General features: G+C 33.0%; 5 protein-coding genes across 6 annotated transcripts; 1 reads left to right on the top strand and 4 right to left on the bottom strand.

The window, feature by feature from the left end:
* The first annotated feature begins 32,253 nt into the window (after positions 1-32,253).
* Positions 32,254-36,555, top strand: LOC110700464 (E2F transcription factor-like E2FE). 2 transcript variants are annotated; one of them, XM_021878006.1, is made up of 11 exons: positions 32,254-33,284; positions 33,470-33,537; positions 33,628-33,680; positions 34,104-34,181; positions 34,280-34,330; positions 34,421-34,514; positions 34,678-34,745; positions 34,833-34,905; positions 34,985-35,055; positions 35,389-35,782; positions 35,872-36,555. In XM_021878006.1, exons 1-11 carry the CDS (start codon positions 33,187-33,189, stop codon positions 35,958-35,960), a joined length of 1,137 nt encoding a protein of 378 aa, XP_021733698.1. In that variant the 5' UTR covers positions 32,254-33,186; the 3' UTR covers positions 35,961-36,555. The 2 variants fall into 2 exon arrangements, with proteins under 2 accessions (XP_021733698.1, XP_021733699.1); XM_021878007.1 differs by having other exon boundaries at positions 32,258-33,284; positions 34,994-35,055; positions 35,872-36,554.
* A 484-nt stretch (positions 36,556-37,039) lies between these two features.
* On the bottom strand, positions 37,040-47,337 carry LOC110700463 (mannose-1-phosphate guanyltransferase alpha-like). The gene is made up of 15 exons (XM_021878005.1): positions 46,877-47,337; positions 46,219-46,316; positions 46,012-46,112; positions 45,818-45,896; positions 45,613-45,673; positions 45,466-45,512; positions 45,256-45,348; positions 45,078-45,168; positions 40,435-40,483; positions 38,696-38,812; positions 38,440-38,587; positions 38,246-38,338; positions 38,089-38,157; positions 37,440-37,482; positions 37,040-37,336 (listed from the first exon to the last, which is right to left on the bottom strand). The coding sequence occupies exons 1-15, from the start codon at positions 46,932-46,934 to the stop codon at positions 37,236-37,238; spliced, it is 1,248 nt and encodes a 415-aa protein (XP_021733697.1). The 5' UTR covers positions 46,935-47,337; the 3' UTR covers positions 37,040-37,235.
* A 784-nt stretch (positions 47,338-48,121) lies between these two features.
* LOC110700462 (betaine aldehyde dehydrogenase, chloroplastic) lies at positions 48,122-54,382 on the bottom strand. The gene is made up of 15 exons (XM_021878004.1): positions 54,147-54,382; positions 53,550-53,692; positions 52,410-52,490; positions 52,171-52,319; positions 51,575-51,667; positions 51,362-51,485; positions 51,166-51,231; positions 51,010-51,076; positions 50,821-50,897; positions 50,543-50,656; positions 50,377-50,454; positions 50,145-50,296; positions 49,969-50,029; positions 49,772-49,878; positions 48,122-48,463 (listed from the first exon to the last, which is right to left on the bottom strand). The coding sequence occupies exons 1-15, from the start codon at positions 54,247-54,249 to the stop codon at positions 48,373-48,375; spliced, it is 1,506 nt and encodes a 501-aa protein (XP_021733696.1). The 5' UTR covers positions 54,250-54,382; the 3' UTR covers positions 48,122-48,372.
* A 1,631-nt stretch (positions 54,383-56,013) lies between these two features.
* LOC110700461 (betaine aldehyde dehydrogenase, chloroplastic) lies at positions 56,014-61,138 on the bottom strand. The gene is made up of 15 exons (XM_021878003.1): positions 60,926-61,138; positions 60,504-60,646; positions 59,010-59,090; positions 58,777-58,925; positions 58,567-58,659; positions 58,351-58,474; positions 58,196-58,261; positions 58,051-58,117; positions 57,827-57,903; positions 57,570-57,683; positions 57,411-57,488; positions 56,873-57,024; positions 56,737-56,797; positions 56,527-56,633; positions 56,014-56,424 (listed from the first exon to the last, which is right to left on the bottom strand). Exons 1-15 carry the CDS (start codon positions 61,032-61,034, stop codon positions 56,343-56,345), a joined length of 1,503 nt encoding a protein of 500 aa, XP_021733695.1. The 5' UTR covers positions 61,035-61,138; the 3' UTR covers positions 56,014-56,342.
* Positions 61,139-66,350: 5,212 nt separating this feature from the next.
* Positions 66,351-66,924, bottom strand: LOC110700781. Its single transcript, XM_021878379.1, has one exon. The coding sequence runs from the start codon at positions 66,759-66,761 to the stop codon at positions 66,495-66,497; it is 267 nt and encodes an 88-aa protein (XP_021734071.1). The 5' UTR covers positions 66,762-66,924; the 3' UTR covers positions 66,351-66,494.
* Between the last annotated feature and the right edge of the window lie 5,165 nt (positions 66,925-72,089).

The raw sequence follows: 72,089 nt of genomic DNA, 5'->3' as shown, positions 1-72,089 counted from the left end.
AGAAAAGGAGCCATATAATGATCAAGAGTATGAAATTTTCTACTCTTTAATATCGATCATATCTTCTACTTCAATTCTATAATCAATACATGTAACACCCCCGATTTACTAACTAATAATAAATAAGAAATAAAGGAAAAATAAACAACCTTTTAATAAAACTGCGGAAGCATACACTTAAATCGGAGGTATTACCGCTACACTCAACAACCTGTCAAGTGTTAAGGCTTACAAAATCCTAATAATTACAACCCAATAAACTAAGTGAGCTATTTATACAACTTTACAAACTTGTTATAGCAAACTAATCAAAACACTTGAGCTCCTTTAGCTACAATCACTTGATCAACCTGTTTAGACAAACTTGACTGCTCACCATTAAGGACAAATTCTAAAATAGATCATCGCAGGGCCACCATAAGAAAAAGACATGGCCGCAAACACAAGTAGCAAAAAAAAATAACACACGTCAGCAAAAGCTGAGTAATCACCACAAATCAGAATATAGAGTATAATTGAATAATAGACAATACTAGCTCAATTAAACAATGTAGTTCGAAACTACATTACACATTGTACTCTAAAAAATAACCTTTATCAACTCAACCTCGAATAATAATACGAACTTTTACTCAATTAACTCATATAACCCATAAGTGTTCCATGCTCGTTGTTCTATACCTAGCCTTGGACATGGGTAATTCGAATAAAACCAACAAGTATAAAAACTTGAATACTTCCAATAACTAGAAAATACCTTGAACCAGACCACATACGGGCCAATTGTCATTGTAGGGGACTATAGAAAAAAATATATAAATAAAGATTGTACCTCATTCTTAACTCATGATTATTACCCTCTTACCAACAAGCCAAGGAATAAATTATATATATAACGTCTGATGTACACATTCTATACCATATTTTACCCTCATTTTATAGCTGTGTTCGTATGATTTCTAAGCTCTACGGAGCTATTTCTCACTAATATCCTCCTCTCTAGTGTGGCTTGGTCTATTTGATTGATTTTGTAGGCATATGAAGACTTCCGGATGATTTGGACTTGTTTTGGATAGCCACGAAAGCTTATTAAGATGGAGGAGAATTTTACCCGTGTCCGCCCTGGAGGGCAACATTGCCCTGGCAGCCAGGGCGAAGAAGGAAAGAAGAGAAGTCACAATAGAGGAAGTATGAAGAGTTAGCTTTTGTCCGCCCGGACCGGGCAACATTGCCCTGGCAGACCGAGCAAACAAAGAACTGTACAATAGAGGCCATATGAAGAAGCGCAAAAAGGAGTTGCTTCGCGCGCCCGACCGGGCAGCCTTGCCCTGTCAGACCGGGCGGAGTGTCGAAGACCCCGTTTTCCTATTTTTTTCGGGATTTCTTAACTAAAGGGATATAAATACCCTTTGTAAACCCCGGCTAAAACATACTTAGTTATTATATTCTAGCTTTTAAACCTTCATTAGAACCCTAATATTCTCTCTAGATCTAGATTACATTTCACTTTCAAGTTTTAATCTTTATTCATCAACAATTGGTACTTTTCTTCATTCAAGAAATTGATATTCATCTTTATTTCTTCTCTTACTTTTAATTGCTTATTAATCATGTTTTCTTCATTGAATATTGTGTTTGCTTTCGTTAATATGTGTGAGTAGTTTCTTTATTCCAAGATCTAGCGGAACCCGAATATGATTAATGCATGATTTAATTCTTTAAATTCTCTAATAATAATTGTAATTGATATGCTTAATTGATTATGCTTATGCCAATACTAGATTAGGGATAATTGGTATTGTTATTAATCCTTTGTTTTAATCGCAACTGGAGTTGGGTTTTGACGAATTTGAATAAATCAATTAAGGGTTTGAAGTTCATCACGGGAGTAGTTGAATGGATGATTAGGAAGTTAGAGTAATGTGCTTAAGGTCTTTAATTTACACGATTCCACGGAAGTAGGCTTGATTGTGATTAGAGAAGCCATTGATAACTCGAGAGAGACCATTGGTATTATTCATGGATTACTTTTCCTCTTTAATCAATTGAATTATGTGTTAGGGTAAGAACGACTATTGCATTAATTGTATTCGTGGTGAAGCTTGATCTTGGATGCTTTTAGCATTGATTTGTCATATTGCTTTGATTTAATCGTTTTAATTAGTTCTTTAGTTATTGATTCTCACTTATTTTATTTGATTACTTGCTTAGTAATTGCTTGAGTCTATTTAATTGGTTGAACCATAGTCTCTTGGGATCCGACCCTTGTTTGCCCGTCTACATAGTAGTGGTCTAGTTAGGTTTATTTTTGTTAGGTACGCGACACGCCTATCAACGTCGAGCCTCAAACCAAGAAAAAAATAATAATTCTCAACCTTTTGATCTCACACATCGATCAAATAATCATTCACAAACTAATAAATAGTATCTCAATAATGGCACGAGTTCCCAAATTACATAACAATTCGATTAATAAATATCTCAACTCTTAGGGCAATCAAACTAGTACCCAAAACTAATCAAATCTCAACCCAAAAATAATACTCTGCATTAACAACCCTAAAACCTCGATAAAACAATACTCCCTATGGAAACAACATTAAAAACCCCTAGAAATAATACAATCAATCAATATCACAAAATAATACGGCAATTAGAATCATATTATACCACACACGTACTAATCACGTATATATATAAATCATGACCATATATAATTCACAAATTATAAAATTTATACATAACAATACGGAGTACAATTAATACTAACAATTTATAATCAAACAAATCAAAAAAGTTAATTACGGTCGTGTGATTACATAAGATAAATAATACAATCAAATTATAAACAAACGATCTAAGGGTTGATGGTGTGATTAGTGATTACCTTCGAATTGAATAAATCAAGTTGGTGAATTGTCAAGTAGAACAGCCGTACCATTTATTGATTATAAGAAGAAGAGGTTGATCATCATATATTGACTATGATAATGTGTGTATGAGGATTAGGGAACAAGGGTAAATAAATCATTAAAAAGGGTAAGCACTCAAATGACAAAGTTGATTAATACAAAGATAAGATTAAATTCGCTAATTGAGAAAAATGGAAGATATATATAACCAGTGAACGACTGCTTTCTTTTTTTTTAATAAAATAATAATGTAGAGTTAAAGGATATAAATACTATCAAATAAGATAAGAAAATAAAATTTAAAGTATACAACTCTAATTTTGTAATTTGTAAAATCATAAAATATACGAGTATTACAATCTACCCTCCTTAAAACAAGTTTCGTCCCGAAACTTAAAATAGAAAAATTTAGGGTATTACAATACATCAAAGCATCATACTAGCTAGTCTTACATTATTATAATTTGCACATTTAATCACATAGGTTGTCAACTACAATGATATGTCATTAAATTTGAACATTTCTATCAATGGAGTTCATTCAAACTCTATAATAATTTGGAGGAAATTTGAGCTAGCTTGTGATGACCTGCAAGCCGATAACACCTTTGATAACCCTACTAAGGTACGGAGTATAATTTATGTATACTTTATCTTCTTATCATCGATTATTATAATGGACCTTCCTAATTAAACATGGAGTAATATTAAGTAAACATAAATTCAGTTTAGTAAAATTAATTTCAGTTCAGTAAAAATAATTTCAATTCAATATAAATAAGTTCAGTTCTGTAAAATTAAGTTTTCTTAAAGAAGAATTATAATAGAAAATCAGTAAAAATAATTTCAGTTCAACAAAAATAATTTCATTTCAGTAAAATTAATTTAAGTTCAGTAAAAATAATTTAAGTTCCGCAAAAATAATTTCAGTTCAGTAAAAAAAATTTCAGTTTAGCAAAATTAAGGTGAAGAGAACAGGGCCTAATAACCAAAATCCTACTGTACTATTTAGGAAATTTTGCAAAGAATCACCTTTTATAAGAAAATTTTTGCAAGAAATCACCTTATAATTTTTTTTTTGCAATGACATACCTTAATCAGAATTTTTTTGCAATAATGACACACCTTTGGTCGGAAAAGAGGGTTTGACCCTGTTTTCCGGCGTTGACCTGACCACGTGCGAGACACGTGATCTCTTAAAACCACTCTCCAACTACATACACGTTATCTCTTAGGTGCAAATAATATGAAATGAAGTTAGTTTGTAATTGACTATTTTTTTAGCAATTTGTATTATGTTTTTATTCTTAATGTTCTAATTTCTTTATATTTTTACCAATCTATAAGTGTCAAAGTATAGCAGAAGCTTGCTTGCTTTTATCATCGTCAATATCTTTAATAAAAAGTATCAAAGGTGGGATTGGTTAATGATTATATAAGTTTATGTTTATATTCTTCTACACTTACATTCAAATCTTATTTGATCGAATAGGCCTTGAAATAAGCGTTCCAATGATATATCATAAGCCCGATTTCGATTCAAAATGAAATAGAAGTGAACAAGACACTAAACTCGACCCAAAACCGACACTCTTGCACCTAAATGGTCATATCTTAAAATCTATAAAAAAAAATTGACCTAATTCTAATTGGTTTGAAAATTATACTTAAAGATATTTTCAACGATATAATATGCCTTATTTAGAGTTTTGGATTAAAATTTATGAAAGTTTTAAAAATGCGCAAAATATGTTAAAGTACGTATCGCGTCACGATACAAGGCATTGTGGCACAGTACAACGCGTTGTTACACGATACAAAGCACCGTGATACTGCACATAATTCTATGCTGAGTCCCTTTTTTCGCCTTCTAGCCTAAATACGACCCTTATTCTACATTTTCGGATGATAGGTGTAGACAACCAAATGTGTCTCCCCAAAACCAAACCCGGTGATGAATACCTTTCACGTCATTTGATTATCGAACGAAGTGAAAGTGTGAAAAGTCTAGTGATGAGGATGTTTTTATTAAAATATCTCTTCTTCTGTTTTCAAAAATATTTCTTTTCTTACTCTATTTATGAAAATAGTCAGTCCAATTTGCTTTGGTCTATGATAAGAGTCCAATAATAGTGTAGTTGGATTAGGCTCAAAAAGAGCTTTCTAACGGTATATTATAAGCCCAATTCCGATGAATAATGAGGAAGTTATGGACTAAATTAAATTAGACCCAATAATTTTACATGTGGCCCAATGATCTGAAGGATGGCCTATTAATTATTATTCCTAAAGTAATTAGGATTGATTTTAATCTTTTAGGAATATCTAGAAGGTTCTTTTTAATTCTAATAAAATTAGGATTGATAATTATATTTTTAAAGATGTTTTATATTAAATAAAATATATGATTTGTCACAAATATGATTTTAATCTGTTTAACGCGGAATTACCTGCTTATTCGTTTTAAGAAGATGATTCCGCGTATAAAGCGTGTTGTACTTTTGATTCAGCGCGAGACGACAAAGTTGTCGCCTGGCACTAGCAGTTGTCGCTTGTCGCTGCTTCTGTCGTCTGGCGCTGACTTCTGTCGTTGGCGACAAGAGGTATTTTATTCCAAATATGACTTGCTTTGACCCCGTGCTATTTTTTCTATAAATAGGGTTCGTATCTCCCCGTTTTTCATCATTCACAACCATCATCTCTCTCTATTCTCTCTCTAAAGCTAGAAGCTTTCTCTCTCACTATTCTTTTTTTAAACCTTCCCTTTTACAAAATTCCACATTCATTAGTTCTATACACATCTAGCTTGGGGTGTTCATAAATCGGTCCGGACCGAAAAAATGGACCGGACCACCCCGGACCGGACCAAACCGAATTAATCGGTCCGGTCTTCGGGTCTTGAAATTCATTTTTCCGGTCCGGTCCAAAACCCTATAAAAACCGGTTTTGGATCGGACCGATTTTTTTATAAAAAATATGTGTGAAACCTTAAATAACGTTTAAAATTATCCTTAATAAGCTTAGAATACTTTAACTTTATAAGTTTTTTTGCACTAAACATACAAAAAAAGACGCAAAAATGACGTTACAATATCGTTTTTCCAATATTTTTTTGTGTTTTCCTTGACTTTATTAAAAATTAATATTCTTTTTAAAAAAATTCTTAAATCGGTCCAAAACGGTCCGGTTTGGGTTTTGGACCGATTCTTTCGGTCCGGTCCGGGTTTCGGTCCTAACTTAATCGGTCCGGTTTTCGGTTCTTAAAATTCTAATTTTCGGTCTTCGGTCTTATCCGGGTTGGTTCGACCCGGTCTTGGACCGATGAACAGCCCTACATCTAGCCAAGTTCGAAGTTGCCTTCGCCCTAAACGTGAAATTTTGATAATTTCTGAGGGTTCGGTCCCAAATCTCTATTTTAATTATTTAATTTAATTGTTTATTATTTTCCTTGAACTTACTAACATGTGTATTTTGTTATTATAAAGAGGTACGAGGCATTAAAGTAAGTAATTTAATGGCTTTATTGATATTTTGATATAGAAATCACTAGGTTAAATCCCGTGCAATGCACGGTTGTTAAATATTTTGGATAATTTTATTATAAATTTTTTTATATAATAACTTGAGTATTAAAAAATATAGAGTATATTAAAAATAAAAGCATGTAAGAGAAAATATTTTTTAAAAAAATGTGATAGTTATAAACTTATAATGGATAGTTTAATCTTTTAGGGAAAGATTTATATTTTATAGAAAACAAATTATGTCATAATTTTTTTTCTTAAGTAACAATAATTTTTTTAGAAGGTACTTTTGGAGGGAAATTTTTTAATAATACATTGACAAGTGTGTTTTAAGATTCGCTTTTAGTAGTATGTAATTGATGTTTAGATTATTATTTTTGTTGATTCCTAGTATCATGTTAGGATGTTATATTGTTTCCTAGTATCATGTTTAGGGTAATAACTGAAATTACTAATATTTCTAATATTATTATGATGCTTCCAATTTCTTTCCTAATATCATGTTAGTGTCATGTTAGGGCTAATTGATCTTTATTGTCTAGTGACATGCTAGATTTGTTATTAATCTTGTTAGTATCATGCCTAGGATCTTGCTATTGATATTATGCCTTATTGTTAACATGATTTTTTTATTGTTGCTTGATATATTATTATTGTTATTGCTTGATCATACCTTTTATGCATGTTTAAAGGGAATTTGTACTTGTAATCACTCTTAATAAGATAATTAATAATCTTGTTTAGGTTAATATTATTATAATTCAAGTGATCGCCAATAATAGTTTTATTTGTGCATTAATATTCAACCATTATAGATAAACAGGTTTAGGTTGAACCTAATAATTGTATGTTAGTCAGAAAACGCACATGAATACGAGAAGAATAAAGTAGAGGCTTATTTTTAGGGCAAGTTCAATCTCTTTTAGGTTGGATTTGTACCTTCATCCCCGAACTTCCAGTCATGGTTCCAGACCTATTGGAGTTAACGATCTTCTGGATCGTTAACGGGTGTAACCTTCACCCTGTGAACGGTTTACAAGTTCCTAAAATTTGTTGGCGACTCTTTTACTCTAGCTTCTTTATTTCCCTTTGGACGCTACCATGTTTAAGTGTATGATTATAGTGGGGCTCAAGTGTAGGATGCTTGAAATATTCCCTACAATAGGCGAGAAGAACGGACTGAGTATGAAAGGAACACATCACCATAAGACTAAAATAAAACACAATAATTTATCCCTAGCTTTAACCATCCCTATACCTATTCTAATCATCGTTTTTAAGCAATTATATGTTCCTTTGCAATACTTGGAATACTACTTGTAGCGAATATTTCAAACATCAACTTTGAGCCCTACTGTGCTCATGTAGTTAAACATGGTGACGTCCAACGGGAAGAAAGGTAGAGATAAAAGAGTCGTCAAGCAACTACTTTTAGAAACTTGTAAACCATCTACGGGTGTGAAGGTTAGACTCCATTAACGATCACAGAGATCGCCACTCCATTCAACCATACTATACTACTACTTCCAATTGTATTTGACAATCTTTGTATATATTAGGTGCAAATAATATGAAATGGAGTTAGTTTGTAATTGACAATTTTATTTTTTATTTTTGTAGCAATTTGTATTATGTTTTTATTCTTAATGTTCCAATTTCTTTATATTTTTACCAATTTAAAAGTATTAAAGGTGGGATTGATTAATGATTATATAAGTTTATGTTTATATTCTTCTACACTTACATTCATTTTTATTTTTACTTTTTTTGATGGGAACACTCATTGTAAATTCTTGCTGTTATATTTTCTTTAATTTTTTTTTTTACCTATCTAAAAGTATTAAACGTGGAATTGTATACTACTTCATAATTTTATGTTTTTACTCTTCCACAATGGGAAAATACAGGTTAATCTGCCAGATAAACAAATTTTTGTTCATCTGATGGCATTTTTGTAAATATATTGAAAAGGCATGGTCATTTATTCAATACTTTTGGTGAGCTGTCCAATTACCGTTTGCTTTTTGCTTTTATTGTTTAGTGAGGAAATTACACATGTACCCCTCAACTAGTACATGAAAAGACGCATATATCCTTGCACTGGTACTTGAAAAGACAATTATACCCCATTTTGTTTATTTGGGGAATTAACTGGGTATCCTTCTTCGACAATTACACTCATTGTTAATTCTTAATGTCTAAAAGTAGGTAAACAAATCACGATTTGCTTTCACTAAATTACTTATAGAGTTATAGCTTATACTGATTTCTTGAGACCATTTTCGTTGATGAAGAGAAAAAAAATAAAAAGTTAAGTAGGGTAAAAGAAAAAAGATTTGTTAATCCAACAACTAAAACTAATCAACCCAAAAGATTCTAAGAGTTGAATCTATCATGTGATTAAACTAATCTTTGTACCTGTTCATTCTTGTTGTAGATGTTTTTTAGGTCGTCTTGTAAGGAAGGCCATGGAGGAGGGTTCAATTCATGGGGCCAAAGCTGCTAGTTGTAAGGGGCCCAAAATTTCCCATCTCCTCTTTAGCTCTTTGCCAATGATAGTTTACTCTTTGCAAGAGTCAACCGAAGGTAATGCTCAAAGACCATTGAATTTCTCAACATATACGAAGCTGCTTTTGCAAAGAAAACTAATTTTAAAAATCGAAGGTCTCTTATAATAATTACTAATTAGTAAGGGTGTTGGTTTGTCAACACAGGAGGAAATATTATATTGGGGTTTCTTGATATGAGAAGGGTCGAGGAGCATGGAAAATATTTGGGCATCCAAACTAGGGATGAGCAATTCCCAACAACTATTTTGGTAGGTCGGAAAAAAATTATTATTAATAATATAATGTCGAGAAAAAAAAAAAGAAATGGGAAGCGGTTTGGCACCAAAACCGCTCCCCATTATACTTCACATATGTAGGGAATAATTTCAAGCCTTTAATCCCACTAACTTGAACCCCACTGTGATCATACACTAAAGTACGGTGGCGTCCAAAAGGGAAGAAAATAGAGCAAAAGAGTCGCCAACAAGTTTTTTAAGAAACTTGTAAACTGTTCACGAGGTGAAGGTTACACCCCTTAACGATCCAAGAGATCGTCAACTCCATAAGGTTTAGAACCAAATAAGGGTTCGGGGATGAAGGTACAAATCCAACCTAAAAGAGATTGAATCTGCCCTAATTATAGGCCTCTACTTTATTCTGATCGTATTCATGTGCGCTTTTCAATTAACATGCAATCAATAGAATTAACCCTAAACCTGTTTATCTATGTTGGTTGAATTTAATGCACAAATAAACTATTATTGGCGATCACTTGAAATTATAATCAAATTAACCCTAACAAGATTATTAATTATCTTATTAAGCGTGATTACAAGTACCAAATTCCCTTTAAACATACATAAAAGGCGTGATCAAGCAATAACAATAAATATCAAGAAACATAATAATCAATATCATGAATAATAAAATTATAATCATAATCAAAACAATAATAATCATGAATAAAATAATCATCATCAAACTAATAATAATAATAATAATAATAATAATAATAATCATAAATTATAACAATTTTAATCATAAAATCGTGTTCATGTTAAAGCATAATAATAGCAAGATCCTAGGCATGATACTAACAAGATTAATAACAAACCCTAACATGTCACTAAGCAATAAAAATCAAATCTTTAGCCCTAACATGATACTAACAATCATAAATATTAGGAAGAACATAGGAAGCATCGTAACAATCATAATAAGCATATTTGATATTATAACCTTTTCCCTAAACATGATACTAGGAATATCATAATAACAATTTAAACATGATTTCTACATCATAATATCAATTAAAACCATTAAAGCACTTACTTTGATGCCTCGTACCTCTTTCTAATAACAAAATACACACGTTAGTAACTTTAAGTAAAATAATAAACAAACAATCAAATTAAATAATCGAAAGAGAGATTTGGGACCAAACCCTCAAAAATTAAACCTTTCACGTCTAGGGCGAAGGCAACTTCGAATATGGCTAAGTATTTCTAGATCTAATGAATGCGGAATTTTGTATATGAAAACAAAGTTTAGAAGAAAGAATTGAGGAAAGAGAGAGAGATTAGAAAACTGATTGTAGATGAATGATCGTGAGAATTCGTTAATTAAAACGGAGTTTTTAATACGTTATTTATAGAGAAAATCAGCCAAAAAGATAAAATAAACAAAACAGAGTCTGAAGCACAAAAAACAGAGCAGGCGCAAACCTTGTCTAACTGGCGCCAGGCGCCAACACTAGCGTAAGGCACCAATGGCTAGCGCCAGGCGCCAGGCCTGGTTCCAGGCGCCAAAGCCTGGGGTCAGGCGCGAAGCCTAATTTTAACGCGTTTTCGAAAATCAGATAAGTTTGCCGTACTGGAGGATAAAATCATATAATTTCCTTGAAAATACTATTTGATTTTGATTAAAACTCTGAAAAGTCAACAAAAGTCAATTTATCAATGCTAATTGAATTAGGAATGAAAAGAACCTTCTAGAAGAAACTAGAAGACTAAAATCATTCCTAATTGCATTACGAATGATAAATCATATTAGGCCCTCCCCTAGATCATTGGGCCGTATATAAAGCTTAAACCGTGCCATAACTTCCTCAATATTCATCGGAATTGGGCTTATAATATATCGTTGGAAAGGTCTTTGCAAGCCCCATCCAACTACACTACTATTGTACCCATATCATGGACCAACCAAACTGGATTGGCTGTTTTCATAAAATAAGTTTTCAAAAACAGAGAGAAGAGAAAAGAAATTAAAACTATCCGCAACACTAGACTTTCCACACTTTCGCTTCATTCGATTATGATTCGACGTGAAAGGTATTCATCACTGGGTTTGGTTTCGGGGAGACACAAATGGGTTTGATTATGATCGCAATTTATGAACATCACATATTCTAAACGGTTGTAATATCACAGTCTTATTTTTATATGACACTGTTGTAAATTCCTTTGTTTGCAATAGCATATAGCAGTCGCAACGTTTGACTATTGCGGCCGTCTACACCCGTCACAATGTTTGAAAATTGCTACCACCTATACCGGTCGCAGTGTTTGAAAATTGCGACCACCTATGCCGGTCGCAATGTTTGAAAATTGCGACCGCATGTACCGGTCGCTAATAAAAATTCTTTACGATCGTATGCATCTGTCGTAGCCAACTTTGCGACAAATGTGGAAACGGTCATTGAAAATATACAAAACGGTCGCAATAGTATTTGCGACCGCTTCCTTGTCGTAATTTTCCTTTTACTGCGACCATATGACTGGTGTGTAGCGGTCGGTAACGGTCGCAATTATTATTAACGGCCGTTTTTCGTGAAGACTAATTATATAATTCTATGTTTTAACCTTCTACAACAATTTTTTATTAGGTACTAGTTTCTCACAAAATTTAGGTTTTATTAGGTAGTTTTTGACCAAAAAAAACAATGACATGCAAATTGAGATATCTTATAACACGCAAAAATGAGTCATTTATGCTATTTATTTTCTTATTCTGAGCTCAATTTTGACCACTAAGAATGAAAATAAACGTAGAAAACTTAAGGAAACATTTTTGGCACGCAAATCAAAAAATAAAAATTTAATTTATCAGCTTTAGCGACGAGAATGATGGCCAGAAAACTCACTAAAGGTACGCTTTGCACACCCAAGTCATTAGTTTCTGGTGTTTTGACTACTACACAAAAAATAGGGTGCACGGTGCACTTAAGCAATAGTTGAGAGTATTGAGGCCAATTGTGCCATAATTATATAGATTTTAATGTATTCTATAATTTTACATATTAACCAATAAATTTCAATAAATGAGTAATATTTCAACATATATATGCAAAAATAATATTATAAATAGACCATCTGTAAAAAAATAAATAAATAAATAAGTGAAAATGATTTAATTTAGTAAAAATAAGGTGAAGTGTACCTAGTCTAAATCATTTAATCTTAAAATATCAATAATTTTTCATGAATATTAAATAGTGCAATAATCTACATTGTGAAAGGAGGCAAATTTAAATTATAATCAATTAAATAGGAAGGGAATTATTCTATTTATAAAATATACTAATAACAAACCAAATTCATAATCATATGTACAAGGAGAATGTATTTCTAGAAGAGGAAAAGAATCATTTAATTATTAGAAAATAAAAAATAATATCATAATCTTCAAGTATACAAGGAGGCCAAAAGTTTGGAGAGTTTTCTTACATCGCTTATTATCTATACTTTAATTTAGGGGTGAGCATGGGACGGGTACCCGTATCATTGGTACTAACGGTTCGGGTACCCGATAACCAAAATCCCTAAAAGTGATATCCATAACCCGAACCGATAAGTTCGGGTACCCGATAACCAAAATCCCTAAAAGTGATATCCATAACCCGAACCGATAAGTTCGGGTACCCGGACTTCGGGCATCTGGATTTTCATATCGGTTACCGGGTACCAATAAGATATCCAATAATGATAATTAAACTTAATTATATATGTAGTTATTATGATATAATTAACCACTAATTAACAACAATATCATATGATTTTGACCAAATTATTAATAATATTACTGATCATTGATATTATAAAGTAATTATGAAGTAAAGTAAGAGTTTTGATTTTTAAAAAAAAAATAGATTTAAGTAGGGGAAAAAGCAAATTAAAAAAAATGCTTATCGGATCGGATCGGGTAATCATTAATTTTAACATGATACCCAATAACCATACCCGATAACAAATTATCAGTACGGGTACCCGAACCGTTATGATTATCGGATCGGGTACCCTAATTTTCAGAACGATTTCGGAACGTTTTTCGGGTTTTCGGTTATTCGAGTAGTTTTGCTCAGCTCTACTTTAATTAGGTACTAGCTTCTCACAAAATTTAGGTTTTATTGACAAAAAAAGGACACACAAATCGAGATATTTTATAACACGCAAAAATGGTCTGCTATTTATTTTCCTATCCTGAGCTCAATTTTGACCACTAAGAATCAAAATGAACCTATAAACCTTAACGAAATAATTTTTTTAGCACGCAAATCAAAAAATAAAAAGGAAAATTTGCCAATTACTACCGCAAGTTAATACTATTTTGTAAATTACTACTGCAAATTAAAAAAGTTGTGAATTACTACCGTAAATTTTTTTTAAGATGTTGCGATTACTACCAAACTCCCATTAAACCCAACTATGACGTCATTATATCACTTTAACCCATGGTTAAAGCCCTTAACCATGACGTCATTATATCCCTAATCCATTTTCTTTTTTTTGGGGGGGGGGGTGGTTAAAGCCCTTAACCATGGTCAAACATGGGTTAAAGGGATATAATGACGTCATAGTTGGGTTTAATGGGGGTTTGGTAGTAATCGCAACATCTTAAAATTTTTTGCGGTAGTAATTCACAAATTTTTTAATTTGCGGTAGTAATTTACAAAGTGGTATTAACTTGCGGTAGTAATTGGCAAATTATCCAAATAAAAATTTAATTTACTAGCTTCGGCAAGAATTGTGGCCAGAAAACTCACTAATTAAAGGTGCACTTTGCACTCCCAAGTCATTAGTGCTGCTTTGGCTATTACGCAGAAAATAGGGTGTACGCTGCACTTAAGCAATAGTAGTTGAGAGTGTTGAGGCCAATTTTGCCATAATTTTATAGATTTTAATAGACAAAAAGTATTCTATAATTTTACTGATTAACCAATGAATTTCAATAAATGAGTAATATTTCAATATATATGCAAAAATAATTATATAAATAGACCATCTGTAAAAAAAAATTAGTAAAAATGATTTAATTTAGTAAAAATAAGGTGAAGAGTACCTAGTCTAAATCATTTAAATTCTTAAAATATCAATAATTCTTCATGAATATTAAATAGTGCAACAATCTACATTGTGAAAGGAGCCAAATTTAAATTATTATCAATAAAATAGGAAGGAAATTATTCTATTTATAAAATGTACTAATAACAAACCAAATTCATAATCATATGTACAAGGAGAATATATTTCTAGAAGAGGAAAAAAATCATTTAATTATTAGAAAATCAACAATGATATCATGATCTGCAAGTATATAAGGAGGCCAAAAGTTTGGAAAATTTTCTCACACAGCTTATTCTCTATACTTAAATTAAAAAAAATCCAATCATTCATCTCCCTTCACTCTAAAAATAAGCAATAAGCTATAAAAAATGGCTAGAATGACATTCTTTGTGTCCCTCATGCTAGTGCTACTAGTCATTTTTTCTTTCGGTAAGTGTTATTTTGTATTGATTAATCTCCTTATTATGGATTAAAATTATGCTCAAGCAAGATTCTTTTCTTTTTTTTTTTTTTTTTTTTTGTTAGTAGCTTAACACCTCGATACAGTTTAATCACTGTTCTTAAAATAATTCATATGAAGTACTATCAAAATTTAGTTAATCTTTTTTATTATTGCAGGTTCTAGTGTTATGAGTTCAAGGCATGACAAAGTGATCCTTAGCGATTGTAAAGCTTGTGCACCCTTAGATAATTGTACTGATTTTGCATGTAAGGCTTTGTGTGGCATTGATTACGATTGCATACCCTATAAGGGGTGTTGTTTTTAAATTGCACTTGTGATTTTATGAAATAAACACATCGTGGTAGTACAATTGCAATTGTAATGCACGATTTACAAATTATATAAAGGGATGTTTTTACATTATTAGATGAATCATTATATACATCGTCGTTATATTCGAATTAATAGTTGTTATTGTAGACACCTAATTGCGTCTCCTCAACCCAAACTCGGTAATGAATGACATCAATGACCTTCTACCATTAATTGGTCAAGTTGCGCATTTTTATTAAGGATTGCTAGAAATACTAGCCCATTTTAATATCAATCCACCTAACTCAATCCATTTCTACCCCAAACATCCATTTAATCCTTTTTCCTAGCCCAAATCCACAAACCATGAATCAATTTTCTCTTTTATGAGAAAAATAGATTTTTTTGGACCTATCACTTTTATTAAAATCTTATTTGATCGAACAGGCTTTGAAATAAGCTTTCCAATGATATATCGTAAGCCCGATTGCGATTTAAAATGAAAAGAAGTGAACAAGACACTAAGCTAAAACTCGACCCAAAACCGACACTATTGCACTTAAACAACCATATTTTAAAATCTATAAAATCTTTTGACCTAATTCTAATTGGTTTGAAAATTATACTTAAACATAATTTCAACGATATTATATGTCTTATTCCGAGTTATGGATAAAAAGTTATGAAAGTTTTTAAAATGCGCAAAATATGTCAAAGTATCGCGCCACGTTACAAAGCACTGTGATCTTGCACATAATTCTATGCGCAGTCCTTTTTTTCCGCCTTCTAGCCTAAATACTTCCCTAATTCTACGTTTTTGGATGACAGGCGAGGAGAACGAACAGAGAACAAAAGGAACACGTCACCGTAAGACCAAAATAAAACACAATAATTAAACCCTTTAACCATCCCTATACCTATTCTAGTCATCGTTTTTAAGCAATTATAAGTTCCTTTGCAACATTTGGAATATTACTTGTAGGGAATATTTCAAACATTAACTTTGAGCCCTACTGAGATCATGCATTTAAGCATGGTGACGTCCAACGGGAAGGAACCTAGAGATAAAAGAGTCGTCAACAAGTTTTAGGAACTTGTAAACCGTCCACGGGTGTGAATATTACACCCCATTCATGATCACAGAGATTGCTAACTTCATAGTGATCTGGAACCATGACTAGATATTCGGGGATGATGGTACGGATGTAACCTAAAAGAGATTGAACCCGCCCTAAACGACATCTACTTAATTCTTATGATATTCTTGTGCACTTTCCGATCAACATACATACATCAAATTAATCCTAAGCATATTTAATCTACTTAAATCTCGTGGGAATCATTTTTTTACTCCTAAGTCCTTAGTAACTTTTTATGTTCTAATTTCTACATGCTTAGCACCTCACTAAAACTTAATGCCTTAGCTTAGTTCTAATTAATTCTCTGAGTATATATATATATATTTTTTTAAACTGATTCAAGTTTAGATAATTTTTTGTCTTTCATGGATTAACTATATCTCCCATCAAATTAAAACTCACACAACTTACTTCTAAGTCCTTAGAAACTTTTTATGTTCTAACTTCTACGTGCTTAACACCTCACTAAGACTTAATGCCTTAGTTTCAATTATTATCTGAATATCTATTTCATTTTTTAAACTGATTCAAGATAAATGTTGTCTTTCATGGATTAACTATCTCTCCCATCACATTAAAATTCATCATCTTTATACTAATTGTTATGTGTAGAAAAATTCACTATCATCCTTAATGGTAAAACATTTCACAGTTTATATCACATACTGTATAATCATTTATATTAGTTAGCTTCCTCCTCCAAAATTAAAACTTGATATATTATTTAATACTGATCCGTATTTTGTTAGCTTCTTATTTAGTTTTTCACAAGTGAAAATTGTACTTGACCTTACAAGAAAAAAAAAAATAGAATTTCACTTTATCTTATTGTTAACTTTTTTTTTTAAAAAAAAAAAAAAAAAACAATGTCAGGGCCTAATTTTTAAAATTAGCACAGGACCCCAAATCATATAAGACGACCCTACCTTTGAGGGAATGATATTTAACTAACTTAATTAGTAATATACTATTTCTATTGTTGTTTAGGATCGAATTAAGAGTTTTCCGCGTGGCACATCATGTGGTAGTGACGGTTTATGTGCTCAGCACCTTATTGAGCGGTGATGTTGTGGCTATATCAGATGAGTTAGTTGACTCCATCTCTGGGGTGGTTAATCTCTTTTTAGCTCAAAAGTGTCCTATAATTGAGGGTACACCACTTGTCAAGCCCGGTGGTGGTATTTTTCCTATAGTTGAGGGTACTATTTGGCGGCGTCTGGTTTCGAAGGTGGGTGTTGTTATGGTTGGCCAGTCTTTAGGAAGTTACTTTGATGGTCTTCAATTTGGCGTTGGGGTTTCTTCAGGTGGTGAGGCAATTCTTCATGTTGTGAATCGGTTGATTAAGGATCGTGCATCTGAGGTTGGTCTTTCTATGTTATTGGTGGATTTTCAAAATGCCTTCAATCTTGCTGATCGTACGGTCATGTTGCGTGAAGTTCGTCATCATTATCCGGCATTTCGAGATAGGTTGAATTATTTTGTTCAAATCCAGCCGGATTATATTATGGGGACCAATCCTTATGTTCGTGTCAGGGAGTTCAGAAGGGTGATCCCCTTGGTCCTCTTCTTTTTGCTTTGGTTTTACATCCCATAGTTTGTAAAATCAGAGATGCTTTTGACTTATGTCTTCAAACGTGGTATTTGGATGACGATACTGTTATTGGTGACACTTTGGTGGTGGGGAAGGTTCCGTAGTTGATTATGAAGGAAGGGCCTCGTTTTGGGTTACATCTCAATGTGGAAAAAATTGAAGTTTTTCTTGGCCTTCAGAGGACCCTTGAAGCAGGCTTGTGGGTGTCTTTTCGCCTAATATTGCTCGACCTTCACATAGTGTCAAGTTGCTAGGTGGTCTCGCTAGTTAAGATCCCGATTTTGGAGGCGAATTTGTGCTGCAGAGGGTGTCCAAGACCATTGCTCGAATGGATAGGGTTGCTAAGCTAGATGATCCCCAGTGTGAGTTGTTTTTGCTTAGGGCATGTACCGGAGTTTCTAAACTCTACTTTGCTTTACGTGCTTGTTCTCCTAGTACTTTTAAGGTGGCTTAGTGCACTTTGAACGAGGTTCTTTGATCTTCCTTGGAGCATATCGCGACTGCTTTGGGACCTGGGTTTGGCGATTGGCAGTTGCGGCTTGCCACCTTACCATTTGTGTTTGGCCGGACTTGGTGTTTATTCCATAGATGATTTTTTTGTCATTATGCTTTTCTTGCCTCTCGGTTAGACGGTTACAGTCTGCTGGGTTGGAAACAAACCTTCTACGGCATGCTGGCATTGATGGCCTTGGTCAAGCCTTCGCGAATGCGTTGATTCTATTTAATGGAATAGTTGAGTTTGACATTATGAGTAATCCTATTGAGGTTGTTGCCTCTAAACTCATGATAAAATTGGCAAATATATATTTCACAAAGGTTACCGCATCTGCAGAATCCACCTTTTCTTTATCTCCTCGTCAATTAGCATTGTGGAAATCGCAGCAGGGAGATCACACCTCTGCTTGGCTTTGGGCAGTTCCTATTTCAGGGTTGGGTTAGATGATGAACGCAAATACTTTACCGATGTGTGTTGTGCTATCACTTGGGTGTTCCTTTATTCTCTATTTCGACGTCGTGCACTGCTTGTTCAAGGGTTTTCACTGGGGATATTTTCGATGATCACGCGGTGTCGTGTGCTGGTATGGTTGGTATTAAGCATCGACATAATATTGTCCAGGATACTCTTGTTGATGTTTGTTATCGATCTGGGATTTCAGCAAGAAAGGAGGTTGATATTGGGTTGCCTGAAGGGTACGACGGAGCCCTTAGACCTGCATATGTGTTACTTTATTCCTGGGATCGTGGTCGTAATGTCTGTATTGATTAGACAGGATCTTCTCTATTACACAGTAGGGGCTATCTGACTTTGTTCCTGGACGGGTTGTAGTTGATACATCTCATTGAAAGCGAGTCAAGTATGAATCTAGTTGTCGAGCAATTGGATATGGATTCCTTCCCTTCTCCTTTTCTTCACTTGGGAAATTAGACAAGGAGGATGTTGCATTGCTGAAGTGGGTTCAGAAATTCTCGACGACTCAAGACATCGGGGCTCGTGCTGTTGCTCATATTAGGACAGGCTTTTCTATAGCTAGAGGAGTGGGGGCCCAGATTGTATCTCAGCTCCCACTAATTTTTTATAGGTTATATGACTTTATCTGATTTTGAGATATAATAATAATAGTAATTATTATTATTATTATTATTATTATTATTATTATTACTATTATTATTATTATTATTAATAAACAATAATTATGAAATAAATTGAGTAATTATTATTATTAATTAATGAATATAATTAGTTATTAATTATTAATTATTACTCCATAACTATTATGAAGTAATTATTGATTATTAGATATTAATTATTAATTATTGAGTAATGATTATTAATTATTGAGTAATGATTATCAATTATTGATTATTTATTATTAATTACTTTGTATTATTAATTAATTATTAGTTATTACTTATTTCTTTACAAAAAAGTTATTAATTATAAATTACTTCCTCTGTTTTTATTTATTTGACGCGTTCGATTTAGGCACATATATTACGGAGAGAGGGTGAGAGAAAATGATAAAGCAAGTGGAGTAGTTAGTAAATGTAAGGTAAAAAACTTACCCCAAAAGGAAATATGTAAAATAAAAAAACTTCCTAAAAAGAAATACGTGTCAACTAAAAAAACAGGTGCAAGTATTAATTATTTAATATTCATTATAAATTATTATTAATATAATTACTGATTATTAATTATTGGTTTTTAATTATTAATCATGAATATTAATTATTCACCAATAGGATCACCCCACTCATGGTCGATTAAGTTCCATAATATAGAGTATTATTTAAGTATGGTATGACGATTTCATTAGGTTTGTATAAATTAATTGATTGATATGAATAGATTTCCCTTCATAATGAACTTTGTTTGTTTTGGTTTGAATCTTCCATGTGACTAGTATTTGACCCCGTGCAATGCACGGATTTATAAAAATTTATTAATAATAATAGTCAATTGAAAACAGTTAATTGAAATTAAATGAGTAATAATTTTTTTTAAAAAAAAATTTGAATCTATTAATGTATATCATTTAAATTCTTATGTGTTGCATATAATATATATATATATATATAAATAAAATTTATTAAAATAATTTATTAATAGAATATTTTTAAGAAATTAAACAAATAGCATCTTGGAGGGAAAATCTTTTACAAAATTGTGACAAGTGTCCCGAAATTTGGTGATTATTTTAGTACTAGGTTAGAACCCGTGCGATGCACGTTTTATATAAAGCCTATTTTTAATTTGTATATTCTAAAAATTAAGGCTACTATACATGAATATAAATAAGAATTATGTATATTTTGTAATTTTAAAAATTTTTATTTTAATCAAAATTATGATATGGTATCTTTTCAACGTTGTCTAATTTATATTTCAATATAGGAGGTCGTTTATTAGTGTGCTATTTAAAAATTTTCCAGTTTTCTACTATAAATTGATAGGTTTTAGTTGTAATATAGAAGGTTTCAATATTTAAATTTCAAAAATGTTAAATATGACAGCTCTACACAAAAAAAAAAAAAAAATCATTGCATTTAAGCGGAATTTTTTTTATTGAGAAAGCGATACGTAGGCAATGGTGATGTCAACAAGTTCTGTTTTAGTAATAGTTAATAGATATAGTATAGATTATATTTGACAAGTTCTGATAAGATTTTAACAAAAATGAGAATAAGGTGAAAAAAATTCTAAGGCTTTGCCTTTTCTTTTTTTGAAGAAACAAATTAGAGGAGAAAAATGTTCATTAATACAGTACATATGGAGAGACCTCATACGAATAAAGATATCCTCCCAAATTTTAGCTCATCACCAAAAGACACTAACCTAAAACTAGGGCTGAGCAAACTACCAGAAAAATTGAAAACCTGTTCCATAACCGTTCCAAAAATTAGGATACCCGATCCGATAACCTTAACGTTTCGGGTATCCGTTCCGATAATTTGTTATCAGATTAGGTTATTGGGTATCATTTTAAAATTAATGGTTACCCAATCCAATCCGATAAACAATTTTTTGTTTTTTTTTCCTATTTAAATCTATTTTTCCAAAATCTAAACTCTATTAGAGCCCCATAAAAAAAAATTAATAGAGTAATAGGCTAATGGAGTAATGGAAAATATTGTACATTAATTGTTATATTGTTTTTTGTGGAAACAAATATCGTTTGTTAATTTTTTTTCTTGACAAGAAATATTGTTCGTTAGAGCATTTCCAATGGTGAGCTACAATACTTTTTAGCTTACCTTGCCACATCAAATATTCAAGCTAATATATTTTAATATTTTATAGCTACAAAGTGCTCCAATGGTTAATTGTAGCTTTGAAAAAACATAAATAATTAAAATAGTTTTTATTTACACATCATGTCATATGTTTAATGGGTTATATTAGAGAATCTCCAATGACAAGCTACAACTAACATATTGTAGCTGGTCTTGCCACATCATATTTTTAAGCTACAAAGGTTTCAAGCTACAAAGTTCCACATTGGTTGGCTACAACATCTTGTAGCTTGCCTTATCAAACAATTGTTTAATTTTTTAAGGGAAATTCTATTTGGTGAACTCCAACAGTTCAACTTTTTCATTTTCTAAGTGGTAAAAGTTCTTAAATTTTATTATCAATGGTAAACTTAACTTTTTTTAATTTTAAATCAATTATAACATTAATAATTAATTTAACTAAAAATTTAACTTTAGTTAGTTAGTTTTTTTTTTTTACATTTACCTTAGAAATATATATATATTTTTTAAATCACCTATTCCCCACTTCTCCCTCCCATGCACCCACCCACGCCGGCACACTGGCCGCCCAACCTTCATCGGTGAGCCGTCCTCCCCCACCCCTGGAAACGCCGACCTCCCCCAACCTCTGTTCCCCGCCCTAGAAACACTAAACCCAACCCAAAAACACCAAAAAAAAACCCAAACCCGTTTAGGGTTTTTAAACCAAACCCATAAATCGGGTTTGAGTTTTTAGGTGGTATAGGGGGCTGGTTTTCGGGGTGGGGGGCCAATTCCGACAGGAAGAGTGGAGGTGTCGTAGGTGGAGGAGGTAGAGGTCGTCGGCGCTAGGGGAGGTCGGCGTTTTTCGGCCGCCGGGAGGGGGCTGGGCTAAGGATGTCAATGGGGCAGGTCGGGGGCGGATGTTGATCTTTCCATCCCCATCCCTACCTAAAATTTTCATCCCCTTCCCCGTCCCCATCCTTACGGCGGGTCCAAAATTCATCCCCGTCCCCATCCCCGCCCCAGCTCCAAAATTCATCCTCATCCCCGCCCCAGCGGGTACAATTCCAAAACCATCCCTGCCCCACCCCCCACTTGGATATCAATCCCCACTTAATCCCCACCTAAGACCCGCATAATCCCCACCTAAGACCCACCTCCCAATACACAATCCAACATATTTAATACTACGTATAAATTACAACAAATAAAATTATTATTAATATTACACACTTTTTTTAGTTATAAAATTAGTGTATTACAAATTATTATATCTACTATTTTATTTTACATATTTTTTTATATATAAAATAGTATAAAAGTAATATAATTTTGTTTTATAAAATATATAGATGTGGGTGTAAGGTGGGGATAAGGCGGGTACGAAGTGGGGCGGGTGGAGCGGGGTGAGGATGGGGTGGGTACAATGTAAAATCCACCCCCGCCCCATCATCCATGGCGGGTATGATTTTTATCCCCACCCCCGCCCCACCACCCACCAAACCAAGACCCATCCCCGCCCTAGTGGGGCGGGGATGGGGCGGGTCTTCTACTTGACCCGCCCCACTGACATCCCTAGGCTGGGCAATGGCTTGGAGGAGGGATTTTTTATATATATATAATTTTAATATATTAAAAAAAAAATAAAAAAAAACTAACTATAGTTAAGGAAATAACACTTATCAATGGTAATCAATAATTTAGTTTTATCATTGTTAATAAAATTTAAGAATGTTTACCACTTAGAAAATGGAAAAGTTGGAGTTCACCAAAGAGAATTTCCCATTTCATTTATTTATTTATGTTTGATATTTTATTAAAATTATTAGATAGCATAATGAATTTTTATTTACTACTATATAATAGATTATTGTAGATGTTTTTTTTATATAATATGTTTGCCTTTTTAGTTTACAAATATATAATACCACAAAAAAAAAGGATTTTGATTCAGAAAAAATAAAATATTAAAAATAGTGTGATTAAGATAATATTAAAAAAAAATGAAACATATCATAAGTACTGTATATTTTATCTACTACTCCGTAGCATTTTGCATGACAAACAATTTAACACACATAGTATTCCAACTGCATTATTTTTAAATTAAAACAAAAGAGTATTTTCTCTAAATTTCAAGCAGTGTTGCTCATTGAAGCAGGTCTTCCAATGTTGTTCCAATGGTCAAGCTACATCTTTGATGTTTTTTAAATTTGCAAGCAAGTCCCTATAATAATCCATTGAAGATGCTCTTATCTTTGAAAAATCAAGCAACGTAGCTTATTTGAGCAACATTGCTTAATCTAGCTACATCAATTTTCCACTCCAATGGTAAACTACATGCTTGTAATTTTAATTAATTTGGAAGCAGGTCCTTGTTTGTATACCATTGGAAAATTGATGTAGCTGGGTTAGTCAACGTTGCTTGATTTTTCAAAAATAATATCACCCATTAAACCTATGACATGTGTATAATAAAAACTACTATGTATATTAATTATTTATATTTTTTCAAGCTACAATATGCTACAAGCACTTTGTAGCTACAAAATATATTAGCTTGAATATTTGATGTGACAAGGTAAGCTATAAAGTATTGTAGCTTACAGTTGGAGATGCTCTGAGCTTTAAAAAAAATGTTCATTATTATTATTATTATTTCCTGAAGAAAAATATTGTTCGTTATTAATCCTTCATTAGTTTAATAATCCCTCCTTAAACATTCACAATTTGAAACAAAAGCGGAAAAAAACATTAAAAAAAATCCCCCCAAAAAACCTCTCATGCTTTCTGCCAAACAGCCACGTGAACACACAATTATTAATAAACAAATTCACTAAACAACCATAATTAAAAACGCAAGTACTAAATGCAGTACAAAATAACTTAAATGTAGAAATTAATTAATGATATGAAAATAATAAAATTACTGAAATACCCTTTTTCAAAATGAAAAAACTGATTTGCCATTTCACCCGCCTTTTTGTTTTTACATTTTTTATTTTGCAATTCATTATATTCGCCAATTTTTTTTTCATTTTATTCACAATTTCAGTCACCATTTTTTTTTTTTTTGCAATTCATTTCATTCCACCATTTTCCTTAAAATTCTTCAATCTGAGCCCTAGAGACGAAGAAGTTGTTCATCGCTCATAAACCATATGGTCTTAGGTTTTTTTTCGTTTAATTTTTTTGTTGAATTGGTATAATTTTTCATTATAAGTACCCCGTCTTTGTTTTTCGGGGGTACTAGAGACCCCCCGAAAATGTTAGCCAGGGGGTAGTGAAGACCCCCGGAAATCTTTGCCGGGGGGTATTGGAGACCTCTGGAAATCCTAGCCTAGGGGTATTTGAACCCCCGAAAATTGTATAAAGGGGTACAATCGTTTACACTTGTCGTAGCCAACTTTGCAACAAATGTGGAAACAACTGTTGAATATATACAAAACGGTCGCAATAATATTTGGGACCGCTTTCCTGTCGTAATTTTCCTTTTTATGCGACCAAGCAAAATATGACTGGTGTTAGCGACTAGTAACGGTTGCAATTATTATTAGCGACCGTTTTTCGTGAAAACTTTTTTTTTATGAAGACTAATTATATAATTCTATGTTTTAATCTTCTACAACGATTTTCTTTTAGGTACTAGTTTCTCACAAAATTTAGGTTTTATTAGGTAGTTTTTGACCAAAAAAACAATAACACACAAATCGATATATTTTATAACACGCAAAAACGAGTCATTTATGCTATTTATTATTTTCTTATTTTGAGCTCAATTTTGACCACTAAGAATCAAAATGACCCTAGAAACCTTAACGGAATGTTTTTTGGCACGCAAATCAAAAAATAAAAATTTAATTTATCAGCTTCATTCGGTGAGAATGATGGCCAGAAAACTCACTAAAGGTACGCTTTGCACACCCAAGTCATTAGTTTCTGGTGTTTTGGCTACTACGCAAAAAATAGGGTGCACGGTGCTTAAGCAATAGTTGAAAGTATTGAGGACAATTTTGCCATAATTTTATAGATTTTAATAGACAAAAAATAAACTATAATTTTACAAATTAACCAATAAATTTCAATAAATGAGTAATATTTCAATATATATGCAAAAATAATTTTATAAATAGACCATCTGTAAAAAAATAATTAGTGAAAATGATTTGATTTAGTAAAAATAAGGTAAAGAGTACCTAGTCTAAATCATTTAAATCTTAAAATATCAATAATTCTTCATGGATATTAAATAGTGCAATAGTCTACATTGTGAAAGGAGCCAGTTTTAAATTATTATCAATTAAATAGGAAGGGAATTATTCTATTTATAGAATATACTAATAACAAACCAAATTCATAATCATATGTACAAGGAGAATATATTTCTAGAAGAGGAAAACAATCATTTAATTATTAGAAAATCAACAATAATAACATAATCTTCAAGTATACAAGGAGGCCAAAAGTTTGGAGAGTTTTTTTTTTACATAGCTTATTCTCTATACTTTAATTAGGTACTAGTTTCTCACAAAATTTAGGTTTTATTGACCAAAAAAAATAATGACACGCAAATCGATATATTTTATAACACGCAAAAACGAGTCATTTATGCTATTTATTTTCTTATTCCGAGCTCAATTTTGACCACTAAAAATCAAATTGGCCCTAGAAACCTTAACGGAATATTTTTTTTGGCACGCAAATCAAAAAATAAAAATTAATTTACTAGCTTCGGAGAGAATGGTGGCCAAAAAACTCACTGAAGGTGCACTTTGCACACCTAAGTCATTAGTTTTTGGTGTTTTGCTACTACGCAAAAGTAGGGTGCACGACTGCACGGTGCACTTAAGCAATAGTTGAAAGTATTGAGGCTAATTTTGCCATAATTTTATAGATTTAATAGACAAAAAGTATTTTATAATTTTACAGATTAACCCATGAATTTCAATAAATGAGAATATTTCAATATATATGCAAAAATAATTATAACAATAGACCATCTGTAAAAAAAAATAGTAAAAATGATTTAATTTAGTAAAAATAAGGTGAAGAGTACCTAGTCTAAATCATTTAAATCTTAAAAAATCAATAATTCTTCGTGAATATTAAATAGTGCAATAATCTACATTGTGAAAGGAGCCAAATATAAATTATTAGAAATTAAATAGGCAGGAAATTATTCTATTTATAGAATATACTAATAACAAACCAAATTCATAATCATACGTACAAGGAGAATATATTTCTAGAAGAGGAAAATAATCATTTAATTATTAGAAAATCAACAATGGTATCATAATCTGCAAGTATATAAGGAGGCCAAAAGTTTGGAGAGTTTTCTCACATAGCTTATTTTCTATACTTAAATTATAAATTCAATCATTCATCTTCCTTCACTCTAAAAACAAGCAATAAGCTATAACAAATGGGTAGAATGACATTCTTCGTGTCCCTCATGGTGGTGCTACTAGTCATTTTGTCTTTCGGTAAGTGTTATTTTGTATTGATTAATCGATCTCCTTATTATGGATTAAAATTATGTATTTTTTCAAGTTTTATAAAATTTATTCAAGCAAGATTCTTTTTTTTTGTTAGTAACTTAACACCTCGATACAGTTTAATCATTGTTCTTAAAATAATTCATATGAAGTACTATCGAATTTATTAGTTAATCTTTTTTATTATTGCAGGTTCTAGCGTTATGAGTTCAAGGCCTGACAAAAAGATCATTAACCAGTGTCAAGCTTGTGTACCCTTAGATAAATGTACTATGAAGTATTGTAAGGCTTTGTGTGGCGTTGATTACGATTGCAGACCCAATAAGGGGTGTTGTATTTAAATTGCACTTGAAATTTTATGAAATAAACATGTCGTGGTAGTGCAATTGGAATTGTAATGCACAATTTACAAATTATATAAAGGGATGATTTTACATCATTAAATGAATCGTTTTATATATCGTCATTAAATTCAAATTAATAGTTGTTATTGTAGACACTTATTTGTGCCTCCCCAACCCAAACTCGGTAATGAATGACGTCAATGACCTTCTACCGTTAATTGGTCAAGATACGCATTATTATTAAGGATTGCTAGAAATACTAGCCCATTTTAATAAATATCAATCCACCTATTTCAATCCATTTCTACCCCAAACATTCATTCAATCCCTTTTCTTAGCCCAAATCCACAAACCATGATTCAATTTTCTCTTTTTTATGAGAAAAACACATTTTTTGGACCTATAACTTTGATCCAAATCTTATGTGATCAAATAGGCCTTAAATAAGCGTTCCAATGATATATCATAAGCCCGTTTACGATTCAAAATGAAAAAGAAGTGAACAAGACACTAAAACTCGGCCCAAAACCGACACTCTTGCACTTAAACGGATATATTTTAAAATCTATAAAATCTTTTGACCTAATTCTAATTGGTTTGAAAATTATACTTAAAGATATTTTCAACGATATTATATGCCTTATTCCGAGTTATGGATCAAAAGTTATGAAAGTTTTAAAAATATGCAAAATATGTCAAAGTATCACGTCACGATACAAGGCACTGTGGCACGGTACAACGCACAGTATCACGATTCAAAGCACCGTGATACTGCACATAATTTTATGCGCAATCCTTTTTTCCACCTTCTAGCCAAAATAGGATCCTAATTCTATGTTTTCGGATGACAGGCGAGGAGAACGAACAGAGAATGAAAGGAACACATCACCGTAAGACCAAAATAAAACACAATAATTTAACCCTTTAACCACCTTTATACCTATTTTAATCATCATAATTATGAGTTCCTTTGCATTACTTGGAATACTACTTGTAGGGAATATTTCAAACATTAACTTTGAGCCCTGCTGTGATCATGCATTTAAGCATGGTGACGTCCAATAGGAAGGATGCTAGAGATAAAAGAGTCGCTAACAAGTTTTAGGAACTTGTAAACCATTCACGGGTGTGAAGGTTACCCCCTATTCACGATCACAATGATTGCTAACTCCTTAGTGATCCAGAACAATGACTAGATATTCGTTCGAGCATGATGGTACGAATCCAACCTAAAAGAGATTGAACCCGCCCTAAATGAAATCTACTCAATTCTTATGATATTCATGTGCGCTTTCCAATCAACATACATACATTAAATTAATCTTAAGCATATTTAATCTATGTTGGTTGATTACTAATACACAAATAAATCTATTATTGGCGATCACTTGAGTTAAAATCATGAAATTTTTTCCTTGGAGGCGGATGCACGATGCTCCATGCATCCGTTTAATTTCTTTTAAAAAAAGGCGGAATGAACATTTCGTTGTTCAACAAAGAACATACAGTTGTTTGTGAAGAACATATAGCTATTTCATAAACAAGATCACATATAGCTGTATTATAATGAACATATAGTTATTTTGTAAAGAACATATAACTATTTTGTAAAAAAAAACATCAACTTTATGTTCTTTATATATATCTAAAGAACATCCGTAATATTAATAAAGAACATGATAATTAGAGGTCACAACTTTGGCCCGGCCTGATCCGGCCCAAAAATAGGGCAGGTTTGGACAAGCCTAAAAATGCATTTTAGTTAAAAATCCAAATCCGGCTCGGAAAAAAGCCCGAAAAGCCTGCTATATTTTCCGGGTTTGGGTACGAGATATTATATTAAGGCCCGGCCCAACCTTAATTTTTTTTTATCACCTCTAATGATAATATAATGTAATGAATATTATTTTTATTCAACCACCATAATCTAAAGACAAAATTCAAATAACATTTCAAAATAAACAATTAACATTATGTCACAAATAAAAGTACATTATACTGACAATCAAAGAACATGAAGATAAAGAAAATTATTTAATAGCATGTTATGTTCTTTACAATTTTATAACATGTTCTTTTCACTTTAACTGAATGTTCTTTACATTTCTATACAATGTTCTTTATAATTCTATAATATGTTCTTTTCACTTAAACTAAATGTTCTTTCCGCTTTTTGGAAAGGATGCACCATACAGATTGTGCATTCGCATGCACGAACCACGCATTGTTAATTAAAATCATATTAGCCTAAATCAAATTATTAATTATCTTATTAGGTGTGATTTCAAGTACAAATTCTCTGTAAACTTGCCAAAAAGGGCGTGATCAAGCAATAACAATAAATCATGAATAATCAAGAAATTATCACAACAACCATCATCATAATAATAATATCATAACATAATTAGCAAGATCCTACACTACTAGAAAAAGGGTCATTTCCGACGGAAAAATTCCGTCGAAACCACCCCAAAATCCGTCGAAAAACCCGTTTTTGACGGAATTCCGTTGTAACCGGTTGTCGGAAAACCTTTCGTAGGAAATTTGTCTTTTTCCGACGAAAATTCCGTCGGAAATTTTCGACGGAATTTTCCGTCGAAAGAGGTGTTCCAGCACTAGGAAAATCCGTAGGAAATTTCCGACGGAATTTACAATTCGGTCGAAAACTGTTTTTAAGGAATTAAAAAAAAAGCCACGCCACCACGGCACGGCGTATCAACCACCACCAACCACCAAATAAACCCTTACCCTTATATCAGACCACCGCCACTACCACCAGCCCCTAACTAACCCCCCACCCCCAGCCCACACCACCAACCCCCTAACCCGTCCCGTACCATCACCCACACCACCAAAACCCATACCCACCTAACCCTAACCCACACAAACGAGCCCAGATCTACCACCCACCTAAGCAAACCACCCCCACCACCCACCTAAAACTACCACCGCCACCACCACCACCAAAACAAACTATCACAACCCAAAAATTAAACAAAAAAAAAAAAAAAAATTAAAATCCCAACCCAACACCCAGAAACCCGAAAAACTCCCAACCCACCTCACCCTAAAACTGACCCACCCTCCTAACCGACCCATATCTGACCAAAAAACCAAACCACCAAGGCACCAAACCACCACACAGGCCACCACAACCACACCGTACAGCCAACAACCGAAAATATTAAAAAAAAAACCAAAAAAATAAAAGACTCGAAAAACATACCTTATTATCTGAAATTGGCTTTGAATTCTTGAATTTGGTTTAAATAGGTCAAATTTGACTATAAAAAGTGTAGATCTACACTTTTCATGGTCGAATTTGACCAAAAAACCATTAATTTCGGCCATGGAAAACACCAAGTAAGAGAAGAGAAGAGAAATGAGGAAAGAGATGAAAGAAGGAGAAGATGGTGGATAGAAAGAGATGGAGGAGGAGAGAGGAGGCGAAGAGTATGAAATTGGAGAAGAGAAGGGGCGGAGGAAAAGAGAGAAGCGGAAGAGAGAAAAAGAGAAGGGCGGAAGAGAGAGAAAGGATGGAAATGAAATGAAGGAGCACTGAGGAATTTTCTCGCTTTAGGGTTTTAAGAAAGGCTGTGTGTATATATATATATATATATATATATATATATATATATATATATATATATATATATATATATATATAATTGTATTCCGATCCGACGAATTTTAATTCCGTCGGAAATTTAACTTTCCGATGGAATTTTCGATCGGAAAGCATATTTTTTCCGACGGATTTCCAACGGAATGTTAAAATCCATCGTAAATAAACGACAGAATAAAAATCCGTCGGTAGTTCCGATGTTTCCGACGGAATTTCGTGTCCGTCGGAAGCATTTCGTCGGAAATCAGCCTTTTTCTAGTAGTGCTAGGCATGATAGATACTAAACGGATTAATAACGAATCCTAGCATGTCACTAATAATAAAGATTAAAGCTTTTATCCTAAACATGATATTAGAAAGCATAAAGACATCCTAAATAATACTAGAAATCATAAAAGCATCCTATCATACTAGGAGTTATAAAAGCATCTGAACATGATACTAGGAATCAATATAAGATTCTAAGTAAGATTTCCATATCAAATGAATAGTTAAGTAATCGAATTACTCACTTTGATGCCTCATACCTCTTTCTATCAAAATAATACACACGTTAGTAAACTTCAAAAAAGATTAAACAAACAATAAAATAATAATTGAAATATGTATTTGGGACCAAACCCTCAGAACTATCAACCTTTCACGTCGAGGTCTAAGGCAACTATGAGTTTGACTTGAAGTATTCAAATCTCGTGATGGAGGTATGGTGTTTGTTTAGGGAAAAGTATCGAGGGTGAGTGTTCTTGAACGTGTCGGTTTGTGTTTAGGCTAAGACTATGCTAGAAATCAAGAAAGAGAGAGAGAAGAATAAGCTTTAGCTTAGAGAAGGATTAAGATGATGATTATTGGTGATCAAGCTTGTTGATGATTAAAAAAGGGGGAAACGACCTCTATTTATGGGAAAAAAAGAAGGTTGAAAGATTAGAAAAGAGTCAGAATCCGACTCGGAGTAAAACTGCTTTCATCGTTGCGCGATGCTTATATCGTTGTGCGATGCTTATACTGTCGCCCGATGCTTATATCGTTGTGCGATGCTTATACTGTCGCCCGATGCTTATATCGTTGCACGATATTAGCATCACAGTGCGATATTATCGCCCAGCGATACTTTTAGAAGATAGAATCCGTACGAAATTCGACTGAGATAACTTTATCCGTAATCATTCTTTTCGGGATAAAAGTACTCTGGTTGACTGAGATAATTTTATCCAGAAAAGGTTTCAACTTGTTTGACATCACCTTTGAAACAATTTTATACAGAACATTACAACAACTAATGGATTTAAATTCCGTCATATGTATTGGATATTCACATTTCGGAATTAAGACTATACAGGTTCAGTTAATTTCGGTCAAATCAGTATTACCATGCCACCAATTTCAACAAAGGTAATCACATCAGAACCAATAATATGCCAGAATTTCTGAAAATAATAGGGCATGCATATTATCGAGCCCGGGGACCTAAAAGGTGCATCTGAAAAAGGGCTTTTTTTTTACAAAAAATATTGTCCGTTAGCTTTCAAAAAAAAATGTTCATTATTAATCCTTCATTAGTTTAATTATCCCTCCTTAAATATTCACGATTTGAAACAAAAGCGGGAAAAAAACATAAAAAAAAAAGAAAGAGAAATCCCCCCAAAAAACCTCTCATGCTTTCTGCCAAACAGCCACGTGATCACATAATCATTAATAAACAAATTCACTAAACAACCATAATTAAAAAAATTTACCCCACTCATCAAAATGACCAACATACCCTCATCAAAACCTCACTCCTAATACACCATAATTCGTTCGTAGGGGTAAATATGTCATTCTGACCAAAAACCCATAAATTGAGCGCCGTAGCCGCAACAACGTAAATTCAAATTCCCGCTTATTTTGAAGTTTCAAAATCACCACCCTAAATAAATTTAACCCAAAATCACTGTTTTTCTAATCACCTCCTTTATTCTTCTTTCTTGTTTCTCCCCCAAATTTCCTACTTTCCTCTTCGCCCCCGCCAATCCCTAATTTCAACGGTCCTTTGAATCTTCCCTTTATCTCCCATCTTTTTCTGGGTTGCTCTAATTTTTCTTCAATTTTTCTGGGTTGTTGTTGGATTTTTCTGGGTCTATTTTATTTGTTTCGGTGAAGTGAGGAGAGAGAAAGTTTTGAAGTGTCTTTAATGGCGACCTCACCACCTTCATCTGCTCCAGAAGGTTCTGGATCTAGGCACCATACTTACAGTAGGAAGCAGAAATCTTTGGGTCTATTATGTTCCAAGTAATTTGTCTCTCTTCAATATTTTTTTTATTCAATTTGTTTATTTATTTATTTATTTATTTATTTATTTATTTTTAATTTTAATTATATATATATATATATATATATATATATATTTTTCAAAATAGGATTTTAAATTTGAATCGATTTTCTTCTTTGTAATTTTGGGTGTGCTTAATTCGCAGTTTTTTGAGCTTGTATAATCGAGACGGGGTTGAATCTATTGGACTGGATGATGCTGCCAATAAATTAGGTATACTAGATCTGACCTTTTTTTTTTGTGAATTTTATTTAATTTTCCTGTATATTAATTGATTTGTAATTTTTGTTTGGATTTTTGCAGGAGTTGAGAGACGGCGGATCTATGATATTGTCAATGTTTTGGAAAGTGTTGGGGTAATATTGATTTCCCTCTACTCCGTACTATTTGTTTATTTTAATTTGATTAGTTTGCATATTTATGTGGCATAAAAATTAGAGTTTTTGCATATTATTCGATCCATTTGGTCTTTATAACGACTTTCATTAGTAATCCTCGGCCAAAATGATACCAAGAACAACCGTATTTGAGTATTTTTATTTCTATATAGACAAAAATTAGGGTATCACAACTTCGCGAGGTCCCTAAATTCAATTAGGCTAGTTGGCATTCAATTTTAGATTGTTATGTTTAAACAATGTGTTTTTGATTAACTGGTAATGTTAATTCAATGAAAAAATAAAGATAAAATGTTTTTGTTCTTTGATAAGTAGTTGAGAATTGCTCATCTTGAGTTTGTGTTTACTTTGTGATAAAAGTTGGAGTGTAATTGGGTGTAGGTGTTAGCAAGGAAGGCAAAAAATCAGTATACATGGAAGGGCTTTAAAGGAATTCCCAAAGCTCTTGCTGCGCTTAAGGTAACAAAAACCTAACATTTAATTCAAATTATGATCTTTTATGGCGCATAATGTTTGAAGCTTATTGAGTCTCTTTATCTTGTATTTGTAATCATTAGGAAGAAGGTTTGAGGGACAATTTTGGCTCTAGTGGAAGTGGCAAAATGAAGGTGAGTTGGGTTATTTTGGGACTTGGTCTTTATTATGTGAGTCCATTGGTGTTCAAAACAAATGACTAATTATCGTAATTTGTCTTGTAGTTTCATGTTTTTGACGATGATGAGGATACTAATTCTAATCCTGATACTATAAGTCAGCCAGAAGCACCAAGCAACAATGCTAATTCAAAGCCTGGTAACTTCTTCGCTTAATGCTGTAATCTTACAATTGATGGTTCATGTGTTCTTTATTCTTCTTATTAAGGTATTATGGGATTTCCATGATATTTTGTGAATAGAGATCAATGTTTCATAGTTAAGTAGTGAGAATTAATATCATTTGTTTGATAATTTTGCAGACAATAGAAGGGAGAAGTCATTGGGGCTTTTGACACAGAACTTTGTCAAGCTGTTCATATGCTCTAATGTATGAATAACGGCAGAACTCATATTCTTGTACCTTATATTTTCCCTCTTTACCTCTAAACTTATTTGTGATGGTTTTAATTTTTAGGTTGATCTTATCTCGTTGGATGAAGCTGCAAAGATCTTGCTTGGTGATGGTCACAACAGTACAGTAATGCGAAGTAGGGTTTTCTATTCCACTCCCTTTAGTTTTGTGGTTACTTATAACACTTTATCAGTATCTAACTCTTCCTTAATAAGATAATGCAGCCAAAGTCAGACGGTTGTATGATATTGCCAACGTGTTGTCCTCCATGCAACTAATTGAAAAGGTAAGAACAATAATACTACATTGGCAGATATAGTCTTTTAACTCATACCATGCTCTTACTAGGTGTTTGCATAATTATCTCTACTGTGCAATATGATGTATAGTTACTACTTGGAAAAGGTATTATTGTTATATTGAGAAAATCCTGTTGTGAGTTTGTTATAGTTGGAAATCAGTGAAATGCTAGACATTAGACCCACATTGTCTGTATCTTATTCATGATAGTTTGAGTCAGGTTCTGGACCTTTTGTTTAAAAATCATTAGAGAGCTTATCATTCATGGGTTTTTTAAGTAAAATTTACATTCTGAAGTATTTTGTTGAACGATAACCAGACTCATCAAACAGAGACCCGAAAGCCAGCCTTCAGGTGGTTGGGCTTAAATGAAAGGAGGGAGAATACTATATGTGGTGTGCCTATGTCGACTGAGACTAAGAAAAGGGCATTTGGAACTGATGTTACAAACATCAGTTTCAAAAGGAGCAAGGTTGATTTTTCAGCTAATGAGGAAGGAAAGCAGCTCAAGCTGCAGGTAAAAACAGAAAAGGTTGAAAATGAGTTTCATACAAACCCTGCTGAGCAGAATGCAAGACCAAGAAGCTATCAATATGGTCCATTTGCTCCGGTCACCGTGGCTAAAGCTGGTGTTGCTGATCAGAAAGACACTAAGCGTGTCCACGATTTGGAAAGTCTTGCCTCTGTTTATCGCCCTCAGTATCACAATCAAGGTACAATGTAAACTCGTTTTTTTTTGCTTCTGTTAGTACATTTGGATTTTTTCATGCCTCTAACAAGTATATTGGTGATAAATTTGTAGCTTTGAGAGATCTGTTTGACCATTATACGGAAGCATGGAGATCTTGGTACTCAGAAGTAGCTGGGAAGTCACTTGAGCAGGTTTCCTGATACATTTAACCAACACCAAACAATGGCCATTCTTAGAGCTTGAATCACAACAGCGGGAGTTTGCTTGTTATCTACACATTCGGAAGTCCAACACAAAATATCAGATGGCTCAGATGCATTTTCTCAATGCACCAAATCAACATGCCTAATTTAGGGAGAGCTTGCACAACCCTTCGTTTGTTTCTTCACGGGACAAACAAGGGCGAAGCTAAAAATTTGAAGGATTGGGAAGAAACTCAACATTGTAAATGGATTTGTTGTCAAATTCCCATGAGGTTATTTGAGTGGATTAATGATATGCACCTTCATGAGCCATCAAATGCGTCTTTGCTTACTAGGAATTGCTCTTTCAACACTAAAGAATAGCACTGTTTGCAGAATGTTGGAAAATGTCCCCGAGTATGGGGAATTTTTCTTAGTACAATTGTGTAGAGCTATACAACTCATTGCAAAGAAATTTGACAAGATAGTTGCAATGGATTTGTGCTGTCTTTATGCCGAAACTTACCACTGTGAACATTCAACATTTACTTGGTTGAAAATCCAAGTCCAAATTAAATATGAATCTTGATCACTTGATTTAATCTAATGTGTTTAAATTTCTCAATATACCCCAACTTGAATTAATAATAAAAATTTTGGTTTGATCATATGGAATCAAGGGTCAGGTTCATGGTCACCCTAGCTTAACAGTTATGATTCTTGTGTAGTACTAAACTAGTAATGCAGGTTCAGACATCCTTACCATTTAAGGAAAGGGTTCCAAATACGTAGTATAACAGTTTTGGTGGTTCAATGTCTCGAATACAGCTGGAAGGGCAAAAAATCAGAGGGAGATTTCCTTGATTAATAACCTGAAACCACCAAATGTACCAATAAATTATACATTTACTATGATAGTATGATACTAATACCTTTTCCGTTCTTAATTGATTGCTACATACTTCCGTTGTTTTTTTATTTGACATGTTTCTTTTATTGTCATATTGATCATTGTATTTTGCTGAAATTATCCCTACTACTCCGCATCACATTGTTAACAATTGATAGAGTTAAACATTTAAAGCTATACACAGATATTAGATGAAACAAAAATAAACTTTTATTGAGTCAAAATTATTCTCTTTAGAAAAACATATACAATTACGCATTAGCGGTACAAAATGATGAAGATTGTCAGTATAAGATCTATGAAATTGATACATTGGGAAGAAACAGTATTAATAAGTTGACAAAAAAAGGTGTTCATGACTTCATGGAAGTATTGGCATTTGGCTACAGTATGATTTCCTCCTGGACACTGACATTAAGAGTCTTGTTTGGAAGCACAATGCTCTTGATCACCACCACTTCATCTTCTACATTTACAGATTCCCCTGCATTAAAACAAAAAAAAAAAAGCACCAAGCAATCAGGGCACGAAAAAATACACCGGAAGAGACATAAAACAACACATTCTATACAAGCAAGTAAAAATACCAAGAATTGTGATTCCAAGTTTCGCATTGTATTCTCCTTCAGCCTGTTAAGAATCATCAAGTAACATCAGAAATCTTAAAAGCCCTACAAAAATACAAACAGGATAGATATAGACTACAACGTGAAACTAAAGAGTTTATAATCCTCATATTGGGACTATTGGATGACTGCTCATTAAACTTATACCCGAGCTAAAATATATTTTGATTTTGTTTCTTAGTGTAAAAACCGTAACAAAGCAAACACCCTTTTAGGTTACAAGTTTACAACATTCTTAATTCCAAGTTTTTTCAACATTCTAACAAGTATTGCGTAAGATCTTAGCCATTAATTGCATGTCAAAATATATTATATGAATATACAATAGTTAATAGAAATTTGAGCCTGCGCACAAGCCTTTCAAGTTGAGCCCTACGTTTGCTCAACTTGAAAATACTTGGACCACGCTTGATTAGCTTGCAAGCTGGCTAAGGTACTCATCACCCCTAGTTGAATAACAATTTAGGAAGTTATATTGATATGAATTTCATTCTAGTAAGAGGATTTATATGGATTGGTTTTTGCATATACCAGCAGCTGATATTCAAAAGAAAACATTGGTATATTCCAAGCAATGTAACATTTGAAGCAACATAATATAAATGCTTACCTGAACTCGAGACCATTTTCCAATTGTTGATTTCCACCCAACAATTGAATGGATAACAACTGCATTGTCCTGGAATATCAATCACAATTATTTACAGGTCAATAACTTTTTCACAGAATTACATGCACATTTCAAATTTCAACATTTTAATTATCACCTTGATTTCAACATCATCTAGAACAATACAGTTGATGAGCCTCGCACCAGCTCCTACACGAGCATTTGCAGAGATTGAAACATTTGGACCAATCTGTTGTCATTCAGGAGAATTCGTGTATAGAATTCAGAAAGTAGCACCATAGCAAGATCTTGTATCAGATTACTCATCAAAACAAAGAGCATTAATTATACCTTTGCTGTGGGATGTATTTTAGCTGAGGGATGAATGTATACATCGCCAATTATGGTCGCACTCTTTGTTCCATCACCACTTGACAAAAGATGTGGGGAGGTCACTCGAAATTGGTGCAGATAGAGACCAGAACATTTCAGAGACATTCTGCAATAATTGATAATTGATGATGGCGGGAAAAATAATACTCAACAAGTTTCCACCAAAAAATAAAAAAATACTAAACAAGTTGATATTTATATTAATTCATCTTACCCAGGGGTCTTGATTTGTTCCCAGAAGTCCATGGTCTCATATGTATACAATTTTTTCTTTCCAGCTAGCGGTGTCAAAATATCTTGGTCCAGCCTCACAAAATCTGAGGGCAGACTCCTGTGAGAGAAACAGGAAGGTCTATTTAGTCCAGCAATTTTTGTAAAATTGACGATCAATTACATGCAAAATTAACGTCCAAGTACCCTAATAGCTACATAGGCTTATATAAGAATACATACACCTACCAAAAAATTAGTCTTATCTAACACAACTAAGGTAAACATCGGCATTATTTCAATGCCTATAAACAGGAGCCGGCCTTGGGTGGGGTAGGACATGGGAGTATCCTTAGCCCTTCACCATCATGGTAATAAAGAAACTTTTTAGTAATTGTCCCTTGATTTGAAAAGCGCTGAACATATGCTACTTCACAATAATAAGATGTAAGGGTAGTTTAATGCACCATGGCTATAAGAGTATTATTCGTAATTCCTTTAAAATAAAAAAAGGACCATATGCTACTTCACAAGAATAAGAAATTAAGAAGCATGGGTATTTAATGCACCATTTAAATTTGATCGTAAGTCCATTAATATCCAAAACTCACAATACAATGTATCCCTGACACCATTGAAAATGACAATCCAGACAAATAAGAATTCAGCTTTATAATACTTCTCTAAAATATCCTCTATCACATTTACGTAAAGAGTAAAACATATATGCAAATCTAACCTTATACTACTGTAATAGAAACTATACTCCACATGAGCTTACAAAATTTACCCTCAATCAGCAAACTTATGCTATAACCAGAAAACAATTTGACCTTTAAAACAAGACTTTAGATTTCAGCTGAATTGACCCATTCTCCAAATAGTGATATTTAAGGTTTTACGGATGATAGATTAAGAAAATTTGGAGTTACAAATTTTGAAAGATAATTTTCAATTTCTGATTAAGTTTGAAATTAATATAGGTTAATAAATTAAAAAACTAGCGTATACAATGGTCAATAAGATTATCAAATTGCTTCATTTATACCCTATCTTTTTTCTAAACTTTGGCACCCAGCTCTTTAAGCCTACAATCAATCAATCAAAACCTTAATCCCATAAGTGGGGTTGGCTCCATGAACCAAATGTGATTATTCCGTATAGTCATCCACAAAAATCTTCCTCCTCCAACCCTTAAGATCAAATACCTCATTCTCATGCAAATCCATATGCTCCATATCATACCTAACTCCTTCCAACCAAGTCATTTTCGGTCCCTCTCCCTCGTTTAACCTACAAGTGGAACAAATGTATATTTGCTGTAACAGATAACCGAAGCAGAGTTATACTTTCTTAACTGTGCGTAGATGTAGAGCTTCGATACAAACTAAAGCAGACAACATCAATTAAGTATAACACAATTGTTCAGTTGCCTGTAGCACAACAGAGGACCAACGTCAAGCCATGGACATTTACTTAAAGCTATATATATGAAGCTTTGGACTTTAGTCTCCATTCCAATTCCAAGTATCTTAAGGATAGCAGTTTAAGAAGCCCCAAGTAGGCAGTGACAGAGTTTGTCAAAGAACACAAATGTAGTATTGGCATCAGTTTAAGACAGCAAATGTAGTATTATAAAGAACACAAAGCAATGATCGTGGTAGAGGGTGACAGAGGACGTGCTCTGATAGCTGCTACATGTAATTATAAGCTAAAACAAGTTATAGAAATGGAGAACATTACTTTGTCGCAGATTGAAGTGCTTCAAAGCTGGATACACGTCTCATATTGGCTGCAGGGAAAAGATCAGAATCAGATGCTAGTAAATTCAATTAATATCAGAATACTGACAAGATTATTCAATGACATAACTAGCCATCACTCCCATAAAGAAAAGGAACACGTATCGGTTTATTAGACAAACACTACAAGTTTTCCAGCCCTATAAAACTTGAATGCCTTATGAATTGGGTTAGGAAAGAAGACAATAGGCACTAAGATGAAAATAAAATATCATATATCCTTTCTTTAACATTTGCATATTTCTAGACATTGCCTTTGCTTATGTCATATTAGTCACCGTGTAAAAATATTTCTTTTACAAAATTCTACTAGTGCTAATTGAAAAAACAAGAATTCAAAGAGACCGAAAAGTTTCACCACAAGAAATGTAATGAAAATCTGGATGTACAAGTAAATGATTTGCAGCTTTTTATGAATGGTTACTTGTTCTAAATTTGATGGAATGACTGAATGACATACTAAACAGCATTACACTCTGCAGGTGATTAAAACTCATTTAAAACACCACTTTAGAAATTATAACACCCACACTTTGTTTGGATAGAAAGAAATGGAAGGAAAAGAAGAAAAGAGAAAGGGAGACAAATTCTCTTGTTTGGGTGAAATATTGGGGGAAGGAAGGGGAAGGAGAGGGAGAGATCCATTTTCCCTTTCTCTTTAATAAGCATAATCCCTCAGAATTTGGAGGGAAAATGGAGCTCACCTCCCCCTCCCTTTCCTCATTTTTCCCTCCCCTTCCTTTCCTTCTTTGCTATCCAAACAAAGCGTAAAGCTTCCCACATCCAAAGAATCTTCCATAGTCTCCATCTATCATCCATATTGGCAGATTTATACTTGAAATGAGAGCAAGGGCATCCTCCTATTGAGAAGGCTGTAAGCAAATCGTGCCTTTTGAGAACTTTTTTGTTCTTCATGAGATAACAACTACAACATCTTGGAAGAAACCTTATGGGTTGTTGAAGTGCACACTGGTTAGTTTTTATGATCAATTGATAATCAGACCAAGGTTTTTTTTCAAAGTAAAGCCAAGGAGGCACATTTCTAACATGGATAAAAAAATAAAAAAAAAAATAAAAAAACCTAAACCTCAGACTGAGCATGGGTTTAGACCGTCGTGAGACAGGTTAGTTTTAGTTTACCCTACTGATGACAGTGTCACAATGGTAATTCAATCTAGTACGAGAGGAACAGTTGATTCACACAATTGGTCATCGCGCTTGGTTGAAAAGCCAGTGGCGCGAAGCTACCGTGTGCTGGATTATGACTGAATACCTCTAAGTCAAAATCCGGGCCAGAAGCGACGCATGCGCCCGCCGCCTGATTGCCGTCCTACAGTAGGGGCTTCGCCCCCCCAAGGGCACGTGTCGTAGGCTAAGCTCACGCGGTGGATGCGCCGTGAGAGCCGCCTTGAAATACAATTCCTACCGAGCGGCGGGTTGAATCCTTAGCAGACGACTTAAATACGCGACGGGGTATTGTAAGTGGCAGAGTGGCCTTGCTGCCACGATCCACTGAGATTCAGCCCTATGTCGTTTCGATTCGTCCCCCCCCCCCCAATCCTATTCCCTAAAAACACCTATATTTTGGAAAACGAGGTTAGCGTTGCTTCTTATATGCTAAGTAGTGGATTAAGACAAGTGACAAAGCCAAAGTGTTGGGGTGTGGGATGGTGCAAGGGGGCGTGTGGAATGTGCACAAGACATGTGCACCCAAGGACAAGGCATATAAACAACTAGTTTTGTCATTTTGAGGGTATGCCATCGTTGCCTTAAGACATGGCGTTTAAGGATAAATGAGATGGTTCTGGGCATCATCCATGACTCCCAAGGCCCTTTGGGAACCCATGGAAGTACTTGGATGCATAATCTTGTCGGGTGGAAAAATGATGTACAGAAGCCAAATTTGAAGGCTATAATACACGAAATGGGAGCAATTTAGTAGGTATCCGGACCCGGTGTCAGAAATTCATGGAATTTTACGGGATGCATCCCGAGGTCAGATAATGTTGTTTGGACCCATATACAAATTAGATGCTTAAAGGCAAATTTGATGGTTTCATCCACCCAATTGGACTCCTAGAGGGTATTAGGTCTATAGGTAGCTTCTCGGAAATTTTTGTTTCCGAGTAAAAAAAAAAGTCAAAAATTGGCAAAATTGAATGCTATAATACACGCTTTTTGGCCAATTTAAGAGGTTTCGGGACCCGGTGTCGAAAAGTCTCGAGATACCAGGGATTACATCCCAGGGTCATATAATGTCGTTTGGAACCATATATGATCATTATATGTTGCCATAAATGTCCGTGGTAGCCTTGAGTTTATGAAATCGATGCCCGATGTAAACGGGTAAATTTACAGTTTGAATGTATATTGGATGGTTTTACCCACCCAAATGGACTCCCGGGGTGTATTAGGGTCCATGGGAAGCATCTCGGCAATTTTTATTTTCGGGTCTAAGAAAGTGAAAAATATTCCAAAATTGAAGGCTATATTACACGATTTCGGGTCATTTTTTGACATTTTTTCGAAAACTGAACTAATTACGTGGGGTGACTCCCGGGGTCATATAAGGTGGTTTGAAACCATAACACACCTATAAAGATGTCTATAAAGCACCAAGAATGAGTTATGTCTCTATTTTGAAATTTTGGAATATAATGATGTCACAAAAGTATATTGAAGTTATATTACTTGACAATAATGATGTCATATGAATATAATGATGTCATAAAAGTATATTGAAGTGATGTGACTTGACAATAATGATGTCATATAATAATGATGGAAGTGATATTACTTGACAATAATGATGTCATATAAGTATATTGAAGTGATGTGACTTGACAATAATGATGTCATATGAGTATATTGAAGTGATGTGACTTGACAATAATGATGTCATATGAATCCTAATGTTGTCATATAAGTATAATATGTCATATTATGTAATTATATCTATAATGATGTGATGTCATAATATGATAGGACTTGACAATAGTGATGTGATGTGACTTCACACTATGGTTTGGAATTGGAAAAGAACACATGTTTTATATATATATATATATATGATGTAACTATGAATAATCATACTACTATTCACATGTGTGTTGATTAATAGACTATGGATAGTAATAATACTTTTATGGAATCATCATACCAGTACTACTGTACTATTCATGTTTGTAATCTAAGTATCACATCTCATCTCATATGTACAACTCCTCTGGTCCCTAGCTTTCTCTAAGAACCAATGTTATCAACCTTAAAAACCTCATCCGCGCATTTGAAGGCTACAACTTAAATCATTGCAAAATATTTTCTCCTCACCAACAATTTGTTAACTTGACATCTTAACTACATTTTCTTCATCTTTTATCCCCCAACATGTGATTTCTCAACTGTGTATACTCTATCCTGAGAGTTCCTTTATAGATAAATCCATAAAGGTTGTGGTAGAACCTTTTGTCATCCCATATTTAGAGGAGGGATCCTCTGTTCTTCCCTATGTTTGCTTCTAGGTCTACTTAAATCTACACTATGATTCATAATGAAAGACCTATTGCCTTGCTTTGCAAGTGGACATGACCCAAAATTCAAAATTTGACTAATATTTATATTAACAAACACTTCCCCAGTAATGTATGAATTTTAGCACTTCAAACCTTTGAGACACACCCCTACCTGGCAAGCCAGCACCTAAAAGAAAACAGGAAAGAGAAGGAGATGACCATGTTTTAGCCTCTCAACTAAACCTTTAAGTGTTCTTTAAATGAACAATACCAAATCAGTCATTCTTATGCATTAATAATTCCTTTTACAATCAAATTTATAATACAACCACATTCAGGTATCTATCTACAGTGGATGCCAAATTGCCAATAGCTTAGTTTCTTAAGAGTCTAGAGGTAGAACCACCCAAAACTTGGGAACAAATCCCGTCTACACAACTATCCTTCTTGGCTTTCTTACACACTTAAAAAAAAAAAATCACAAAACCCCACATATAATGATTCTGTTTCATGGAGATTATGGGCCGATTCTAATATCAATTATATCACATAGTTGTTACAGAATTATAAACTATTCCTTTAGACCTTTCAATATATGGAAATCCCTGTTGATATAATTCTCCCAGGTACTCCCAGAACAGAGCAAGCTTTTGCTCACATTTGAGCTTCTCGGGTGTCCACATTCCAAATTGCATAAGGAAAATTTCCAACTCTTTACAACTCTTATCTTAGGCTTAAATTTGAATAGCTAAACTGACAAGTTCAAGCAACTAAAATGAAAAAAGAAAAATTAGGACTTTGCTATATTATATGAACATAGGTTTATTGCACATATCACATAAGAGAACAATTCAATAATCTTCAAATGTACATGCATGTGAATTTAGCACATGACACAAGCAATTATACTCAAGATTTGGAGACAATCAAAGCAACAATAGATGATCACATATCATTTTGCAGAAAATACTGGTGTAACTTATGTAAGTGGTGATAACTTAGTTAAGAAGTGCAATAATGTAAAATCCCTCGGACATGCCCAAAAAAAAATTGAAAATTTTGAGTGAATCACCTGAATCTTTTCGGTGTCTTGAAACATCTTGGATGGCTGAAAAAATGTCTGGTGTAAAAACATAGACCCCACAGTTTATTCTATCACTAACCTACATGATACAAGCATAACATATTCAAGCACTAAAAAGAGGAGATGCAAAGATACAAAAAAATAAAGCTCAGGACTTTGTACATACAAAAGTTTCAGGCCTCTCGGTGTAATGCAAAACTTCATTGGTGACAGGATCAGCAACCAATTCACCAAACTGGCTGGCAGACTCTGCAGAAACCTGTCAAGTGCACCTAACAAAAATTCAACATACTGAAGCACTAATTATATAATATGTGCAAGAAATTCCCAAACAGGAAGATGCAGCATCTACGAGTCACAAAGAGAGCTGACTAACCTTGCTAACCAATATAGTTCCCATTCCTCCATATGTTTTGTGAGCCTCTGAATATCATAAGGACATAAGGTAAATGGACTTACAAATTTTGAATACCCATGATGAGAAGTTATGATAAGATAGACTATGACATAATAAGTAAATTACCAAGCATTTCTGGCAAAGGAAAACTACAGCAAACATCACAATTCAACAAGAATATTTGCGACTGCAGGACAAAGAAGAAAAGCAACCACATTGTCAGCTCCACAAGATCAACATACAAACATCAAATTACACATTAACACATATCAACATCCATCAAGTTAATCTAATCATCTATAATCATAAAAAGAAATAAGGAGAGCTTAACCGGACTGTCTTCCATGATTATATCCCTGAAATTATACAGGCATCCAGCAGAACCATGAGGCTTGTCTTCCTTCAAGTATCTGAACCACATTGACAAAAATGTTCCAAAAGTTACAACAATGATTCTATAAAAGGCTTCAAGTTTCAACAAGACCAAAAATCCAATAGACTTGTAAGGGCTAAGGAAGTGTTCACCTGACAGGAACTTTCAATTCATTAGAAATTGAAGATACATATAATGCAAATTCCCGCTCTTCATAGAAACCAACCAAGTAAATTTGTGCTAGGTTAGGAATCTGCCAAGTGCCAACAAATTATAATTGGATTGAAATTTTGAGCAATGCATATTACAAAATTAATCCAAGAAAAAAAATGCAATTTCAAATTGGTGAAAGCAAATACCCTTTTACAAGCTGAAATTGGATGATGAACCATAGGTTGTCCAGCTAAAGGAAAAAGAGGTTTTGGAATATTCAGAGATAAAGGCCTGAATCGAGTACCTGTCCAAAAATAACTACAATATGATCAAATCATGCACATCAAAATCTACAAATTGTAATGGGTTCATTCAATTCTGCACAAATTAAAATTGAAGAAAAAAAAAAGTACAACTTTATCAGATTATGCCACAAAATTAAATCAAAATCAACAAATTGGTAATGAACTAATGGGTTGATTCAATTCTACACAAATAAGAATGAAAAGAAAAGAATAAAAAAACAATTTTATCAGATTACGCCTCAAAATATGATCAAAATCAACAAATTGGTAATGAACTAATGGGTTGATTCAATTCTACACAAATAAGAATGAAAAGAAAAGAATAAAAAAACAATTATATCAGATTATGCCACAAAATATAATCAAAATCAACAAAATGGTAATGTCCTAAATAGAATAAAAAAACTACAATTCATCAAAACATGCCACAAAATTCAATCAAAGTCTATAATTGGTAAATGGGTTCATTCAATTTCAATTCAACATAAACTGAAATCATGAGATTTATACACAATTGAATCAAAACCCAGAATCAGAATTATATTGGGGAATTGCATACCTTTAGTGGGTCCACCCACCATGATCACAGCTACAACTTTGTCATCTGAGCTCCCCATTGTTAAAATCAAGCAACTCCCACAAAAATTCAAGAATAAAGGACTAAAATTAGCATGGAAAGAAGTGGTTTTTAATGGTAGCAATTGAAGATTTGAAGCGCGGAAACAGGGAGTTAGAATACGATGTAAGAGTGAGTGAGTGAAGAATGAAGATAATGGAGATCTATATTGTATAAGATACGAGGTGGTTGATTAATTTACACTCAAAGAGAGAGATTGATGAGCTGGAGCCTGAAGAAAGGTAGGTTGTTGGTAATTTAACGTTTTTTTTTTTTTTTTTTTTTTTGCATTATTTTAAAATTTGGCAATTTGTTGTGAATCCAAACGAATTCCACCGTCACACTTTATGTTCGATTCAGGCGGATATACTGGATCCGCAAATTATACCATGCATCTAAGTAAGACTCGAGCACATAGAATCGTGCTCTCCAAATTGGAACCACAACATGTCAAATGTAAGCACGTGCTACTAGTGCCATAGTGCGTGCATAATAAGGGTCTATTTTCTTACGTTGAAATTCAGTTCAGTTCAATTCAATTCAGCTTCTAATTTTCTTCTTTTATAAAATATTCAGTTCAGTTCAGTTCAGCTGAGTTCAGTCAATGAGAACAGGCCCTAAGTGTCTATTGGTTCTTTAACCTCGTTTTAGTACAACCTACGTGACTATGTTTAAATGTTTAATCCTATATATAAATTATAGAGTCAAATAAAGTTTTAATTACATTTATTGATCTGGTCAAATACGATTTTCTTCTATGAGTATCTACTATGATTTTCAAAAAAAAAAAAAAAAAAAAAAACAGATGGTATGATAAAATTGTTGGGGATCCCGTAATTAGGTGTGTAATATCCATCATTTGGGTGTGTAATATCTCATATCTGATTTAACACATTTCATGAGAAAAAAAACATTAAAAAAAAAAAAAAAAAAGCCAATTTACATCCATCAATGTGATGATTTACATCTATTCTTTCCTTCAACCTTTGCAATCTCATATTTTCTACTAATATACTAATTATGAAGGTGTGGTTGGAAACACTGTAATCTGGGGGGTTTGGAAATCCAATGAGACGAATAACCTTCAAGCTAAGCAATTTTTAATTCTCGTTTTCGCCAATATTTGAGGTATATCCAATAATGAAAGGATCAAGTCTACCTTGCTTATTCACGACGAGTTCAACTCTGTGAGGCAAAATGAACACAATAAAATTTTTACGTCCATTAATGAGAGGATCAAGTCTGTGTAGTACGTACTACATTGCTTACAAGATCGAAGAATGAATATCCATCAAGTAGTACAGTAGAGAACACAAATAATACACTCTTAATATTCAGCCTCTTTATTCAAACTATCTGTAAGCTCCGTATTTCAATCTTGACATGTTCCTCGATATCTCGATACCTCCATTGCTTTAATAACACCCACTAAAATTTCTTCAAAGCTTTGAAGGATTCTTGTACCATCCCCATGGTTCATCAGAGATATATTCAGTCACTTGTTTGATATTCAAGTAATTCTCAATACCCCTGCAGAAAAAGTCAAGGAAAAAAACCTCAATTTACAAGAGCTGAAGAGCTAAGAGAAATTCGTTTACGTCTTTCATGCAATCAACAAATATGTCACAAAAAGCTATAAGCTAATTCCTCATAAACATCTCTCTGTTGTCAACTTAGGATTATTTCTCCGAACTCAGACAACAACGCTGATAGAATACTATGAAATATTCTTTAGTCTTTACCATAGATACATAATTGGTCAACCCAAGACATAAATTTGTTAACATGAAGGCCCTTTCAAGTTACAATGGTTCCTATACTAACTCATAACTTATAACGTGTGATGCTGAAAAAAGGCCTTATTTCAGATAGCAAATAAGAGCACCACAACAAGTTAAGTAATTTGAAGAAATTACAAAAATTAATGCATTGTACCATATAGAAAATCGTTTACGAAGTAGATAATGTATTAGAGAATTGGTACTCAATATCATAAAAATAGGATGCTGCAAGAGCAAAGAGAACTGATCTTATGTAATAGATTAACCTTAGGAAGGGCAATTTGGGATGTTTAGATGGTTTTAGGTTAGTAGTCCTTAACTCCTTAGTATAAATAGGGGATAGTATATCTGTATATGCATTAGGCTTTATGTGTGAATTATGAGGAAAAATGTTGAGAGTAGTAACCTCAAGTTACTAGGAGAATGATAACCTAAAGTTATCAAGAGAGTGATAGCCTTAAGCTATTAATCTATCCTTTTGTATCCAATTCAGCCATTATTAATCAAAGTATCAAGCTTTTATCTCTTAATTAGTCTTTGAATCAGAAAATACTAAGTCAATCCATAACATCTTATTGGACAATGGACAAAATCTAACAAACACTTTCTCTAAACTCTCCTCTTTTTTGACCCCTTTCCTCTTCTCCAATATTCATCTCTCCAATCCATCCTATCCTCATTCCCTAGTTACGATCCTTGCCAAAAGTTTGCCTTTCTTCGTCACCATAACTTTCCATGTAGATCTGTTTGGGTCATTAATCTTTATACACTGCTTTTGTAGTCTAAATAGAAACAGCGTCTACGAATGCATTAAGGCCGTATTCGCTACTTTTCAAAGTTAACTATACAGGATCATCAAAAATGTTGAAAGCAGGAAGGAGACACAAGCAGATTGCTAAATTTGAACAGTTTGATGCTATACCCTAAATTTGTTCTGTATATACCCTAAATTTGAACAGTTTGATGCTATATGCGCATCAGAGTTAAAAGAATGTGCATCATTTATAGATCAGGATTCCAGGAATTAATAGTACAACGCAAAAAATTAAGGTCTCACCATTCTCCAAGTTCCCGTCCAAAGCCGCTGCGCTTGGTGCCACCCCATGGAGCTTGGCAAAAGCACGGTTGTGAGCAATTCACCCAAACAATTCCAACTTCCAGGGCCTGGATCAAAGCATGAATAAACAGCATAAAAACCTAGGTTTGACAAATGGTTCGACATTCAAATAAGCTCTAATAGATAATAATTCTCACCTTTGTCACTTTCTCACACCTTTCAAGATTTTTGGATAGCACAGCAGCACCTAAACCGTATCTGTGAAATACAGAAAATGGTCAGAATAGGATGCTCATGAACTGGGAGAGCAGGTATACAGAAGGTAAGAGTCTTAAAATATATTTTGAGCAGCTCCACTATTCAAAAGCCTTACTGGGTGTCATTTGCCAATTCGATGGCCTCTTCATCAGAACTAAAAGTTTTAACACATAAGACAGGGCCAAAAACTTCATCCTTCCATATTTGCATGGATGTAGAGACATCACTTATAATTGTTGGTTCAATGAAATACCCTTTCTTCAAATGCTGCATAGTTCCATGAAAATATAATATTAGGTTATAGAAACTACATTAGTGGCTAGTAACAAGTACACCCACTAATTTACCTCAGGACGAGAGCCTCCACACAAAATAGTTGCACCCTCACTCTTTGCAGTTGAAATGAACTTCAGAACTTTCTCATACTGAAGAATATGAAGTAAACATTAATATGCCGTGCAGAATAGCTAAGAATAAATAAAGCCAAAAAGAAAAGGAAAGAATTTATCAAACCTGTCCCTTGCTGACAACAGGACCAAGCCGGCAACCGTCCTCAAATGGGTCAGCAATCTTAATGTTTTTGCACCATTTAACAAGCCTGTCCAAAAATTCAGCTGCAATGTTTTCCTGAAAAGATTGTATGGATTCAACTTTACAAAATTAAACTGTAGAAAACACTAATTAAACTGTAGAAAACACTAACCTACAAAAGTACAAATATCATTTATATCAACACAAAAACAATAAACCATCGAAATTCAGGAGATGTTCTGTTGCAAGTGGACACTCACATGAACAAGCAGTCTAGATGTTGCACTGCAGATTTGACCATTAGTCCAAAAACAGCCAAAAGCAGCCCATTCAGCAGCTGTCCAATTTAAAATAGATTTTGACATGTTATGAGATGTATTTGATCGTAAGTTTTACACTTTTACTAGATAATAAAGCACCGACGTTGCCTGAACTTAATGCCCACTAACCTTGATCCAAATCAACATCTTCAAAGATGATAATTGGACTTTTCCCACCAAGTTCTAATGAAACAGGCTGCAGTTTATGTTAGAATTGATGTTGTCAAAGGAACTATAATTAATTTCACAAAAATTTATATATGGACTAAACATGCTATGACATACCTTGACCAGTTGAGCAGCAGAAGACATAATCTTGCTACCAGTAGCAGTGCTCCCAGTAAATGCAACCTATTAAACAGAAATGTGATGGACAGAAGCATATGAAGAAGAGTTCACATCCACATATTCAATATTCGGGGAGCTACACAAATGCACTAAGAACGTAAAGCTTAAAGAGGACAAGGAGCCAAGGATGAACCTTGTCAACATCAGGGTGGGATGCTAATGGGCCACCAGCTTCTGGGCCATATCCTGACAATATATTTAGCACACCTGGAGGAAGTCCCACTTCTCTGCACACATCAGCCAATTCTAGACAAGTCCTGATATAAGAAATCATGTAACAAAGTATTAGTATAAAAGAAGCATCAGAAAGAGATTCTAGCTTGAAATGTTTTGACAAGAAACATACACAGATGCCATTTCTGAGGGCTTAAGTATTGCTGCACAACCAGCAGCAAGAGCTGGAGCAACTTTCCATGTAGCCATAAGAAGTGGGTAGTTCCTTCAACAAAGAAAAAGATTAGCAACACTAAGCATCAGATTTAGCTGTAATTCTGTAAAGAGATCTTAATCCAAATACCTTATGAACTACAGTGTTCTCAGTTTAGGTAAGATGTCAAACTCAAGTGTGTCATTAGTGTAAAATTCGAAATGCATGGGATGCTAAAAAGAAAATTTGCTAAAATCTCATAGCCCATATCTAGTCTTATTTGTCTGTCTAGATGATATGGACATATGATCCACCCAAACAAGGTACTCAGTACACATAAAGACAATGAAGATTAATCATGTGGTACAAAATGACAATGACTGAGGTAATCTTGTATTCTTGTGGTATCATGTTGCACTTCCTCAATTTGACTGATTGCCTTGTCAATTTAGTTAGCAACACTACTACTATCTTCCCTAAATAAATCTGATGACACCAACAAATGGGAGTTCTTTAAAGTTGTTTCATTTTCACCTTTTATATTTTGAGGGATGGGGGCTAAGGTCAAAACTTACCACGGAGAAATTAACCCAACAACACCAATGGGCTGCCTGAGCACATGAGACTTGAATGTCTCCATAGGAAGGGCAATTGGAGCCTTTTGTTTTGCATCAAGAGCTTCTGCTTGATCAGCATAGTATTCAAAACACCCAGCAACATCATCCTGTACATAAGAACAAAAGCCTTGGTTACTAATTAGTACTCAAGAAAGACACAGAATCAAGAATTATTGAACACAAGATTACAAGCTTACAATATCCCATGCTGCTTCATCCAAAGGTTTTCCACAATCCATGGCTTCAAGCTTTGCAAATTCATCTTTTCTTTCTGTTACCTGCATGTGAAGCTAAAGTAAGCCTTGATATTGCAATCCCTGAAGTCCACACCAGTATCAAGCAGATCCATATTTTCTACCCAAGTACCCCTGTGTAAAGATAGAGAGAGGCGAAGCATATTTTATTTGGAGATCTGCAGGTCCAACGAGGCAATATGAGGGTTTGTTTGCGTGGAGGGGGGGGGGGAGGTGGTGTGAAGGAGATCTCCAAAGAGAATTCCCAGCCAAAGACAAGTGATTAAGCATCTTACACCTAAAGGATATAAGGAAGGTGGGAACTTTACTACTACGCTACCCCCTGATTCTCAACCAATATATGACCCTTCAAGGATTACATACAATTGAGTCTTGAATACCAATGGGAAACGAGGACAGTCAGCCTTACATCCCAAAAGCTAGGAAAGCGAAGACAGACCTCAAGACTATTATAAGATATACACCTAGGAAATCCACTACAATAGTACTTAACCATTCAGTGGTATCACCAAAAGTGCTCAAATTCTCTGACTAGCTAACCTACAAGCTCACTCAAATTACTAGAAGATCCGATAGGCATTAACACACACCTTCAACTTAGATAAAAACTGAACATCCATGCATAATATGTTCATCCATTAAAAAACAAAGTTGAAATGTTGCTCAAGAGAGAATCTTGAACTCAAATGAAATGAGGAGAAATGATATATCCTAAAGTCTTCTGCAAATTCCCACTAAAAGCAAAAATAAAGACATTAAAGATAATTAACCAACACTTGTAGTGCAATCAACTAGCTGATTAACTTCCAATTTCCAGCTAGTAGCTTTTAACATTAAGTTAAAATTCATCTTTCACCTAGCATTCTAACAAAGTTTTCCAAACATATACTACATGTGCTATCCATTTTATCACTCCTCCACTTTGATCAAATAAAAATAGAATCATCAAACCCAAAACCAAAGTGTTCCAATTCGCCTACAATTCCAACCTCCAAAAAATTAGCATTGGTACTCCAACTACACAAACTTATCAAAACATGATCATATTACCAAATCCGATCAAATCAGCCACTAAATCCATACCCTCTTAGCGATAGCACGTAAGTACTTGGCACGATGAGCTCCAGATGCAGCTGCCCAATCTGCCCCTTTGTTCCTCTTTAGAGCCCTTCTAGCTGCAGCCACTGCAAGCTCCACATCCTCAGCAGTTGCTGCCGGAATGTCACCTATGGGAGTAAAACCCCATTTTGATTAACAACCCAGTTCATTAAATACAATATCAATCACTGTTAAAAAACAATATCAATCTCTAATCAACAAATCCACAAAAAAGTAATTTCAATCCCCCAATAAATCATTCTATCACCTTCCAATCAAACCCAATATAAAAAAATGTTACCAGTACTACATCAAGTTCAGAGATGATTTAAAAAAGACATCAAATTTCAACAAATACCCAAGTCAAAAAATGCAATCACAAACTCAAATCCCAATAAATCACACTATCAGAAAAATAAATAAAAAAATCCCATCAAATTATATACACTATAAGCAAATCTTTAGCAGTTGAATAACACAATGCTAGGATCATAATGAACTACAAGTCTAAAAATGAAGAAATTAAGTTGAAAGAAAGCATGACACTTAAAGAAATTTATGGGTTTTTTCGATTAAACTAACCGATAATCTCTTCAGTGGAAGGATTGATGACAGGAATGCGATTCTTGTTGATGGGTTCTTTCCATTCACCGTCAATGAATAGCTGACGAGAAGGAATCGCCATTTTTCTTGGATAAAGAGAAATGAGTAGAAAGAAAGTTGATGAAATAATACGAAATAATATAGAGGATTTGAAGGAGAAAAAACACGTGAAGATTGAGGTTGATGATTTAAACCGCTATTGTCCTATGGATTATTCTAGAATGGATTGGGAATTGTGCCACAATTTTAATTTTTTTTTTTTTTTTGTAGAGATGTTACTCTGTTTTCCTTAAAATGTTGGAGTACTTTTGGTATTGTGCTACTAAAAGTTAGAAACTTGAAACTAGTTATTGGATGGATTGAGAGCATGAGATAATTCAAGTGGTTAGAGTTTTTCTTTCGGTTTTAAGTAGTTATGAGATCGATTATCATCGATCGTCCTTGTGGGTCTTAAATACAAAAAGAGAAAAAAAAAAGATCGAGCTATTTGGGTTTGTTATTTAGAAGAAAGCATGTGAATAATGTAGAAGTCAACCTGGTGCAATATTAAAAAAACAAAGGAAGTTCTAAAGTTATACTCGTTTAACATAATGTTTAAGTGACACAAGTTGAAATGATCTTCTTTACGAAACAACACAAACATAAATAAATCAGATTTATCGTGGTATCTTTGTTTTATAAGGAAAATGATATATGCTACCCTTAGAGCTGCATATAAGAAGCTAAAAATAGAAATAATTGACAATAAATAAACATTTATTACACCGATTCACTCGTGAATTGTCGATAAATTCACAACTAAATACTAATAAAAGGAAGTATATTAGATGCTTATATGACCCATCATATAATGAACCAAAGTTTAAAACTTATTAAAATTATGATAAATTGGAAAACTAACAATTAAAAAGTGAAAACATTTTTCTTTTGTTTTGATTTTTTGTTTTAAAAAAAAAACTTAAAATTGAAAAACAAAAACAATGTCAAACAAGCCCTAAGAAGAGTTTTTTTTATTTATTTTTTTTATTACTCCGTATTATTATTATATTATGGTAAAATACGGGAGTGTCCTTCTCATCACAAGAGGGGTAAATAAAAAGAGGTTGGAATGGTCTATTTTGGGAAATTGATTTTGGCACACCCTTTATTGATTTTGGCACACCCCTATGTGAGAAGAGCATAGAAAACTGTGCTCTCACATAGGGGTGTGCCAAAAGCAATTGAGGGTGTGCCAAAATCATTTCCCTCTATTTTGTCATGAACGTGTGTGAATTATTAGGTAAACAATTTTTTTTTTTTTTTTTATTTATAGGATTTGATTTGCTAAATAATGTTGATATAATGTACTTGTAGTGATTAGTGAGTCATACCTTTGGAAATATGGTATGTTTAATGTTTCCTATCTTATTATGTTATCTTAACTCTTAAGGTTTGTATATACATATAATAAGTACTGATGAATAATAAACAATAAAACAAGTTATGCTATTAGCCCTTTTACCCTTAAACAGGAAGATGGTTAATCTCATTTTTTGCCCAAGGTTGGCACATACAATGATACAAATGATACAATTCACCTTCGTTTATATTTATTATACGGTTGAGCTATTTGGCGCATACTTAATGGGAGATCTCTAGTGATCCAATGAAGTTTTAGAAAGACATAATACTATGAAAATTTATCTGAGATTTTCCAACATCGATCCCGAAAATCACAAAGGTATGAATTTTGCCTTCATCAAAGTAATAATTGTCTGTTCTACTCCATCTGCCTAGAGGTGATGGTAACTCAAATGAAACTCATAGTATACAGTCATAAACCCTCATTCAGCTCCACTGTCGAAACTTAAGCAAGGAATTAATGAATAACATGAATAGAAAAACAGAAGTACAGAACATACTGTGTCATGAGTTCATGACTTGCGAGTGTAGAATTGTAGATGAACAAAGAGTTTCGTAGTCAAACTACGTACCATCTTATTTCTGATCCAATTCAATTGTCTGAAGTAATAATACACGCAACAAAATTAAGCTTTGCTAAGCGGAACTCCAGCATCAAACAACCTTTATTCACTCCATACATACTGTAAACTAGACCTCTGTGAATCATTTCAAGATCCAGTCTCACCACAGTTCACTTTACTACAATGCCGATATTCAAATTACCTCACAGCTTCAAGGAGACTTGTACCAGCCCCATGGTTCATCAGAAATATCACTAGTCACCTGCTTGATATTTAAGTAATTCTCGATACCCCTGTAGAATTTACAAAGAGTATACATCAAGGAGGAAGCATCGTAGCAGAAATCACGATTCACTGTGAATAAGAAAAGAGAGATTCTGTTAGTGTAAGCTTACCATTCTCCAAGTTCACGTCCAAATCCACTACGCTTGATTCCTCCCCATGGAGCTTGAACAAAGCATGGTTGTGAGCAATTAACCCAAACAGCTCCAACTTCTAGAGCCTGCATAACCAAACAAATAAGGAATAGACAAAACTTGCAGAGCTAAATCTTGAATCAACCAAGAAAACAACATGGTTTACTTGACTGGTACAATTATACTTACCTTAGTTACCCTCTCACATCTTTCAAGATCTTTAGAAAACACAGCAGCAGCTAAACCATACCTGGAAATTACAAACTAAGATCAATACAAGGAAGAGTTTCTCTAAGGAGGCAGAATCATTATTTGACAAACTTACTGTGTATCATTTGCCAATTCAATGGCTTCATCTTCAGTACTAAATGTTTTAACACATATGACAGGACCAAATACTTCCTCCTTCCATATTTGCATGGATGTGGAGATATCAGTAATAATGGTGGGCTCAATAAAATACCCTTTCTTCAAATGCTGTACAAATACATCACAGATTCAGGCCTCGTTAGTCATTAGGTTTTAGCATTGCGCGGTTAGCTTGAAGCAATAATATTACTAATTAAATTATCAGTAAATAAGTTGGGTTTGCAAGTTTAACAAGATTATAGTATGAACAGATTTATGCATAGGGATTTAGCATGTAAACCATTTTGCTTCTAGTACCCAAAATGAAAAAGAAAAAAAAAGGTAGCATTCTGAAGATTATATTTTCAGGGGTAATATGCTGAGTGTGTTCCAAACATTCATATTAGCATTTAATTTGATGCTTATCAGATTCCAAATAAACTTTGTTCTATTTAATTTAATGTGCAGTTCACCAAATAATTCTATTTTTGTACTCAGAAACAAATTTATTTTACCTCAGGGCGGGAGCCTCCATACAAAATAGTTGCCCCTTCACTCTTTGCTGTTGATATGAAATTCATAATTTTGTCGTACTGAAGCAAATGAAGTAAACATTAGATGGTTCCGCTGGCTCAGAATTGTAAAAGCTAAAATTAAGAAATAAGCCACAATACCTGTCCTTTACTAATAACAGGGCCAAGCCGGCATCCTTCCTCAAATGGGTCAGAAATTTTTATGTTTTTTGTCCATTTAACCATCCTATCAACAAATTCGGTTGCAATACTTTCCTGTAAAATGATTATTGAACAGATAATTCCAAAGTCAGAAAAGGATCCTTCTTAGCAGACTTGTACATACTTAGTAATGAAAATCAATACCGGTAACTAGTTAACGTCAATTCATCAAATTTCTTGCAAAATAGGATGCTTACATGCACAAGAAGTCTAGACGTTGCACTACATATTTGACCATTTGTCCAGAAAACGCCAAAAATAGTCCATTCAACAGCTGCTCAATTACAAATTTCAATATGTTAAAAGATGGAATTGATTAAGCTTCTCTGATGAACAAAGGTCAGAAAAATTTGATTCTGAAATAAAAAGATATATTAGATACTAAAAGAACCAAATTTTGTTTGATCTTAGATCAACTAACCTGTATCAATATCAATATCTTCAAACATAATAATAGGACTTTTACCTCCAAGCTCTAATGTAACAGGCTGCAATCAAGTTAAGGTTAGAAATGGGGGCACACAAAACATAGAAAGAAGATTGAAATTTTGGCTGAACTTCTCTACCTTAACTAGCTGGGCAGCAGAAGCCATAATCTTGCTGCCAGTGGCACTACTCCCAGTAAATGCAACCTGTTTTATTCAAAAATATGGTCACATTTAAAACAATATGAATCACAAAAAGTTTTTAAAAGGCAAAGCTTGTGGGGGGAAGGTAAAACCTTGTCAATATCAGGATGAGATACTATTGGTGCACCAGCATCAGGGCCTAATCCTGTCAAAATATTCAACACACCGGGAGGAAGTCCCACTTCGTTACAAACTTCACCAAATTCTAGACAAGTCCTGAAAGCCATACAATTTGTTATCTGACATTAGCATTGACTGTTGCATAGAGAAAGCATGTTTATATAATAGAGCTTTGGTGAATAACATACACAGATGCCAACTCTGACGGTTTAAGTACAGCTGTGCAACCAGCAGCAAGTGCTGGAGCAATTTTCCATGTAGCCATTAGAAGTGGGTAATTCCTTCAGCAGAAAGAAAAGGGAAAACAAAAAAAATTAAAAAGGATCAGTAACAAACTAACAGTAAGCATGGCACAGCCAAAGGCCCCAAGCATTGCAATTTTAGGCAGAAGGAATTACCATGGGGATATTAATCCAACAACACCAATGGGCTGCCTGAGAACATGACTTTTAAATCTATCCATAGGCAGGGTGACTGGAGCCTTTTGTTTGGCATCCAGAGCTTCGGCTTGTCCGGCAAAATATTCAAAACATGAAGCAACATCATCCTAAAAAAATGCAATCGAAGCATGAAACTCAATAGGAATGCGGAGTCAAGAATCTAAAAGAGTATATTCAAATTGTTCGCTCACAATGTCCAACACTGCTTCATCAAATGGTTTTCCAGAATCAAGGGTTTCCAGCTTAACGAAATGATCTTTTCTTTCTTTTACCTGCAAAATAAAAGTCGGATTTAGGTATATATTTGACTAAATCATCAATTTTATTCCAATTTCTCAAAGAAATAAACCTTTCAACCAAAAATACACTTGAATCAGATATACATAGATAGAAAACAACTTGAATACTACAAAACAAATTTGAAAGTAACTAAGTCTTATAAGGGTCCAGTAGTACCCCCAAATTCAGTAATATTTAGCCCTTGACCCATTGTTGCTATGTCCAAGAAGTATAGTTAATGACTAAGATCAGATAACACTGAATTCTTTAATGACTAACACATGGTAGATAATAAGCTCAAGCTCAAACTACCACATATCCTACTTCTGCTGATCTGCTAAACCAACAGCTTAGCCATACCAGGAACCACAACTCAAACTAGAATATACGAACATCAACATGCCTGTGCCCCTTGATAACTATATAACATATGGCAGAGTTTAAAAGGTCATATACTCACTGCTCACATGTACTGTACACTATCATACCTCTGTAACTGCAACTGTTAGATAACCTTGAGTCCAAAAGGCATAAATGAACATGATATTTCCACAAGTTAAACTCTATAGTCCTCACTTTATTGTCATTTAAAGCATGAAAATAAGTTCAGATATGAGCCAATAAGTAATGTTATGGGGCAAAAGGGCTACCCAGGTCCATCTACAAAAAGTATAGGTAAGTTAAATTAAATACAATCAGTTGATTCAGTTCAGATACGTGAAACTCAGATCAAGAGAAATACACCCTTTTGTGTATAGAATAAGAAAACATTGCTCCATTTTTTAGCAATGCCGCCCTGTCTTAGAGGGTAGAAGGGTCAATTGGACAATAAAAATGGAAAATGAAACTAAATTATGTCGAATTACCTATATACTACCAGAATTGCGCACTTTGGCCCAATAACTAAGATGAACTCGAAACAATATAACTCCAAAAATATCATCCCAGCATCATAGAATATACAAAACATGACTGCCTATTTGCTTATACAATCCAAATTGGTTCCGCATACTACCACAAGAGACTAAATTCAGGAAAACAACAGTTTTACCCAGAAATGTCCATCTGATGAACTTATTTGACCTATATAAAGAACTCTGAAACATTAATGTACCACATTCAATCCAAAGAGGAAACTTTACCCAATAATAACACTTACTGTACATAAATTTCATTTCAAAACTATATGAAAACAATTATTTTAAGCACTTTTTACAGCTTACAGAGTTACAGATCAAATTCCCAAACCAAAATATGACATGCAAATTATGCCAACATCACCAACCCACAAATAATTCAGCAATAAAAATACCCAATTCAAATTTATCATCATCAAAATAAAAATAAACATCATACTTGTATAATTTAGTACTTTGTCAATCAAAAACATAGATTAAACTCAGAACCTTAGCAGCAATAGCACGCAAGTATTTAGCACGATGAGCACCAGAAGTTGCGGCCCAATCTCTGCCTTTGTTCCTCCTAAACGCTTTTCTAGCTGCCACCACTGCAACCTCAACATCCTCTGCAGTTGCTGCCGGAATATCACCTGAAAATACCCTTCAATTAATACCCACATCCCTAAAACATGAACTCTAGCAAACCCGCTAAGTATAAGCATTAAATACATTTCCTAAACGCGCATTTATTTAAAAATCCGTGTCAAAATCGCGTGTCAATCGGTCTTACTAATGTTTAGCTTAAATAAGTAATTAAAACACCCACTTGGGTATGTACTATTATATGATGAAACATCAATATTTTAGCTCATTAACTCCAATTATTACATAGAAATTGAGAAATTTATTAATTTTATTAAGAATCTAACCGATGATTTCCTCAGTAGAAGGATTAATGATGGGTATGCGATTTTTTTTAAGGGGTTCTCTCCACTCTCCATCGATGAAGAGTTGACGAACAGGCATAGGAAACGCCATTTTAGGTGAATTAACAAGAAATGAAAAGGGGAGGAGAGAGAAAGAGTGGGAAGCAAAGAGTGAGAGTAAAATAGTGTTGTTTATATAATTGAATTGAAGGTAGTACCAACTTTAATTTAACCATGACGTTTATGGACATTGATGAATTGACTCTTAGGATGGGGATGAATAATGAATTACTACGTGGCTACTCGTTGCATATATGTCCATTTTTCATGGGTCCCTTCTGATAATGGAACTTTTCTAATTTTTTATTTTCTCGGTTTCGTTTATTATGATATAGTTGACACCTTTTGACTTTGTACTACTATAATCTTGATCCGATTGTTTTTTTTATAATTATAATATGTGATTTTTTAGATTAATCTCAAATACCTACCCATTATGTACTAGTAATATATTTTTAAACGATCTTGCTAACGAGCGCCCCGGAGCGTTAGATAAGGATAAATTATATTGGTTAAAATGGTATTAAGTTAGGAATTCATGACAAAATCACGCGTCGTTCGGTGTAATTAATATTAATTTTACTCTAATATTTGTACTTTAATTCTCTTATCTAACGCTCCGGGGGCGCTTATTAGCTTTTGCCATTTAAAAGGTAGCTACTTCATTTTTTTTAGTGATTAATAATGCATGTCTAAGTTATATTTCACTTCGTAACATGTTTTTAAAATAAAAAAATTAAAATTAAAATTAAAAAAAAATTGGCAGAGAGAGATAACAAAGCTAGGATGAAAACCATAATAGGTAAATGACTAAATATAGATGTAGTAATTTGTAATTGTATTTTGCTAATGTCATACATCTATTGCCCCATTGGCTATTGGTTAAGTTAACGGAGGTAGTATATATCTTTAATAGTGTGAGTGTATGACCTGCTTTAAAGAATACTATGTATACGCGTATCTAAGCTAATTTATCCTCATATAATAATTGTTTCATAACTATACTCTTCTTTTTCTCTCCAAGGTTTTCAATATGTCTAGCTAAACTGCTAAATTGATATAAAGAAGGAATCAATTGTCTTGCATAATCCAATTAATCGGCTCATATAGCATAATCCAATTAATTGGCTCATATAATTAATCGGCTTGCATAAATTTTAGGAGATCAATTGTTCTTTGATTTTCTTTTCAAATTTCCATATGAACCAACAAATTCACTATTCCATAAAAGCATGCATATTGCTGTTGTTAAAAAAAAAAAAAAAAAAAAAAAAAAAAAAAAAAAAAAAAAAAAAAAAAACATGCATATTCATTGTGATTTGTCAGAATGTTAGAACTTATATGAAACCAACAAATTTATTTTTCCAAATCACTCTTTTGGTGAGATAGTTATAGAGTTGAGTAACATGTTAGTAGTTTAAGTGCAATAGATTTTAGAAGAAATATTTGATGTATGTGGCTGATACCTTCTTTAGTTATATTAGTGGTTGCAATCTAATGTTGGTGCAAGGCTTATTACAAATTACAACCATAAATCACAACGCTTTTTGTTTTGTTTTTTGTATTATTTTTCTTTTTCTTTCTTTTTTTTTTCCCTGAGAAAGTTTATGGACAAATGATGACAAGCAACTTGTTTGGTGTTGGAAACAATCGAATGTCATTTTCTAGTCTGGTGATTAAAAAAATTTGAGAGGCACCTTGGCCCCCTTATATGAAGTTATGATCAATATTCAGCATATCAAAATATAAAAGGAAAAATAAATTCACTTAATTTCAGTTCAATTTAGGGTCTGTTCTCTTACGTTGAAATTTAGTTCAGCTCAGCTTCTAATTTTCTTCTCTTATAAAATATTCAGTTAAGTTAAGTTCAGTTCAGTTCAGCTCAGTTCAGTCAATGAGAACAGGCCCTTAGTTCAGCTTCAATCACGTTAGGGCCTGTTCTCATTGATTGAACTCAGCTGAACTGAACTGAACTAAATATTTTATAAGAGAAGGAAATTAGAAGCTGAACTGAACTGAACTGAACTGAATTGAACTGAGCTGAACTGATCTGATCTGAATTTCAACGTAAGAGAACAGGCCCTTAGATTTACTTTAGTTCACTTCTTAATTTTCTTTTCTCATAAATAATTTATTTCAATTCAGTTCAGCTCCAATCAGTTCAGTTAAGCTCAGCTCCATTCAGAACAGACCCTAAATAAGACCTCGTTAAACAACATTTTTATCAAACTCCAACATTCAAAGTCCAAAATAATTAATAATACTCCCTCTATTCTTTAATGATCGTCTCTTATGGGAAATTTTCACGAAAATTAATAAACATAAATAAGTAATAAAAGTACATTCAAAAGGTAACTTTACATAGGGTATGTAAAAGAGTAGGGAAAGAAAGTACGAGTAATAAAAATACACGAAAAAACAAAATTTACATGAAAAAGCTAAATTTGTACAAATATTATTGCAAATTAGAGATAATTTTGGTATATATATATATATATATATATATATATATATATATATATATATATATATATATATATATATATATATATATATATATATATATATATAGTTGTTGGAAAAGGTAAATGGAATAAACATTATGGGACTAAAATTTGGTCAAAAGGGACTACCAGAAGGAAGGGAGTAATAAATATGAAGTGCTTCTTGTGTTAAATGAAAATTGATAAAGGTTTTTTTTTTTTTTTTTTTTCTTCCTTGTATTGCAAATCAAGCTAAGCTTCGTCAATGTACAAAATTAATGATACTTTAAGGGAAAGAGTTCATACAAGATGAACTCTAAACAACGTGTCCCATCTAGTCACAAGATGGGCAACGATATTGTTGCCTTTCTTAACTTGAGAAATATTAATGATGTTAAAAGAATATAACAGCCTTCTAATATTAACATAAATTAAAAAGTCAGGAACACAACCAACAATTGGACTATCATAGCAACTTGAAGGTCTTGAACCACTCCAAGTGCATCCGATCATCCATGGATACTTGGATAGTCATGTCTACGTTTTCTCTGATCTAAGCTAAACTTTAATAGCCACAATAACCAAGATGTGACATATATCACATTTTTATACAACAACATAAATACATAATACATACTTGTGTAACAACCGTAACAATAACATGGACTACATTTGATCTATGGATTAATCACGTCTACCTTTTCATATAGTCTAGGAAAGTAATTAATATCTTATTTCAAATTTTAAAATCCCTCTTAAAGGTGTTCTCTGTGATTTGCTTTATTAACCTAATGTCTTTAATGCTTAGATACATGTCATTTTAACTTAAATAAATGAGAGTCGCAATATGTATCATATTGAGAATCTTATTGATGAGTTGATGATTGTGTATTAGCCTATTAGGCTATTAGTTTAGATGTATTTTTTCTCAAAGTCGACCTCAAAAGAACCTGCTTAAAACCATCATTTAGCAAGCTAGCATGTTGGGCTATGTTTGGCATATTCTACTTTCAAGGGATTCACTCATCTCATTATTACTCATATAGTCTTACTCTCTTCGTCCTATTTTTATTTGAACATATTCTTTGTATTATTATACCAAGCTAATACACAGTCATCAACTCAATGTTTCTACATCTAATAACACGATGTTTAGCTTAGACTAAAGATTTAGGTCCCGATCTCTTTACCTTATTTTTGTTGAAGTGAAATTATTTTTACCGAAACAAATTACTACGTATTTGCTGAACTTAAATTATTTTACTGAACTTAATTTAATTTTACTGAAATGAAATTATTTTTGCTGAACTGAAATATTTTTACGGATTTTCTGTTATAATTCTTCTTTAAGAAAATTGAATTTTACTAAACTGAACTTATTTTTACTGAACTTAAATTATTTTTACTTAACTGAAATTAATTTTACAAAACTGAACTTATTGATACTGAACTGAAATTATTTTTATTTAATATTATTTTTTTTTAAAGTGAAGAGAACAGTTGAATTAAAACACATCAAAAGAACTTTCATTAAAATAAATTAAAAAATTGCTTAAACACCAAGAGCATTGCACAACCAGCAATACAAACTTTATACTGGTAATTGCTCAACTACAATAAGACAAAAACTAATTCAGCATATAATTGACACAATTAACTAGTTTATAATGTGAAAGCAAAATTCATGAATAATTTGTCATTGCATGGGAAATTCGAATCTTGATTACCTAGTATTAACATATATAATTGCAAATCAATTGAGGCCTAATTAGTCTTTGTAGAAAGATTCTTCGCCTAATAATATGATGATGTTATTATTATGATTATTAAAAAAATGAAAGCGTGAATAATTATCCTTCCTTTGAATTTGTATTTAATTTTATTTTATAGGAATTTTCATACTTAAACATATTTCCCTTTTGAATAGAGGCAAAGGAAGATAACCAATAAGTAATTGTAGTTGACCCATCAAGGTGGACGGTGGTTGTTGGCGTGCTGATGATTCTTATTGCAACTTTTTGTTATATGGACAACTAAGGGCCCGTTCACATTTATTGAATTGAGTTGAACTAAATTGAACTGAACTGATTGGAGCTGAGCTGAACTGAACTAAACAGAGCTGAAATTAATATTTTATGAGTGGGGAAAATTAAGAGTTGAACTGAAGTGAAATTAAGTAAATGTGAACAGACCCTAAAGCATGCATAATGTTAATTCAATGTTTCTTAGTATGAATTACATAAAATATTTACGAGGTTAAAACGTATTTTTTAAAAAGTGTTTTTATCTTTTGATTTAATGATTCAAACTAATTTTTGTTGACTATTATTTTTGTGAGTGGCAGTGATTAGAAGTTGTTTAATAAAATTAAGATTTGATCATAGTCAATAACTATTCAATAAGTGATAGATAGTATAAAAAAAATTGAAATATATAAAAATCGAAATAATCTGATACCTTACATTAAAATCTCTAGTTTCAATAGAAATTAAAATCTCATACTTCATATTTCACAACAACAATAAATAAGTCTTATATACATTTTTTTTCCATACTTCCTCGCTTTATATTGTTCCCCTATTTAAATCTTTTGGTAAGACAGTACAAGGTTGGTGTTAGACCGAGAAGAATTGAACCATATAAAATGGAAGGAGTATAAATATATTTGTGATAAAATAGATTATCAGGAGATTGAGATTTGCAGCAAAAATAAACAGAGAAAAATAGAAATAGATTTATACAAAATCGAACTTTTTACACTACGGTGTATTTTGTATGTATAAATGTATAATATACATTCATATGCAAAAAAAAAAAAAAAAAAAAAAAAAAAAAAAAAAAAAAAAAATAATAATAATAATAATAATAATTAAAAAAAAAAAAAAAGACGAGTCAAGGAATCTCAAATTACACAAAACTTGATCAAACAAATCGAATAGAATAAAGGTATAGATACATGTGAATAATCAAGACGATGATTAAGATCATATAATTACATGAAAGTAAGTTGTAACATACGTAATTTATAATCAATGTTTTTGGGTAGATTTTTGGTACTTGTCTTTGATCCAATTGAAACCCATTGAAGTACCCTGCTTGACCTTCTTAAAACCCGTTGAAGCAACTTCCTTAGTCTTATTAAGCCCTTCTTCGACCTTCTTCTTTGCTCCTCCTGATCCGTCGTTGTTGTTGTTCTTCTTCTTAGTCGTTTTTCCATCGTACTCGTGGCTACCATAAGCTGGTTGCGGATCCCATTGATCCGCCCACGACGTCTCATAACTAGAGTTCCCTGCCATTCTTTACAAAATTTATGATGTTACGAAAATAATGATGTGTTAAAAGGAGGATAGGATAAATAGGAGTTGTTTGTTGGTAAAAATTTGGTGTGTTCAAAGAAATTATGACACTTTTCTAAGCATGGTTTGAGAATTCAATGAGATTGGTATTTATATATATGGTGCAAATGTGGAATATTTCAACCGTGTTGAATGCCTTGCTTGGACCGCCGTTATACTTTACTTCGTATATTGTATTTCTACAATTAGTTAATATCGGTTATAGGAAACAAACCTAGCACCTTCCAACTTGCAGAAAATATTGCGTGGACCTGATTCATAATAATATTATTGTGAACCTAAGGTTTATGCACATGTAACTGACATTATAATCAACATAGTGACCCCTAATTTTAATATAGTAGCCTTATTTTTAACATAGTAACCTAATTTTAAAACTTGTGTGACCGTTAATATTATTATGAAGTTAAATTACGAAATTATGTTGAATAGTGACCTAATTTTAACGTAGTGATCTTTATTATTTATGACCATTATATTAAAATTTTCATTAGAAAAATAACTTCTTATAGCCTTTAATGTCACACTAACTCTTATTTCAACCTAATAAGCTTTATTTTAATATAGTGATCCTTTTTTATTAATAAAATAATCATATTGTCTCTAATGTTGGTGGTCTTTAATAAATTAGTGTGAAACAAGTCCATTTAAGAATTTGTATCCAACTTGATATTATTTTCTTTTCGATATTAATTATTATATCCCGTACCCCTGACATGTATATCGAATAGCTGTCATATTGACATAAAAATTGAGATTCGGCACGAGTGGATTATGATGTAGCGCGTAGGAGATGTCTACTAGAAGAGTAGAAGTTAGACCGACTAATGTGAACCTTCTGATTGCATGAAAGGTTTCTCGGAAGCTGCTTTCCTTTTTTGTCAACTTTTTCAATGTTATTTCTAATATTGGCCATATGATCAGGGTTTGTACGTAATCAATTACAAATACGGCCTTACATAATATTGGTCATTTACAAATTTTGTATGCGGCTCGCCACGTGACGACAGGGGTTACTTGTAGAATGTTATTGGTTTTGTCATGAGTTACTTGTAGGTGTTACTTGTATTCTGGGGTTACTTGTATGGGTGTTACTGGTTTTGGTCAAGGGTTACTTGTAAGGTGTACTAGTTTGGTATGGGGTTTGATCTGGAGTTACTTGTAGGAGTTACTCAGAATACAAGTAACCCATATAAGTAATCCCACGATACAAATAATCCATACAGGTAACCTCATAATACAAGTAACACCCTACAAGTAACCCCAGAATACAAGTAACTTTAAAATACAAATAACACCCTACAGGTAACCCCTATCGCACCATGTATGCGGCTAACCTCTGTTGATCATTATGATATAATTTGCTTTTTGCCAAACTTGACTAATATTTTTCTGAATTGAATTGAAAAATATGTGGAGCTTGATGTTAGAGAAATTGGTAAATCTAGAAGCTGTTGGTCCAGGTTTAGAAGTAGATGTACAAGTCCACCTACGGCAACTAAACAGCCAAAAGTCCTTAAAAAAAAAAAGTCAAAATAAAATGGCGTATAACTACACTCTAGAGATCTCTAGAAGCTTCACCCTGCATTACCTGCCCATCAAGGGCATCAACACATCGAAAAAAAATAAACCTTATCAGATTAATATCTGTTTTTTTTTATCTTTTCTTTTCTAATTAATTTTAAACTTAATTCAAACATTTATGACATACTCCGTAGAAAAATTGATAATTATCTTTATTTGATTAAACATTTTTGGACAAGGGAGTAATATTGACGTTAGAATGTTGGACAATAACGGACATAATTGTAACATTGATAAAAATTAACACAATATGAACCGCATAAAAAAAAAAGTAAAAAGAAAAAATAATGTTAATCAAACAAGTCATCACGATACGATACAAACGGTCACCATAATACATCTAATTAAGGAATTGATGATACTCTTTCATTGTATTCATTGTATCATATTGTTCTTCTTACTTGAAATATTTTTACGAGACAAAGTTAGTCAAAGTAGGAACATCAATATAAAAAGGAGAGAGTATATCTTATGAATGATGCATGTTACATTGCTACTGAATCCAACAATAATTTCGTAACCCAAATGGACCGAAATCTGTTAATTTTGGCGATGATTGAAGAAAACGACACCTTGAAAGTTGAACTTAACCTATTCGTGCAATCCACATGTTAGCTCAGGTGCATGTGCTCAGTTGCACTGATCAATTTTCTGTCAAAAATTCACCACAGCAACCAATGCAAGTTTTAGCTTTAAGTCTTCCTGAGCATTTGAGGTGATCAATAATGGTTCAACCCGTTAACCCCAAAAATCTATTTTGGCTTCACAAGCTCGTTATTTTTGTGGAATTAGTAAATGCAATATTGTTACAAATGCAACTTCTCCCCTAGATAAATATTTAGTCGTCAAAGTTTAATGTTTATTACTAGAAGTAATACGAAATTTTGTATCTATATAAATAACAACATATGATCAAAGAAAAATGAGTGAGTAGTCTAAGATTTCATTCCTTTCACTTAAAAAATACACCAAAAAATAAACAAACATGAAACATCACTACTTTTTAATGTTAAGCTTGTTTGCGAGACATTATTGATAAATACAATTAGGGTCTATTCTCTTCAGCTTATTTTCAGTTCAGTTCAGTTCTTAATATCCTTTTCTCATAAAATATTCAATTTAGTTCAGTGCAGTTCAGTTCCAATAAGTTCAGTTCAGTTCAGTTCAGCTCAGTTCAGTCATCAAAACAGGCCCGTAGTTATAAAATGATATATCTATTTTCATACATAAACCGTTATGTCCATGGTAATGAAACTCCATACAAGATGCATATTTTCTTGATTAATTTACTTCATAATTCATGACTCACTAATGGGCTTTTGTCAATAGACTCAAACCTAGCCATCTTTCCACAAAACATCATCAAATGCAATTTGTGTTCAAGTAACATTGTTAATTTTTGTCATGTTGATTGACATTGTAAGCCCACAATGTCTTTGGCCCATTTCAGTAATCACTAAACCAATTAAAGAAAATGGGCCTAACAGTCCAACACACATGAAAAATATCTTTGATCTATCCAACATAATTGTAGTTTTAACTTCATTTTATTCAAATTAATATCATTAAATAATTAAATTAGATTTTTAAATTTTCTTGTTATATCAAGTTGTAACTTGTAAGTTAGGAGATTATAAGTTAATTCAATTTTCAAACTATATTGATTACTCTAGGTGTTTCTTTCATTCTATGCATGGGCTAATAACAAATGAAGATTGAGAATTATTTATTCTCCTTATACATATCCTATTATTATAGGTGGTATAGGTTGAACAAACTCTTTAGAGATTTAAAATCTCAAGCTATTGACTAATTTAAATGAGTTTACTATAATCTAAATTATCTAAATAATACTTGTTTGACTTGACTTGGTTTATTTACATCCACATATATTGGAATCTCTTGTGAACAATGGTCGACCTTGATTATAAATATATTCAGTTTGGTCTATCATTACATGAATCTTCTTTCATAAACCCAAGTATATCCACTCCTAAATTTACATGTATCTTGCATTTTATAAAATAAAGTCATTAATTAAAACTATGGAGGAAAAAAAAATGACATAAAAGTATGATAAGTTAAGGGTAATAGGTTGATTGTAAAGCTCTTTATTCTTGTTTGATCATATCATCAGCATATTTATACAAGTTCAAACTTTTGTGTAGAAGGGAAACCTATGACATTAAAGAAACTAACTATGCTTCATACAACCACTACTACATATTTTCACACAATTCTATATATGAATTTCACCAAGATATACTATATTTCCATTAACTAGTAGCAAAAAATTTGTATGACAATCAAGTCATGTGACGGTGTGGCTTACTTGATAATTAACATGGTATCAGAGTTAAATTGAAACCTTTAATGACTTGAATATCCTCTACGATAAAGGAATTCACATGGGACTTCATAAAGTTAATACCTTTTCCCATGAAAAGTCACATGTGAGTGTTTTATATTTGCGTTATTTTGACTTTTTAAATATTAGTATGTATAGTTTTTACTGATAGATAACTAAAGATATTAATGGTCAAAGTTATATCTTGACAAATGTGCTAGTTTTAATGATGCATATATGAAAAACGGAAGGAGTATTAAACAGTAAGTGAGAATAAGATGTTAGTTCTCCACTTTCTCTTTCTCTTAATAACGTGTGCAACACCTACACATACATAACATGATATCGAAAGTGCTGTCCATAACTTGATCCTTAGTTTTAAGGTGAAATCTGATTTGATGTACGGTCTCTATTTATACATGTGGCTCTCTTTATAAAAAATGTACCCTCTCCACGACTCCACCCCATAAATTCTTTAGCTTGTGAAACAATGAGTCACCTTGTAATTGCTATTCATTCATGTTCGACCAACCATCACATAATCACATGAATTCCCCTAGAGACCTAGACCTTCATTAACAAACGAGGAGCGTCTTATCAGTTATCATAGACCTATTTCTTCAAAATAATTATTCTCTTAGAATGATTTCATGTTGGATGTCATATTTTTGATGTCATATAACATGATTTGTTCATTCATATATTATAAGATCTCAACTGAAATAATTTGTCTGCGTAAATCCCACCAAATGAATAAAAAAAAAGGTGCAATCCTAAGCAAATTGCACTACGTCTTTTCCATGAATAAAAAGTGGCTGCAACACTCAACCTTCCACTACACCCTAAAGTAGAAACATGCAATTATAGGATGATTTGTGAATAGGAAAGTAATTATTAATTATAATTAGGATTATATCTGAGTATTTTAAGGCGTTAAACAACCTAATACTACCATTTTTGTGGTTTGTTTATAGGTAATACTTAATCAAACATTATTTGACGATCTATTATTAACTTTGGTTTCTAATGGTTCATATGATTTGAGTTTTGTGTGTGTATGTCCATGTGCACCATGCCCACTCCCTAGCCCCCACTCTTGCATAAAAAACAAGCATATAATTCTATTTTCTTGGTCTGTAACATGCATTAACTCAACAATGTTACTCTCAAAACATAAAAAGTGGAAGATTTGGAAAAAAAAAAAATGAAAAAAAAGAAAAAATAGAGGGAAAAAAAACATATATAACTCTTTAATCATCATACATCTTACACGAGTTGCCTTAAATAATCAATACTCTCAATTTATGTAACACGTTATGAAGTAGTACAAATATTGT

Source organism: Chenopodium quinoa, unplaced genomic scaffold (genome assembly GCF_001683475.1).
Source record: "Chenopodium quinoa cultivar QQ74 unplaced genomic scaffold, ASM168347v1, whole genome shotgun sequence".
NCBI classification, from domain to species: Eukaryota; Viridiplantae; Streptophyta; class Magnoliopsida; order Caryophyllales; family Amaranthaceae; genus Chenopodium; species Chenopodium quinoa.
This window is presented reverse-complemented; position numbering and strand designations above follow the sequence as displayed.

Excerpts from the sequence above, each read along its gene's own strand:
- LOC110700464 (XM_021878006.1), top strand. The coding sequence starts at position 33,187 with ATGGCGACCTCACCACCTTCATCTGCTCCAGAAGGTTCTGGATCTAGG. Across the intron at positions 33,285-33,469 it reads TTGGGTCTATTATGTTCCAA|TTTTTTGAGCTTGTATAATC; the intron begins GTAATTTGTCTC and ends CTTAATTCGCAG. Across the intron at positions 34,906-34,984 it reads CAACAGTACAGTAATGCGAA|ATAATGCAGCCAAAGTCAGA; the intron begins GTAGGGTTTTCT and ends TTCCTTAATAAG.
- LOC110700463 (XM_021878005.1), bottom strand. The coding sequence starts at position 46,934 with ATGGGGAGCTCAGATGACAAAGTTGTAGCTGTGATCATGGTGGGTGGA. Across the intron at positions 46,113-46,218 it reads CAATTTCAGCTTGTAAAAGG|ATTCCTAACCTAGCACAAAT; the intron begins GTATTTGCTTTC and ends GGCACTTGGCAG. Across the intron at positions 45,349-45,465 it reads GAACTATATTGGTTAGCAAG|GTTTCTGCAGAGTCTGCCAG; the intron begins GTTAGTCAGCTC and ends TGCACTTGACAG.
- LOC110700462 (XM_021878004.1), bottom strand. The coding sequence starts at position 54,249 with ATGGCGATTCCTTCTCGTCAGCTATTCATTGACGGTGAATGGAAAGAA. Across the intron at positions 51,668-52,170 it reads GTTGGGTTAATTTCTCCGTG|GAACTACCCACTTCTTATGG; the intron begins GTAAGTTTTGAC and ends TCTTTGTTGAAG. Across the intron at positions 49,879-49,968 it reads GGTGTGAGAAAGTGACAAAG|GCCCTGGAAGTTGGAATTGT; the intron begins GTGAGAATTATT and ends GCTTTGATCCAG.
- LOC110700461 (XM_021878003.1), bottom strand. The coding sequence starts at position 61,034 with ATGGCGTTTCCTATGCCTGTTCGTCAACTCTTCATCGATGGAGAGTGG. Across the intron at positions 58,660-58,776 it reads GTTGGATTAATATCCCCATG|GAATTACCCACTTCTAATGG; the intron begins GTAATTCCTTCT and ends TTTCTGCTGAAG. Across the intron at positions 56,798-56,872 it reads GAATTGGCAAATGATACACA|GTATGGTTTAGCTGCTGCTG; the intron begins GTAAGTTTGTCA and ends TGTAATTTCCAG.
- LOC110700781 (XM_021878379.1), bottom strand. The coding sequence starts at position 66,761 with ATGGCAGGGAACTCTAGTTATGAGACGTCGTGGGCGGATCAATGGGAT.